Below are 70,036 nucleotides of genomic sequence, written 5' to 3' on the forward strand. Positions count from 1 at the left end.
GAATGGAATGGAATGGAATGGAATGTAGAACCCTAGACATAGGCTGGGTACACACGGAAACTTGATACATGAAAAAAGTGACATCCCAAACCAGTATGAAAGCATGGATTATGCAGCAGAAGGGGTTGGAGAAATTGGTTCACGACAGGAGAAAATAAATACATATGGATCTTGTAATGGATTGAAGGTGTTTCTCAGAAGATATGTCCACCTGTCAATGCGGCCTCATTTAGGAAAAAGTCCTTTGCTAAGGATTCTTTGAATCCAGGACCTTGAGATTAGATCATCCTGAATTAAGATGCGCCCTAAACCCAATGACTAGTATCTTTTTTTTTTCAAGTTTATTTATTTTGAGAGAGACAGAGACAGCACAATTTGGCAGGGGGAAGGGGGCGGGGGGTGCGAGGGAGAGAGAGAATCCCAAGCAGGCTCCGCGCTGCCAGAACAGAGCCCGAGGCAGGGTTCAAGCTCACGAAACTGTGAGATCATGACCTGAGCCGAAACCAAGAGTTGGACACTTAACCGCCTGAGCCCCCCGGATGCCCCTGATGGGTATCTTGATAAGAAAAACTAAGGGAAGGAGAAACACAGAGGGGAGGGCCATGCGAAGAGAGACACAGATTAGCCAAGAAATGTCAAGGATTGCCAGCAGCCACCAGAAGCGTGAAACAGCTTCTCCTTCAGAGCCTCCAAAAGGAGCCCACCCTGCCAGCATCCTGATTTCAGACTTTTCCAGAACGGCGAGAGAGTAAATCTCTGTTGTTTTCGGCCACCAAGCTTCCGGTAACTTGCTACAGCCGGCCACAAGAAACGAATACAGACCCTTACTTTGCGTCTCAGCTCTATACGTAAGGTCCAAAAAAATTTGAGGCACTGTACCAATGCAGATGGGTATTATTTATGTTATTACAGTGATTTGTATGTGCCCAGTTGCATTTCTTAGCCTTTGGGAAATAGCTGCCCTTCACTGAGGGCAGAAGAATCTTTTATTTCATTCAGTCAGTCAACCCTTTGAGGAAAGCACTCTTCTATCAGCTCCATTTTAGAGCTAAGGAAACCATCCCGGAAGAACTTAGTAACTTCCTGGGGTGCCTGGGTGGCTCAGTCGGTTAAGCATCCGACTTCGGCTCAGGTCATGATCTCCTCGTTCATGGGTTCGAGCCCCACGTCTGGCTCTGTGCAGACAGCTCGGAGCCTGGAGCCTGCTTCGGATTCTGTGTCTCCCTCTCTCTCTGCCCCTCCCCCACTCATGCTCTGTCTTTCTCTAAAATAAACAAACATTAAAAAAAGATTTGCTGGTGCAGCCACTCTGGAAAACAGTATGGAGGTTCCTCAAAAAATTAAAGATAGAACTACCCTACGACCCAGCAATTGAACTACTAGGCATTTATCCAAGGGACTCAGATGTGCTGTTTCAAAGGGACACTTTCACCCCCATGTTTAGAGCAGCACTATCAACAATAGCCAAAGTATGGAAAGAGCCCAAATGCCCATGGACGGATGAATGGATAAAGAAGATGTGGTACATAGATACAATGGAGTATTACTCGACAACCAAAAAGAATGAAATCTTGCCATTTGCAACTATGTGGATGGAACTGGAGGGTATTATGCTAAGTGAAATTAGTCAGAGAAAGACAAAAGTCATATGACTTCACTCCTCTGAGGACTTTAAGAGACAAAACAGATGCACATAAGGGAAGGGAAGCAAAAATAATATAAAAACAGGGAAGGGGGCCAAACAGAAGAGACTCCTAAATATGGAGAACGAACTGAGGGTTACGGGAGGGGTCGTGGGAGGGGGGAGGGGCTCAATGGGTCAGGGCACTAAGGAATCGACTCCTGAAATCATTGTTGCACTATACGCTAACACTTTGGATGTCAATTAAAAAAATAAAATTAAAAAAAATTGACCTATTAAAAAAAAAAGAATTCAGTAACTTCCTGAGGTCACACAGCAGAAGTCGCACCTTCAACCGCTAGCCTTCACATCCCTGTTCAGAATGAGCTCTTTCCAGGGTTTCTGTGGCACCTCCTTCACTGCCACCACTAGCATGGAGGTGTCAGGAAGACAGGCTCTACTGAGTTCCCTGCTGTGTCCCCAGGCCAAGAGTGTATATATCTATGCATACGATATGTGTGTATATATGTACATATGTGTGTATATACATAGATATACGTGTGTGTATATACGTATCTGTTCATATATACGTATATATGCATATATGATCCTATGAATGACATCAGATGCCAGTGTCCCCTTTTAGACTTCTGCCTGTGCTATTCCTGCTTGTTTGCTGTTTACAGAGCCTGCTTGCCTCCCAACCCTCAATGTTAAATCCAGGCAACTGTCCCCTCCTGCCTGGATTACTGCACCGGCCTCCAGGAGCATCCTTTTTTGTCCTCCCCTTGCTCCTAAAATCCATCCTCCGCCCTGCAGGCGGCGGGGTAAGATCTCACGCTGTGAATCAGATCAAGTTATTCCACTGATTAAGACCCTCCACTGGCTTCCCATAGTATGAGGCCGGGCTGGGTCCCGGCGCATCCCTGAGTCCTCCGGGGGGAGGGGCCCCATTCAGGCCCCGCCCCCCATTCCACCTGCCGCCCTCCCTGCAGCAGAGCCTTTGAAACTGCTGCTCTCCCTGCCCGGAACACGGGCTGACTTCCACTCACTCTTGTTAAAGCATAAATGTTAAGAGATGATAAAATCGCGACTCTTGTGCAGGTGCAGGTATAAAACGAACATATATCAAAGATTTTATTTAGTGCATTAATTAATGAGAGAACTAGACAGATGCCACAGCTGGTTCAAAGGAAAAGATGTGGAACCACACATTCATATGGAGTAAAGAAATGTCGAAATGAATTTACAAACAGATGTAAAATTGACTTTCTCCCGGGGGGGGGGGGGGAGGGTGTCCTTCCACTGGACCGGATTTATTTGCATACGTATAGATAAGGGTTATTTTTGTAGCTGCACTTTATCTACAATCCACAGAGCCATAAAACAGTTTCACAGCAAAGAAGAACCTTTTAAACTACATCAAACTAGATAATCCCCCGAAGCTTTGAGCATGTCAGCAAAAAAAAGGACAGCCAGCGGTCGCGTTTGCTTATTCCAAAATAAATTTTTGGTATTAAATTTTTCTTCCACTCTTCCGATGGTACCTTATACATTACTTCTTGGGAAGCCTCTTCCAATCACCTGATGGTACAATCTGGTCTCCCTCCCCTCCTCGACCTTATCCCCCAAGGTGGATTTTATTTATGTGTTTGTTTGTTTGTTTGTTTGTTTAGTAAGCTTTAGGCCCAACCTGGGGCTTGAACTCAAAACCTGGAGACCAAGCGTCACGCGCTCTCCCAGCTGAGCCAGCCAGGTGACCCCCTCTTTGCAGATTTTAAATGGTCACTGTCAGCTGCTTTAAAGAGGGTGCCTCTCTGTCTTGCACAGCACCGAGCACATAGGCAGGTTTCGTAAATACTTCGGATGAATGTGCGGTGAGCCTGTTTGTTTGGGGGATATGTAAATATTATCAGTGGAGCCTCAGGTTTGGACCTCCTGGGTCCCTCTAACCAAAATGTATTTCTCTTCCCTGGGGGAACATGAAGGTGAGAAGCCCCTCCCCCCAGAACCCCCAGCATTTTCCTCGCTTGACCAGCTGACCTAATAGCCACCCGAGTCTTTGTTTCCTCGGGTGTGAAGTAGAAAGAATCACGTCTGAATCAAGGGGTCATTCATTCATTCATTCAGTGAATACGTAGGACTGATTGCCTGTTACACACCAGATTCTGTTAGTCGATGTACAAAGGAACAAATTTAGAATCTCTAAAAGTAAGAAAGAGAATTTTATTCAAGCCCCAGTTAGGACAGCTGCCTGGGAAACAGGGTCTTCAGAGGGAAGAACGTGTTTCAGAGAATGAACAGGGTTACGTACTTTTTTTTACATCTTGTAAAAACTCAAAAGATTATAGGTTAGCAGATAGGTGGGAATCACAAGTTTTATCAGAAAGGAATGCGGGGGGTGGGAGCATTGATAGATATCTCAAATGGGGTGCCTGGGTGGCTCAGTCGGTTAAGCGTTTGACTGGATAACAGCTCAGGTCGTGATTTCGAGGTCGTGAGATCGAGCCCCACATTGGGCTCTACGCTGCGTGTGGAGCCTGCTCAGGATTCTCTCTCTCTCCTTCCCTCTCTCTCTGCCCCTCACCCCCTCATGCTCTCTCTCTCTCTCTCTGAAAATAAATAAATAAACATTTTTTTTATTGGTTTTTTTTTCAACGTTTTTTATTTATTTTTGGGACAGAGAGAGACAGAGCGTGAACGGGGGAGGGGCAGAGAGAGAGGGAGACACAGAATCGGAAGCAGGCTCCAGGCTCCGAGCCATCAGCCCAGAGCCCGACGCAGGGCTCGAACTCACGGACCGCGAGATCGTGACCTGGCTGAAGTCGGACGCTTAACCGACTGCGCCACCCAGGCGCCCCAACATTTTTTTTTTTTAAAGGACAAGATGGTTTTCCTTCAGGCACTCATTCACAAAGCAGCTGCACGATACATGTGTGGCGGGCCATAAATCAGGCTTCTGGTTTGAACAAAGTTTATATACAGTCATGCTGACTTAGAAGTAGATCCTTTTTTTTTTTAATTTAATTAGTCCTTCTCTGACTAATTTCACTTCGCATAATACCCTGCCGTTCCATCCACGTAGTTGCAAATGGTAAGAAGGAAATCTAAAGTGGCTTCCCTCGTGTCTCAGGACTTTAGAGAGCTTTTCTGTCATCAGTTATGCTCATTACATATAATTCGTTGTAAAATTATAACATCCATTCTCTCAATCTTCAGAATCTCTTACACCAGGACTTCTCAAACTTTAATATGCAAACCAATCACCAGGCTTGTTAGAATGTGGGTCTGATTCATGAAGACTAGGTCCGCTGCTGCTCTTTGGGGCACCCTTTAAATAGCAAGGCTCGGGGCGCCTGGGTGGCTCAGCCGCTCAAGCGACCGACTTCGGCTCAGGTCACGATCTCACGGTTCATGAGTTCGAGCCCCGCGTCGGGCTCTGGGCCGATGGCTCGGAGCCTGGAGCCTGCTTCGGACTCTGTGTCTCCCTCTCTCTCTCTCTCTCTGTCCTTTCCCCGCTCGTACTGTCTCTCTTCACCTCTCAAAAAATGAAGAAATGCTAAAAAAAAAAAAAAAAAAAAAAAAAAAATCTTTTTAAACCAATTAGATCTCCAAAGGTACTCCGTTGAATTTTTGTTTTATAACGCAACAAATTGCAATTTCTGGGAGCGAAACCCAGGCGTGAGGCATTTGGAAAAGTTCTCCAGATGATTCTAAAATGTAGCCAAGATTGAGAACCACAGGATTGAAGAACTCCACATGAGGGTCGAGTTGGTAGGTTTCAACAGTCGCCCAGCCAACCAATCTCTTCCAGATTGGTGACGTGTGCCCAGTTCTGCCCTGGGGGTGGGGGATTTGGGGGTGAATCCATCTGGTGTTCATTCAAGGTACCTGGAGAGGTGGGAGAGGGTTGACGGTGGAAGAGGAGGTGAGGCACGTCTTCTAGAAGGAGGCAGCTCTCCTCAGAGGTGAGAAGGTTTCTGTGGCCTGCCCTATAGGCTCTTGGGCTGGGTGATTTCTGCCGGGTAGGCTTCTCAGGACCTAGGGTTACCCTGGTGTGGTTCTTGGGCACAGAATCCCCTGAAAAACAATAAATGCACATCAGTCACGATGTGCTGGCAGGGCAGAGTCTTCTTGGGATTCTCCCTCACCCTCTCTCTCTCTGCCCCTTCGCCACTCGCATGCGCTTTCTCTCTCTATCTCAAAATAAATGAATAAACTTTAAAAAAAAAGACTATAAAGGTCATTTTTAAATGTGGGAGAAAAATCCCTGTGACCTATGGATGCCGAAAGTCTTAAACAAGGCCCCAGAAACACAAATCATGAGGGGGAGCAAATGATTGTATTAGGCTGTGTCAAAAGTAAGGTTTGCTTTTCAGGGAAGGACATTGTAAACAACTAACGCTCACAGAGTACGCATTAGGTGCCTGGCACTGTTCTCGGTGTTTCCAAATGTTACGCCTCTTTACCCAACCATTCTTGGTGCTGTGCGTATCCGCACGTCAGTACACGGAGAACCAGAGCCGTAGAAAGAGATACACTTGAAAGTGTTGACGACAGATTCAAGCTCCCGGAGGCAGGGACCAAAGTGCGGGCGATCAACCCGGGGTCCGCAAAGGCTTTCTGGAAGGGGCCAGAGAGTACACGTCTTGGCTTCGTCAACCATGCAGTTGCAAGGATCCAAAGTGCGCTCCGGTGGCATTAGGGTTACGTTAAGCTAAAGACACCTGAACAAACATCAGCCGCAAGAAACTTCTTTGCTGCCTCATGCACGACTTCCTGAAAGATACAGCCACACAAATCCCCCGGTCTGAGTGATTCACAGCCGGAATGGAGACCAACCATCGTAACCTGAATAGTTGCTTCAACAAACTTTATCTGAAACTGTCACACCTTCTATCTAGAGCCGTGGGCAGTGGCATCAGGTGGGGAACATGGTAGAAACACAGATGCCCAGGCCCCACCGGTCACCACCCTGAGCCTCTACGTTCTTTCTGAGCTCACCCTGGGAGGCTGATGCACACCACACATGGGAACCACTGCTTGTAGGGAAAGAAAATGATCGTGCCTCCTTCCATCTACCCTTCTAGGTTCTCAGCTGGGGCTCTGTAATAAGTGACAAATTAACAAGAGAAAAGCAAACAGAATTGTGTTAACACTCTACATCTCCTGTATACGTGGGGAAAACCCAGGGATGGGTAGCTCAAAGAGGCGATTAAAACTTGGGCTTATCTGGCATCTTCAACAAAGAATAAACACGTGTGTAGAGAATGACAGGGCAAAGGTTAGGCTTCCAAGGGTGGCAAATGGTGGGAGGGGGAATATATGGGGGGGGGGATCTAATGGAATGTGGTTTATCTTCAGATTCCTCTGGTGCTGCCATTGGGCTCATAACAGTCCAGAGCGGTCTCCAGTAAAGGAAAAGTTAAACCCTAGAAAGGAAGAAGGGGGAGAGAGCTCTTCCTGTGTTTGCTACTTTTTAATTGCCTTCAGCTCAAAATAATTCTTATGTCAAAGAGGCATATTTTGGGGTGTCATATTCTAGTTTCCTTCAATGATATTTCTGTACAGTGAAATAGTTTGCAGTCTGTTAGCCAGAAGTAGGTAGCTCTATATAGAGTGACATGAAAAGACTTTCAAGACACATCGCCAAGGGGAAAAAGCAAGTCATGGGAACAACACAAATGCTACAATCCTACTTATTTAAAAATGAGATACATGTCCACGCATGCAAAGTGAGTAAATTCATAGACAGCCAACCAGAAGGTGGCTTAAACTGTGGCTACTTTTTTTTTAAAAATTTTTTTTGAACGTTTATTTATTTTTGGGACAGAGAGAGACAGAGCATGAACGGGGGAGGGGCAGAGAGAGAGGGAGACGCAGAATCGGAAACAGGCTCCAGGCTCCGAGCCATCAGCCCAGAGCCCGACGCGGGGCTCGAACTCCGGGACCGCGAGATCGTGACCTGGCTGAAGTCGGACGCTTAACCGACTGCGCCACCCAGGCGCCCCAAACTGTGGCTACTTTTGAGGAGCGCGCTGGGCCTAAGGGGTGGGTGTGAAGGCGGCTTTCCCAGATGGTCCCGTATAGCCTGCTGTGTGCTTCACGAGAATGTACTCATTGTTAATTACTTGCGCAATTTTTAAAAATAAAAATCAAAGAGAACTGCTGAGAAGAAACAAAACAGGAATCATCTGGACTTCTTCAAAATATAGATACCGCCCTGGGGCCTGCTGAATCAGAAGCTGGGGCAGGGGAGGCACAGCCATGTGGTAAAAAAAACTCCAGGTAATTCTGACGGGCACACCCCCCCTTAAGCACCACTCAGCTAGGGAAAGTTGGGGCAAATGACTTAAACTGAAAATGCAAGTAATTATAAAAGTCTTTTCTGCACACAGCTCTGATTGGGAGGCGCTGAGCAAATCCCTTCCCATCTCTGGGTCTGAGTCCCTTCTTTTGGGAAATGAGAGGGTTGGACCAGAATCTCTTTACTGGATGGTCCCAGGTCCCTTCCACTTAGGTGGAATTCTAAGTGGGTTGTGTTTCTAATCCGACCAACTAAGACCTAACTGCTATGTTGCTAAAAAAACAAACCACCAGATAACTGTCCCGCTACTGAATACAGAATAAAAGTAGAAAATCACCCCCTCGTCGTCCCTAATTGAGTCAGGCAAGCATCTCCAAGAGATGTTAAAAGCATTGGGTGAAACACAGAGAACAGTAGAGTCATGGGGTGTCTGGGTGACTCAGTCGGTTGAGCTCCCGACTCCTGATTTCGGCTCGGGTCATGATCTCACGGTTTGTGGGTTTGAGCCCTACAATCGGGCTCCATGCTGACCCTGCAGAGCCTGCTTGGGATTCTCTCTCCCCCTCTCTCTATCCCTCCAGCTCTCTCCCTCTCTCCCCCTTAAAATAAATAAATAAACTAAAAAAAAAAAAAAAGGAGAAGAAAGAGAACAGTATAGGGGCGCCTGGGCGGCTCACTCCGTTAGGCGTCCGACTTCATCTCAGATCGTGATCTCGCGGTCCGTGAGTTCGAGTCCCATGTCAGGTTCTGTGCTGACAGCTCGGAGCCTGAACCTGCTTCACTGCTGTGTCTCCCTCTCTCTCTCTGCCCCTCCCCTGCTTGCACTCTGTCTCTGTCTCTCTCTCACAAGTAAATAAACATTAAAAAAAAAAGAAGAAAAAGAAAACAGTATAGTCATGCGAAGTATTACGTACAGATTCCTTACTCATTCCGAAGGGAAAGTGTACTTCAACGGTGGGAGGACCACTTTTCAGCAAGTGGCAACATTCATGGTGGGACAACCTGGCATGGGGTCCCTCCTGAAGTTCATGGCATCATCTGTGATCTGCTAAGGCCCACATGTCCCATGTGAGCACAATCATGAGAAAACAGGCCAATCAGGCCTCTCCAGCCTCCACTTTTGCCCTGTCCCTCCTCAACCTCTCCATTTCAGCCCCCCTCCGTTTATTGCAACTCCCACAGCTGGGGTTTCCCGTGCATATGGGGGCGACACATGTGACCATAACATAAAGTAGGAGGGTGGAGGAACCTCTGCGGTGGTGAGATTCCATTTTTCACTGTGTCAGTCAGGGTCCGGAGAAACAGAACCTATGGGGTGTGTGTCTGTGTGTGTGTGTGTGTGTGTGTGTGTGTGTGTGTGTGTGTAGATATTTGATTTATTTTAAGGAATTAGGTCATGTGACTGTGGGAGTTGGCAAGTCTGAAATCTGTAGGGTAGGCCAGCAAGACTGAAACTCAGGCGAGAGTTGATGATGTTGTAGGCTCGGGTCCAAAATCTGCAGGGCAGGCACGACAGACTGGAAATTCAGGAAGGAGTTGATGTGGTAGTCTGGAGTCCAAACTGTCTCCATTTGGGGAAGCCTCTGCTTAAGGCCTTCAACTGACCAGGTGAGGCCCACCCAATTCTTGAAGGTCATCGCCTTCACGCAGCAAACACATTGTACACGTTGATCACGTCCACAGAGTGCTTCCACAGCCACATCTAGATTAGTGTTTGACCAAACAACTGGGCACCGCAGCCATCGATGAGCTGTACCAAGGCATTTATTCGCTCGGAGCACCCACCTCACGAACTCGTCTTTTAGCTGTATCCACGCTCCCGTTTTCTCCACCTTTCTTTCGACATTTATATTTTTCATTTCTTCTGCTTGATTCGCTTTCCCTCCTCTTTGTTCCTCTTTGATGTTGCTAGTTTCTTCCCTCGTCTCCACGTCTTATTTCAAATGCTTATTTCAAGTGCTTGGTTTGTTTGTCCTAATACCCCTGCTTCAAACGGTACCTGCGTGTTCAGGGAGTTGTACGGCTCAGCTATCTAGTTGTTTCAGCCCCTGAGCTCCTTTCCCCTCTGTACAGGGATCTCAGTTATTCAATCTGGTTGTGTGTGTTGAGAGAAGAAAAAGGCTAGTTCCTGGGGTGTGTTAGTCCCAAGGAAATTTACATAGAGGGGAAGATGAGCAGAGGAAATGGGGGGGGGGAGGGGCGGGCAGAAAGCTCCAGGGTCCACAAGACAGCTGCAAGCACTCCCTCTGGCTGACACTGCCCCCAGGTAATCATGGTTTCACCTTGAACCAGTCTCCTAGCTGGCCTTCTGCCTCCTGCTAATTTGGAGAGGCAGGTGAGTGAATGAATCCGGAGCGCAGCTGACTTCAACTTCCAACCGGCATATGGCATTAATTTGTGTGAACGGTGTGAGGTAGGAACCCAACCTCATTTCTCTCCCCAGCACTGCTCGTGTACTAAATGGGCTCTTCTTCCGTTTGCAGGGTCACTTCTGTATATCACATTTCCAAATGTTCGTCATTCGATTTCTGGGCTCTGCATTCTGTTCCGTTGTTCTGTTTGTCTATCATCCGATTTACTGCAGCTTTATAACAAACCTTTACATCTTCTGTCTGATAGAACTTCCTCTTCTTCCTCGAAATCGGATTGGCAATTCTTGGCCCTTTGTTTCTCCATAAGAATGTTAGAATCAGCTCCTAAGCGAAATAAGGCAGTCACAGAAGACAAAGGCCATATGATTTCACTCATATGCAGAATTTAAGGAACAAAACAGACATGAGCAGGGTGGGGGGAGAGAGGAAAACCTAGAAACAGACTCTTAACTATAGAGAACAAACTGATGATTACCGGAGAGGTGGGTGATGGGTGAAACAGGTGATAGGGAGTAAGGAGAGCACTTCTGATGAGCACCGGGTGTCGTATGTAGGCGTGGAAACACTAAATTCTATACGCCTGAAGCTAATATTATACTATGTTAACCAACTGGAATTTAAATAAAAACTTAAAAATAGTAATAATAATAATAATTATTTTTAATTATTATTTATTTATATTTATTATATTTATATAATATATTAATATTTATATTTATTTATATATAAATAAATATAAATATTTATTTATATATTTATATTTATATATTTATATTTATATTTATAAATATATTTATATATTTATAAATAAATTTATTTATAAATATATTTATATTTATATAAATATAAAAAATATTTATATTTATTTATATATAAATATTATATTATTTATATTTATTATTAATTAATAGTAATAATAATAAAAAGAATTTTAGAATCAGCTTATCAAGTTCCACTGAAAGTCCTGTTGATTTGTGGACAGGAATTGCATTGACTCTATACATCAACTTGGGAAAACTTGAGACCTTTACAATATTGAGCTTTGGGGTGCCTGGGTGGCTCAGTCGGTTGAGCATCCGACTTCGGCTCGGGTCATGATCTTGCCGTTTGTAGGTTCTAGCCCCACGTCGGGCTCTGTGCTGACAGCTCGGAGCCTGGAGCCTCCTTCAGATTCTGTGTCTCCCTCTCTCTCTGTCCCTCCCCTGCTCACGCTCTGTGTCTCTCTGTCTCTCAATAATAAATAAACATTAAACAAATTTTTTTAATAAAAAAATAAATAAAACTTCAGCGCACCAAGGAGCAGAGCTATGTTAGGGAAGCTCTGACTTCAGGGCCTGTTCATCCCTCTGGGTTCAAGCCTTCCTTCTTTTTTGTCTTTTTGGTTCATTCCTGTTCTGTTTTGTTCTTTTTTTTCTATCACTTTAGGTTTTTGGCCATCCATGTTGCTGGTTTCTTTTCTTTCTTTTCTTTTCTTTCTTTCTTTCTTTCTTTCTTTCTTTCTTTCTTTCTTTCTTTCTTTTTCTTTCTTTCTAAAGATTTTTTCCTTTGAGGATTCCAAACACTTAAAGATCAAGTCTCTGGGGGCACCTGGGTGGCTCAGTCAGTTAAACGTCTGACTCAGTTTGGGCTCAGGTCATGATCTCATAGTTGGTTGAGTTCGAGCCCCAGACTGGGCTCCACACTGTAGAGCTTGCTTGGGATTCTCTCTCTCCCTTTCTCTCTTCCCCCCACCCCAACCCTCTCTCTCACTCTCAAAATAAATAAACTTAAAAAAATAAGATGAAATAAAAAAAGATAAAGTCTTTCACTTTCCATAAATCATCCCATCTGCAGTGACTTCATTTTCTGCTCGTGAGTGGTGAAATTGTTGCCTATAGGGTTTCAATCAGGCTTCTGGATTTTTGGTTTGCAGCTTTATTGGGAGTGGAAGGGTTTTGTTTTCTTTTTCCTACGTTTTCCGTTTTCCTCTGTGCCCAGGAAACTTGCCTCTACCAGGCTTCCAGGAGCACAATCCAGAAGCAGATCTCATATTTTAGGGCTCCTTCGATGGACGTATAGGGGACCCCGAAGCCTCAGCTGAAAAGCCAGTGGAGGGCTTGCTTTGGCATTCTGGGGGCAAGCTAAATCTCTTTCTTTTTTCTTTTTTAATTTTTTAATGTTTATTTATTTTTGAGAGAGAGAGAGAGAGACAGAGTGCAAGCAGGGGAGGGGCAGAGACAGAGGGAGACACAGAATCCAAAGCAGGCTCCAGGCTCTGAGCTGTCAGCATGAAGCCCGATGCAGGGCTCGAACTCACGAATCGTGAGATCATGACTTGAGCCGAAGTCGGACGCTTAACCGACTAAGCCACCCAGGCGCCCCATAAATCTTTATCCTCCCTCCCTGGATCCACCACTGTCTCTAAGTCAGAGTCCCAGGGAGGGATCTTTGCAGTTATAGCTTTTGCGTCCAGTCCCAGCGACAGAGCGCCACCCCCCTAGCTGGCTTCACGCAGGAGCCTGGCTCAGGTTCTGTCTCTTGTGGAGCATCTCGGACTCTATCACTCTACAAAAGCCAAACCTTCAGTGGCTGTGTGGATCCAGAGTCCAAGAGCCCGCGGCTTCGACCCTTTCCCCATTTCCTACTCCTACCGCACGGGGTTGTTTATTTTTGAGCCTGGATGGGTCGGTTACATTTTCCCGTCTTGTATTTTGGCCACCACGGCTCTGTGTATGGTGGAGAAGTGTTTCCTGACTTGTTATGGGCATCATCTGTGGCGGTACAGCAAATCACTCCAAAACTTAGCGGCCCCAAACGACAGCCATTTTATTATACGTTGTGATGTTTTGCTTCAGGAACTTGGGCATTGATTCCTTTTTCCCAGGTGGCACTGACGGAGGTCACTTGGTAGCGCTGAGGCCATGGGTCAGTCTGGAGGGTTTGGGACAGTGGTGGCGATGGCTAGAAGGCTGGGCTCAGCTGGGGCTCTTGCCCCGAGTAGGTATATGAGGTCTTGGTGGTCCCAACATAGATCTTTTTTTTTTTATTAACTTATTTTATTTTTTATTTTTTGAATTTGCATCCAAATTAGTTAGCATCTAGTGCAACAGTGATTTCAGGAGTCGATTCCTTGGTGCCCCTTCCCCATGGAGCCCCTCCCCCCTCCCACGACCCCTCCCGTAACCCTCAGTTTGTTCTCCATATTTAGGAGTCTCTTCTGTTTGGTCCCCCTCCCTGTTTTTGTATTATTTTTGCTTCCCTTCCCTTATGTGCATCTGTTTTGTCTCTTAAAGCCCTCATAGGAGTGAAGTCATAGGATGTTTGTCTTTCTCTGACTAATTTCACTTCGCATAATACCCTCCAGTTCCATCCACGTAGTTGCAAATGGCAAGATTTCATTCTTTTTGATTGCTGAGTAATACTCCATTGTATGTATATACCACACCTTCTTTTTCCATTCATCCACCGAGGGACATTTGGGGTCTTTCCAGACTTTGGCTATTGTTGATAGTGCTGCTATAAACATGGGGGTGCAGGGGCTCCTGGGTGGCTCAGTCGGTTGAGCGTCTGACTTCGGCTCGGGTCACGATCTCGCGGTCTGTGGGTTCGAGCCCCGCGTCGGGCTCTGTGCTGACAGCTCGGAGCCTGGAGCCTGCTTCAGATTCTGTGTCTCCCTCTCTCTGACCCTCCCCCGTTCATGCTCTGTCTCTCTCTGTCTCAAAAAGAAATAAATTTAAAAAATTTTTAAAAAATGGGGGTGCATGTGTCCCTTCGAAACAGCATCCCTGTATCCCGTGGATAAATGCCTAGTCGTGCAATTGCTGGGTCGTAGGGTAGTTGTATTTTTAATTTTTTGAGGAACCTCCATACTGTTTTCCAGAATGACTGCACCAGCTTGCATCCCCACCAACATAGACTCTTACATGACAGCGTAGGGCTGTGTTCCAGGAGATGGGAAAAGTGAACACTTATGTTTTCTTAAGGCCTGGGCTAGGAAAATGGCAAAATGTCATTCTACGGATCAATTGATGAACCATCACAGGCCTGCCCGTATTGAAGGGGAGGAGACATAGGCACCTGCTTGCCATGGGAAGAGGATCACACAATTTGTGGCCGTAGTTCATCTGCCACCCTAGGTTATGTTTTCCCCTGGACAACGAGATCCTTCAGGTGAGAGACCACATGCTGTTGGATCCCAAGGGTTTTCAGCGACTTGGCACACAGTGGTGTCACATATGTGTTGAACAAATGACTAGATGAATTTAGTACGTAGGCTCGGAGCTAACTAGGTCTGTGGGTACTTCCTTCATCCCGCCCTTGAGAAAAGAATGGGATTGCCACGTCAGCTGAAACACTCCGCCAAGCAGCTCTCCAGAAAGATACCTGAAGCAGATTTTTAAGGCCACAATTCTGCTGTGGTTCATCCGGTCAAAGCCAACGAACAGCGTCGCCCCTCTGCCCAGGCAGCTCCACACTCCCGCAGAAAACAGACCTGACACCTTCCACACCAAAGCGGCCTCAAGGGGGCAGGAGAGAAGGAGCCAAGGCGAGTTGCAGCTCCGGCTGGACCGGGAGCTCAAATTACAGGGCAGGGCGAGATCAGGAAGCTCTGGATTTGCAAAATCTTGACACGCGAAGAACAGCCTGACTTCCTCCTTTGGCCTTGCCGTTCACAGGGATCACAAACACAAGCAGTGGAAGAGGAAAGGGAGGATGTTTCCGTAACGCGCAATGATAGGTATCGAGTTAGATTCATGAGCGACCCTGGAAACCTACCCGTCATTTATAACTTCCTGCTTCTAAGAAAATGCCTGTGGGGCGCCTGGATGGCTCAGTCGGTTGGGCGTCCGACCTCGGCTCAGGCGGTGATCTCACGGCTCTGTGAGTTCAAGCCCCGCATCGGGCTCTGTGCTGACACCTCGGAGCCTGGAGCCTGCTGCAGATTCTGTGTCTCCTTCCCTCTCTGCCCCTGCCCCTCTTGCTCTCTCTCTCCGTCTCAAAATAAATAAACACTAAAAAAAAATTTTAATTAAAAAAACGGTTCCGAAGCTCATTCTTTATATATATCCAGCACTATGCTGGGTATATTTTGTGCGTGCACTCATTGAATCCTGACAATAATCCTCAGGTTTATTTATACCAAAGTATTTTGCTTATTTCCATTTGCATACGAGGAAACGGGCCCAGAGAGGTGAAGCTGTTTGGCCAAGGTGACTCAGTGACTGTTGGAGGGAGCCAGGACTTCCGTCCAAGAATATCTGAGTCTGACGCTCCGGTTCCTAAGCACCACCCTTTCTGAGATTTAAATTCACTGGTGTGATGAAATCTTTAAGCTGGAAGGATTAGGAACAGTCTCTAAATTCTTCACCCCGATGTGCCCCATGTCTAACACAAAGTCTTGTGTAAGGTGGGCTTCCAATAAAGATTTATTGGAAGAATAAGCGAGTGAATGTTATTTACTGATTTGGCCCATCACACTCACACAGATTTATTCTCCATTAAAAAAAAAAAAATTTGTGTAGGGGCACCTGGGTGGCTCGGTCAGTTACGCACCCGACTTCGACTCGGGTTTGTGGGTTCGAGCCCCATGTCAGGCTCTGTGCTGACAGCTTGAAGCCGGGAGCCTGCTTCCGATTCTCCCCCTCTCTCTCTGCCCCTCCCCGCTCAAGCTCTGTCTCTCTCTGTCTCAAAAATAAATAAATATTTTTTAAAATTTTAATAAAAAATTGTGTATAATTTAAACAATTTTTTTTCAACATTTATTTATTTTGGGGACAGAGAGAGACAGAGCATGAACGGGGAAGGAGCAGAGATAGAGGGAGACACAGAATCGGAAACAGGCTCCAGGCTCCGAGCCATCAGCCCAGAGCCCGACGCGGGGCTCGAACTCACGGACCGCGAGATCGTGACCTGGCTGAAGTCGGACGCTCAACCGACTGCGCCACCCAGGCGCCCCAAAAATTGTGTATAATTTACATACAATGAAAATCACCCTTTTTATGGACATATAGTCAATTGTATCACTATCACCACAAATTATAAAATAAATCCATCATCCCCCAATTCTCCCTCCCCCCCTTACTAGTAAATCCTAAAATGTGCCCCCTAGCTGCACTTCTAGTCCCCAGCGACCATTGATCTGTTTTCTGTCCCTATAGTTTTGCTTTTGCAAGAAGGGCACAGAAAGGGAACCATGCAGCCTGTAGCCTTTTGAGTCTGGCCTCTTTCACTTAGTATAACCCAGGTCGTTGAACGTGTCAATTGTTGAGTCATTTTCATGGCCGTGTAGTAGTCCACAGCACGCAGTACTCCACAGTCTATACGTTCTCCAGTTGAGGGACCTTTGGGTTGTTGTGCAGGGTCTTCTACGAAAATAACTTTGGGGTAAATACCTAGGAGAGGGATTACGGGATCATACGGTAAATGTATAAGCTACCTTTATAACAAACTGCTCGCCTGTTTTCCTACGTGGCCGTACCATTTTGTATTTTCACCAGCAAGGTACAAGAGCTCCACCTGTTCTAAATCCTCATTAGCACTTGATATTGTCAAATGAAAATTTTTTAACCATGTTAAGGCGTGCGTGGAAGTATCCCATCCTGGTTTTAATTTGCATTTCCCTAATGACTGATGACGTTAAGCATCTTTTCATGTCCCTAGCTGCCACCTGTATATCTTTCTCGGTGATACGTTATCTGTTCAAATCTTTTGCCCGTTTTGCAAAGAGCAGATTGTTTTCTTATTATTGACTCTTTAGAATTCTTTATATACTTGGGATGCAAATTCCTTATCAGATGTATGCTATTTGTAAAGATTTTCTCCCAGACTGTGGTTTGCCCTCACGTATTCTTGTAGCAATGACTTTTGAAGAGCAGTTCTTAATTTTGATGAAGTTCAATTAATTGATTGTTTTCGTTTATGGATCATGCTCTTGGCGTTACATCTGAGAACTCTTTGCCCAACCCAAAGTCACAAAAATTTCTCTTGTTTTCCTCTGGAAGTTTTCTAGAATCATAGCAGCTACCTTATGAGGTTGCTATATTAAATTGGGCAACGTGTAAAGCCCTTAGCGCTCCACTCTGTGCCAGCACAGAATTAACCCTCAGTAAACAGAGCCTACGATGGACATTTGGCTAGGTGATATTTGTAAGAACGGCCCTCACACCTACCACGCGTTTCCTCTGCCCAGATCTGTGTCCTGTCATCACAGAATGACCAGACATTAGAGCCGCAAAGCCGCTGCAGATATCCTTGTCCAATCTGATCCTAGATCCAATGGAGGTACCGGGACACACGGAGAGAGGCCATAAGGACTACAGGTCGTGGGAAGAGCCAGACTTGGTAGGTTCTTCCCACTGCAACTCCATGTTATTTCCAGGAAACCTTGATGTGTAACCCAAGCCGTGATGGGGCTCTGGGGACTAAGGGTCTGTTTATTGAGCAACTACTGTGTGCCAGGACATTGGCTACAGCAGCGAATGAGACAGCCGATCGCAGAGACTAGCAGAAGAAAGCAATGAACAAATAATTACATAATTAATTAAGGAAAAGGGTAGGGTGTGTGTGTGTGTGTGTGTGTGTGTGTGTGTGTGTGTGTGTTGGGGGGTTTGTCCACTAACAACTTCCTTGCCCTTCCTCCGCCTCCCTCTCTGTGCCAGGTGTCTCGGAGCCCCTCCAGTCTAGGGGTGGGGTGGGGTGCGCAGATACAGGGGCCCACGTGACCTCAGCCTGAAAGCGAGGTGGAAAGGTCCCGGGGGAGGTGGGGGCTGTGCTTTGGAGGGCTCTGAGTCAGGGGTTATCGTGGTCCCCTCCTTCGTTGGCGAAATCTGCATGCGGCCCCTGCCCTCTACGTCGGGGTCAGGCAGCGACAGGAAAGAAACCAATAACGAAGAAGGTTTCGGCCGGAGCTTTAGGCTCGGAGGTGCCGTGGTGGGGGCAGGGCGGGCTGTCCCGTATTTGCGGCAACCGCCCCTCCCCCCCCTCGCCCGAGCTCCGCAAAGAGGTCACTGCGCTGGCGCCGAGCTCGCCCTCCGCCCGGTCCGCAGCACGCGCGCCCCCGCGCCCCCGCGCCCCCGCGCCCCCGCGCCCCCGCGCCCCCGCGCCCCCGCGCCCCCGCGCCCCCGCGCCTTCCGCACAGGACGCCCCCTGGCGGGAGCCCTCGGCCACGCAGACCGCGCGAGCAGGGGAGGGGGCGGGGGCGCCGCGCACGCGCAGGGCCGGCGGCGCGCGCCGAGCGGGGGGCACCGCGCGGGTGCAGCCACGATGGAAGGGGGTGCGTACGGAGCGGGCAAAGCCGGGGGCGCCTTCGACCCCCACACCCTGGTCCGGCAGCCGCACACCATCCTGCGCGTCGTGTCTTGGGTAAGGACGGCTGGGTGGCCCGGCCGTGCGGGGGGTGGGGTGCGGTGGGGGCGCGGGCAAGGGCGGCGCGCCCGGACGGACCCCGACCCCGCGGGACCCCGGGCACGCGTGCCGCAGCCGGCGGAGAGCCTTCCGACCGGGGTGCCGGCGCCCGCCACCCCTTCCTTCCCGGGCCCCGGGCGGGGGGGGGGGGGTCCCAGCGCTGGCGGAGCAGGGGGAGCTCCCGCCCCTGCTTCCGTAGCCCTTGATTCCCGGCGCCCCCATTCGCGTGCGGCCCCCCATCGCCGTGACCTCCAGGCCGCCGCTGTGCAGCTCGCGGCTCGGGTTGCGCGCGGCCACCCGGGCGGATCAGCGGCCGTGGGGACGAAGCCCGGGTTTCAGGTGGCCGTTTGTGGGGGGGGCGGGGGGGGGGAGAGGTGGATCAGGGCGTGGATCATCTCACGGGGCGCACGCCGCGCCTGCCGTGGACGTTCCAGGAGGACAGGGCCGGAAACCGGGTTTTGTGGTTTAGCCCGGAAGGTGTGGAGCGATGCGTCGGGAGCCGGATACCTAGGTGGCTTGCTCGGGAACTGCCTCTCCTTCGCGGCGTGACCTTGGGCTGGGAACCACCCAAGAAATGTTAGTGGGAAGCGAGGAGTTACATCCCGACGTGGGGAGAGGCAGCTCCTCTCTCATGCCTTAGTTTCCCGGTTTGTAGAGAGGTGGCAGCGGCCACTGTGGGCTCTGATATTTCCTGAATCCGTGACAGCACCTCCCCACCCCCCCCACGCAAGTACACCTGGATGCTTGTGGGGGGGGGGGATTAGGGGAAAACAGAGGGGATTGTTCTGGATCTCCAGCCTGACAGGGGTCAGAATTCCCCAGCAGCTGGGGTCCCTGCTGTTGTGGGGGAGGAGGATGGGACAGAGACAGTGAGCACAGAGGGAGGGGTTCATGTGGTCTGGGCAGCACCCCAGGGAAAGAAGCCTGCTGCAGGAGAGGGGTGCCTGGGGCTCCCTAGGGTTTTTTGGCCATTGCCCAGACACTCCCACCAGAGGGTCTGGCCTATGCAGGCCTGGGGCCAATTCCTGCGGGCCCACACCAGAAGGTCTTGGGCTTGGGGACGCTGGGCAGGGTCACTGTCAGCCACCCCAAGGGGCTACGTCTGAGGTCACCTGTGGCCTCAGGGTGCTCAAACCCCCTCACTTCCTGGGTTTTCCGGGCAATATTAGGGTCTGATGGGTGGGACAGCTGGGGTGTTTATCTCTGGCCTCCCAGAGAGAAAGGAAGCTAACTCTTCCCTGTCTAAAAACGTTCAAACCTCCTCCTGGTGTCACAAGAAGCGGGGCCATGTGTAAACCCCTTTCTTCTCAAGTACCCACCAGCTGGGGAGCTCTTTGAGGGCAGGGAAGCCGCAGTGACGGCACAGGGCCTGGCAGTGGGCCTGGCACCCAGGGACATCCGTAAGGGTTTGTGGTGCCGACTTCATTCATGTATGCCAGTCTCCAACTCCCCAGAGACCCCACTGGCCCTCGGCAGAGATGGAGCTCTGGGGGGCACCTGCCTGATCAGGTGGGCCAGCTGTATGCCCTGCTCCCCTTTGCCAGCCCCTCGGGCCACGGGCCTGGGAGGGTCAAGCCACTGGCTTTGTGAGGGGTGTGGGCGGTTTGCTTGCTTGGGTCACTTCTGCCTGTGATGGCTTCATTTAGCAAAGCTTCACTGAGTCTGCTGGGCCCCTAGGGAAAGTGACATGACTCAGATGCAGCCTTTAGTGTTCGGGGATCCCACAGTCCTACTGGGAAGGGAGCCAGGTGCCACCCCACCCCCCCCCCACCCCCCGCCCCGGGGTAGAGGCCGTGAGTGCCAGGAGAGGGGTCTCCCTGCTGTGGGAATCAAGAGAGGCTTCATGGAGAAGGTGATATCAAATTGGGCCTTGAAGGATAAATGGGGCTTATCTCAGGGTGTGGCGAGACAGTCCAAGCAGGAGGATGGAAAAGTAACGGATGGGGTACCCACCGTGGGCCGGGGTGGACACACGCTTACCCAGCTAGTTCCCTTCCGGCCTGCATCACTTGAGGAAACTGAGGCTCAGGGAGTCCCAAGGTTACCGAGCATGTAAGCGGCAGAGGATTGGAAGCCAAATCTTTGAGTCTCCAAAGCACATTGATTGCTTCTCCTGGAGCTGGAAGAGGTCAGAATCCTGGATTTCAGGTTCGGAAAGGATAATGGTCATCTGGGCCAGCCACCGTCTAATGCCCAACCCCCCCCCCCCCCCAACTGCCTCCTAGCTCTGCTCACTACCTTTATGCTAGCAAAGGCAGCTGATAACAGGCTAAGTGACACCTTTAAGAAATGTGTAGTTCTTTTTTTCTGATCCCAAAAGTAATCCCTGCTGACTTTCGGAAAATAAAAACATCACTTGTGATGGTTGTACAGCAATATAAATGTACTGTACTTAATAGCATTGAACCGCACGCTTAAAAATGATTAAGGTGGTACGTTTTTTCATAATTTTTTAATGTTTATTTGTTTTTGAGAGACACACAGAGAGAGTGTGAGTGGGGGAGGGGCAGAGAGAGAGGGAGACACAGAATCGGAAGCAGGCTCCAGGCCGCGAGCCGTCAGCACAGAGCCGGACGTGGGGCTCGAACTCACAAACCGTGAGATCATGACCCGAGCCGAAGTCGAATGCTTAACCAACCAAGCCACCCAGGCGCCCCGAGATGGTGCATTTTTTGTTGTATTTTACCACAATAAAAACGATCGATGGTGGGGGAGGGGGAGAAATAAAAGAAAAAAAAATAGTGGGGTGGAAAAAAATCCCGTGTGATCCCCTCACTTAGGGAGGACTGGTGCTTCCTTCCAGTCTTTTTCAAAAATGTGTGGTGCTCTGAAAGTGTTTTAACTCGTCAATGAGCGCGCAGAAGATGCCGTTGGTGACCCGTCCTTCGCCCTGGCGTCCCCTTGGCATCCTGGGGTCTGGGAGGCGTCAGGCTTGGCCTTCAGACGAACGAAGTCCAAGCTCCAGGGCTAGGGTGACCAGTTCATCTTGGTGTGCTGGAACTTTCCCAGCTTCAGCACTGCAAGTTATGTGTCTGGGAGCCTCTGAGTCCCACACAAACCTAGGTGACTGGTCACTCTAGCCAGCACGACTCCCCCGCCACGTAGACCCCTTCTGCAGCCCTGGAGAGGCCCTAGCAACACGTGCATGTGGGCTTGTGATTTTTGTAAAAGATCTTTTTCTGAAAGAGGGGAACCCCCCCCCCCCAACCATATCAGCTTCAGGGCCTCTTCAAACCTGGATCTACCCTGGAACCTGAGCCATGGGGGCAGGAGCAGGACCTCTGACACCACCTCAGCTCCTCTCTGCCCCTTGTCCCCTCGCTGGCCCCCAGGCCTGGTGAGGTGACCACTCACGGCAGGAATTGACCGCTTTGGTTAAGGCAGAGAGGGAACCAGCGAGCCCAGGCGATTCGGACCTTTCCTGCCTCGGGTGAGGAGGGGACGGCTGAGCTGGGGCAGTGTCGAGGGTAAGCTCAGAGCCACCTCTGACCCCGCTGGAGGGAGACGGGGCTGTGCGGGCTGGGAGCCGGGAGAAGGCTGCCTCTGCCCGCTTCCCCGGGCGCCGGCCATGCCCACCCCTGTGCCTTGGTCTCCCCATCTGAGTGAGGAGGTTGAGCTGGGTCAGAGGTGCTCCGGGACTGCAGCCTGTCTGTGACACCTTTCCCTATCCCTGGAGCTAGGAGCGGGGAGCCGAGCTCCGGCAGGGAGCGACCTGATTTCCTGTAAAAGACCACCTTCTCCGTGGGGTTCACGGTCTCCCTTTTAGAGGGTTGCACTGGCCTGCGGGGAAGGGATATCAGTGCTGGTAGAGGAGAGGGCTGTTGGTGTCTTAATGTTCAGTTTGAGCAATATAAATGATAAAATGTCTGAAATGGTGGCGTTTTCAGGATTGATTTCTTAAGGGCCTTGAGTGTGACACCCCAGGATTCTGTAAGTAGGGTAGGTGTCGCCGCCCCAAATGACAGAGGTACAGCCTGGACGTCTGCAGCGTCCACATTCGGTGCGCTCCCTGTGGCTTCCCTGTCTAGGTTGAAGTGGCCCCAAGGGGGGCTTGAAGGGGTCTTGTTTTTACCAGACCCCCTCAGTCATCCCAGAGAACCCTGAGTGTAAAAGCTGGGCTCGTCCTGCACCAAAATCAGGGAGCTGTGTGTGGAGTAAAAGGGGTCTGGGGTGGAGATAGAGCCTCTGGTCAGCTCTGGCATTCAGTCATTCGTTCCACACATGCCAAGTCCCTGCCCAGTACCAGCCTGTGTGCCCCATCGGAGACGCTGTCAGTCCAGTGACAAGCACTGTTGGGGAAGCTTGAGATGCTACAGGAAGAAAATCCAATAGGGGTGGGGTGGCTACCTCTGCCAGGGGAGCATGGAGGGCTTCCAGGGGGAGGCGGCTTCTGAGTTGGTTCTGATAAAGAAGCGGGGAGGGGCATTCCAGGTGGAGGGAACAGCGTGTGCAAATATCTGGAAGCATGAGGTCTGAGTGGGCTTTAGAAATAAATGATGGTGAGCTCTCGGGGTCCTGGGTGTGCGAGTGAGTGACATCAGACTCTGTGAATGTGCTCCAGAGTGGCCGCCAGGGGGAAGCTCAGAAAAGGTCTTGGATGGCAGATGTACACTCTGGGCTTCATCTGAGGGCTGTGGGCAGCCACAGAGAGGGGTTTGAAACACAGAAGAGCTCCCTGTGGCTGCCATACGGAAGCGTGACCTTAGAGGGTGCTGGGGACGAGTGTCCTGGCAGGAAACGTGTGACCTTGCGTGGCCTGTCCTCTCCCAGCACCTGGCACTGCCCTGTCATTTACTCAGGGAGCTACATCCACGGAGGTAGATTACATGCTCCTTTGGCATTTAGCACTAACAGTCTTGGAATCTTCCTTATCTCTTCATCTGTCTGTGGCTGACCTCTTAGGTCTAGGATGGAGTCAGCAGCCAGGAGGTCTTCAGGAGACGCTGGCTGGTGGGTGAGGTCTTCAGGAGACGCTGGCTGGTAGATGAGGTCTTCAGGAGATGCTGGCTGGTGGGTGAGGTCTTCAGGAGACTTTGGCTGGTGGATGAGGTCTTCAGGAGATGCTGGCTGGTGGGTGAGGTCTTCAGGAGACGCTGGCTGGTGGGTGAGGTCTTCAGGAGACGCTGGCTGGTGGATGAGGTCTTCAGGAGATGCTGGCTGGTGGGTGAGGTCTTCAGGAGACGCTGGCTGGTGGGTGAGGTCTTCAGGAGACTTTGGCTGGTGGATGAGGTCTTCAGGAGATGCTGGCTGGTGGGTGAGGTCTTCAGGAGACGCTGGCTGGTGGGTGAGGTCTTCAGGAGACGCTGGCTGGTAGACGAGGTCTTCAGGAGACGCTGGCTGGTAGACGAGGTCTTCAGGAGATGCTGGCTGGTGGGTGAGGTCTTCAGGAGACTTTGGCTGGTGGATGAGGTCTTCAGGAGACTTTGGCTGGTGGATGAGGTCTTCAGGAGACGCTGGCTGGTGGGTGAGGTCTTCAGGAGACGCTGGCTGGTGGGTGAGGTCTTCAGGAGATGCTGGCTGGTAGACGAGGTCTTCAGGAGATGCTGGCTGGTGGGTGAGGTCTTCAGGAGACTCTGGCTGGTGGATGAGGTCTTCAGGAGATGCTGGCTGGTGGGCGAGGTCTTCAGGAGATGTTGGCTGGTGGGTGAGGTCTCCAGGAGATGCTGGCTGGTGGGTAAGGTCTTCAGGAGATGCTGGCTGGTGGATGAGGTCTTCAGGAGATGCTGGCTGGTGGGTAAGGTCTTCAGGAGACATTGTTCAGGGCTAAGATCTTCGGGAGACGTTGGCTGGTAAGTGAGGTCTTCAGGAGATGCTGACTGAGGGGTGAAGTCTTCAGGAGATGCCGGCTGGAGATTTCTGCTCTGTGTCTTGGGCATTTCCTCGTGTACCGGGGCCGTGCAGGGGCTTGGGGAGCCTGGGAGAGCCGGGGGTTTGGTGTGGGGAGCAGGGTCATCAGAGCAGGACCTTGGAAGATGCTGGCCTCTCCAAGCCTCATCTGTGACATGTGGGGCAGACTCTAAGCTTTGTGAAGACTCATGTTTGAAGGGCCCGCCACATAACCGCTCCCCCTGGGCATTCGTCATCCTGGTCAGGTGCGTGTTGTTTCAGTACTTTAGGTGAGAAGCTGAGGCCCAGAGATGTTAACCGGAGTAGCTGGGGTGACAGCCCACAGCTTCCTGCTTCAGGGAGTTCCCGGTCACATGCAGAGTCCCACAGGACCTGTTCCTGCAGAGCTATGAGGCAGGCCTGAGCCTGGGGAGAAAGAACTCAGGCTGGGGGAGGAGGGGAGGAGAGGAGGAAAAACCAGGAAGACAAGGGAGGAAAGGAAGGGCAGATGGTAGAGCCAAGCTTGGCGCCCGGAACCGGAAGAACCAGCTGTCCAGGGGGAGGAGAGGCAGGCCAGGGCTTTGGGGAGTGCCTGGGGCCTCGAGGCCTGAAGCCACGTTCTGCGACCCCCTGTGACCCTGACTGGTGGTGTGACTTGAGCAAGATGCCATGTGCTCTGGGCCTCAGTTTCCCCATCTGTCACATGGGAAATGGATAGTCATTTTGGGCTGGTTCCCAACCTTTCCACCCTCAAGGAACCCCACGCTTGCTCCTAGTGGACTCCAGGTTGGGGACTGTTGGACTGGTCCGTCTTTAAAGAAGTGATATCAAGAACCACACCCCCACAATGCTTCTGGGGGGCCCACAGCAGAGGGGCCTGGGCCCCGGGTCCATGTATGTGAGCAGAGTGTCTGGGGATCCTGGCACGGCAGCTCATGGCCCTGTGTTTCTGGAGAATGCTTCCCTTCCCGGGATGGGACTATGCTCAGCCCCCCTCTGCAGGGGATGAAGGGGACTGTGGGGAAGGGGTGGGTGTTTGGCTGGGACAGCCCTAGGCTGCCAGGCCCAGACTGTTTAGAGCGCAGTCATCCGGGAACCCCAATGAGCTGGGGCTCTCAACTCACGGTCCAGGGGGCGGGAGGACATGACCTGTGTCCCCGAGTCCCTGACCCCGCTCTGAACATCCCTAATCGTACATTACGTTGTAACCTGGCCTCCCCCCACGACCCCGCTTCCCTGGCGGCCCTCTTCGGGGGGCTCTTCCTTCCCTCACACCCTCCCTCTGCCGAGCCTGGAGGTGCTCCTGGCTCCTAAGGCCGCTTCCAGACCATCGTCACCCAGCTTTGACTCTCATGCCGGCCCTGGATCTCTTCATCTTAGGCCAGCCCCGGGTCACTCCCCTACTCCTTGAAGGTGCCTGAGATGCTTGCGTCTTAACACCCGCTCTCTCTAGCGCCACCGCCGCCTTCGTTCCTGGTGTCGCAGTGCCCGCTTCCGTGCTCCTGCTCACGCCCTGGCCTCGCCGCCTGCCACGGTCTTCTCCTCGCGCGCCTCGGCCCCTCTCGCCAGGTGCACCCTAGGCCTGGCCGTCTTTCCAGCAGCTGCGTGCTCTCAGGTGGCCACCTCTTCCCCTCTCCTGTCTGTCCTCCTCTCACCTGTCAGTCCCAGCTTCCCTGGGCCTGGGACCTCGGAGCCATTGACCCTCAGGCTGTGTAGCGCCCTCACCCCATCCTCTCTGGCGCCCCTCCGGCGGGGCTCCCCCCGTGGCCTTACCCACAGCCTCCTGCGCCGGGCACCCACCCTCAGCCTCCTCATGCCCGTGCCTCCCCTGGGCTCTCCGATTCTGTGGCCCGGGCCGGGCTCCCTGCCCACTAGCTCTGCACGCCCACTGGCCTCTCCCTCTCCCCCATCCTCAGTGTCGCCCTCTCCACCTGGCTCTTGCCCACCAGCTTCCGAACGTGCCTTGTTTCCATCTCTCACCGAGGTTTCTCCCTCGGTTTCTCGCATGCACCCCACTCAGGCTTTCTCCCCCACCCCTCACCATCTGTGACCCTCTCATTGCCAAATCCACGGTTGCTTGTCATTAAACGGCTCTCTCAGCCGAACCTGGCCGGCCGTGAGCGATTTCTCCGTCCTCCCCTTGGACCCGACGGCCGCAGGACACAGACACTCTGTCGTCTTCTAGTTAACACCCACCCCGAGCGTGTGCTGCGTGCCCGCTGTTTGCTGAGGGCTCACAGTCTAGCGGAGAGAAACGTGGTGGTGACACCAGTAAAAATGCAGAGGTGAGTGCGCGACCAGCGTGAGGAGACGCTCACCTAGGTCAGGGACGGAAAAGTAGCAGTACGGTTAGTTACGAGAGAGACGGCGCCAGCCAGGCGGAGACGGGGGAAGGAGCTCCAGGCAGAAGGGACATCGTGGTAAAGGCCGAGAGGTACAGCAGAGCAGCGAAGAGGACGCCACCCCCTCGGGTGTCAGCTCTGGGGGTGCAGACACTGCGTCCGTTACATCGCTGTTGTATCCCCCAGGGCCAGGCAGCGTGTGGCGTCTTGTGAGGGCTCCACATGTGGGTGAATGAGGTGGGAGGCACTGCTCTGCCTTCCTCTTCCCACCCCCCACCCCTATTCGGGGTCTCCCACCGAACCTTCAAGGCCCAACGCAGAAATCACCTCCTCCTTGAAGCCTTCCAGGATTTCCCACCCCCCCCCCCCCCCCAAGCTTGCTGTCTCCTCCTGGCTTCTTTTGTGCTCTATGTGAACGGCCGTGAGAACTGTCAGTGCAGAAGGCGATTCCCCCTTTGTGCCTTCTTCTCTAGAAAGCGAGGCAGGGCCTGGGACCAGATCCTCTCTCCGAAGACCTCAGGCTTCCACAGAGGGAGAGAGACAGTGAACAACAGTGTCAGTCATGTAGGAGCTGGCAGGGCAGGGGCGGGCATTGAGCTGAGGAAGAGCACACAGACCCGGGTGGTTATCCCTGCCCTTGTGACCGGCTGAGAGACTGCACAGAGCCTCAGTTTCCCCAGCTGCAAAACGAGAGAGCAGTGCCTGCCTGCCTGCCTGCCTGCCAGCCAATAGGGCCATTGGGGATAAATGAGGTCCCGCCCGGGAAGGGCCCAGGCAGTGCTCGGTTGGTGTTCATAGCCCTTTTCCAGGGGTGACTCTGTTCCCCCTCCCTCCCTCAGAGAGTTCAGAGGTGGCAGGGCCCAGTGGGGAGGGACCTGGGCTGTAGAAGATTGTGGGGTGAGGCCTCTGGCTCCTTCGGCCGCCAAGCTGCAGCCCTGGGCCAGTCAAGCAGCTTGTTTCTGGGTCTGGGCTTCCCCCTTTCTAACAAGGGTCCCTGCCCCCTGTGGTCACACGGCCACAGGAGGGTGAAGGTGGGGACAGTGTGGCGAGAAGGGGGAGCATTCAGATCACCCGGCTGAGTCTCAGTACCTTGGGGACAGGGGTCTGCTTGCTCGGGCCCCTGCCCAGCAGAGCCCCCTCCCCACCCCCACTGCTGAGAACCCGAGGGACAGCTTGCAGGAAGATTACGGCCTAATCCCCTGCAGGTTACATCCAAGGCGTCGGAACAGGGTGCCCGGGCAGGCGAGCAGAGAAGGGGCCCTGGGAGCCTCCCCTCCCCTGACCCCGCCTCAGCCCTGCGGCTCTGCACGAGGCCCTTCAGGAAGCAGAGTGGCTGCCTAGTGCCCATCATGTGCCCCTGCGTTGGCTTTTGCCATTTTCCTCATATGACCCTGTGGGAGGTCATATGAGGGGTGGGGGGGCCTTGGCAGCCTGACTCATCCCTCAAAAGCACAGCTCCTTCTTTCCTCACACAGCCTTTCCCTGGGGCCCAGGAGGCGGCGGGATTGAGGACTCTGGTAGGGACACTGACAGGAAGGCAGGTTCAGCTGGAGGTGAGGGAGAGGACTCAGCAGCCCCCCCCTTTTAGGGAGTGAGCTCCCCGTGGTCAGAAGTGTGCAAGCAGAGGCCCAAGCCAGGGATTCTGATTCCCATGCCACCTGCACCTCTGCCCATCTCAGGCTTGCTGTTCGTTCCCCTTAAAGCCTTTCCTAACCCTCCCTGTGGGTCCAGCGGGCAGATGTTCACCCAAAAATGAACTAATAACTAGGGACGTTAGCGTATAAAGACGTTATCAAAGAAATACATTAGAACGTATTGTAGAATATCGTAGAATATTGTAGATCTGGGAGTCAGGCCTGGAGGGCTCCTCTGAGTGGTGTTTTCTCTGAGATATGGATGTTGAGAAGGAGCCAGCAGGAGCCAGCCTGGAAGGTCTGGGGAACTCTGGGTATTCCAGGCAGAGGGAAAAGCCAAGTGCAAAGGCCCTGAGGCAGGAATGAGCTTGGGAGGGAGCTAGAGAAGAGTGGGAGAAAGGAGTCTGAGAGGAAGGCAGGAGCCCAGGGGTTGCAGCTGGGCGAGGTATCCATCCTGGGGATGGAGGTGGGTAGGACGGAGCATGGGAATGACACGTTTAAAGGGATCTTCCCAGGGGCGCCTGGGTGGCTCAGCCGGTTAAGCATCCAACTTCGGCTCAGGTCATGATCTCGCGGTTCATGGGTTCGAGCCCCACATCGGGTTCTGTGCCGACAGCTCAGAGCCTGGAGCCTGCTTCGGATTCTGTGTCTCCCTCTCTGTCTGCCCCTCCCCTGCTCTCTCTCTCTCTCCCTCTTGAAGATGAATAAAAACATTAGAAAACAGAATTTAAAGGGACCTCTCCAGCTGCTGTAAAGGGGATGGTGCAGGGGTGGGAGTGGACGCATAGAGACCAGGAGGGAAACTGCTGTCCTCTCCTGGCAAGCGGTGGTAGTGGCCTGGGCCAGCATGGGGGACACGGGGTCATTGGGGTTACTTGGTGCAGGATGAAACAGTAGGGCTAGCGCCGCATTGGATGGCATTTGAGGATGAGCCCGGTTCGGGGTTGGAGCTCCCGGATGCAGACGGATGAGGGGCGCTGGAGGTCACTGGGGGCTGGAGGGGTTGGACGTGAGACCAGCCGCCCAAGTAGGGGGACCTCAGAGCCCACCTAGGGGCTCAACCTCGGGAGAGACTCGTAAGAGTTGGGGTGGGTGAGCACCCACTGGCTGCCACTGGAGGAGATGAGGAGGCCGGAGAGGAGGCCTTCCTGGGGCAGGTGACATTGCAGCCTGGAGGTGGGCAGGAGCGGAGACCGTGGAGTGGAGGCTGGTGAGCGGGTCAGCTGGCAGCCTGCGGTGCGGTGCGGGGCTCGGGAACACGGAGGGTGAGACAGGCGGTGCCCTTCTTAGCTGGCAGGGCTCCGGGGCTCCGCTCTCTGCAGCTTGTCTGGGTGGAAACCCAGTACGTGCCTAAAGGTGTTCAAAGCCAGCCTCTGGGGAGTTCCCGGCAAATAGCAGCGACCTCTGCCCCTCACGCTGGTTTGGCCCAGCTCTCCCGGGAGCCCGGGGCAGCCTGTTGCCCGCCAGTGGCCTGGGCACGGCCTGCCAGCTCTGTGTGCGGATGTGGGCCCGGCCCCTCCTGCACAGTGGGGTGGTGACACAGCTCGGGGCGGCAGGTGTCCCTCCTGGGACTCACGCTCATTCTAGGGTTTGGGACCTGGAATTCACTCCTGGGGAGGCAGCCGAAGGTAGGGATTTGACTTACATCCTGGAGTGGGGCTGGAGGCAGGCAGGTCTGGGCTAGAGCCCGGCGCCCTGCTTACCCGCTATGGGCCAGCCTGTTATGGGCCAGCCAGAGGCCAGGCCTCTCTGGGCCTCAGCTTCCCTCTCTGTGAAATGGGCTAAGTGAGCCTGATTTGTGGGGATGTTTTTACCTTTATTTTTTCCTTAGAGATTTTGGTGAGGATTAACTGAGATGTTTTCCGTCAGGCGCTCCCAATCGATGCAGGGTCCCTGCAGAGGCTGTGGGTTAGCTCAGGTCTCTTGGGAGTGACAGACCCATAAATGAGTGTGTGCAGGGTCAGGGTGGGGGAGTGACTGGGAAGGAGGGGGAGTGACTGAGAAGGAGTTTGATCCTGTTTGAAAGATGGAAGAGTGGGGAAGGGCATTCTGGGAGGGCGGAACAGCAGGTGCACAATTATGACACAGCCTACATCTGTGCCAACCCTGACGTCTGGGATGGCTGAGCAGAGTGGGGGCGGGGTCTGACACTTCCGGGGTCTCCGCTTCTGTGTCTCTGAATCCAGTACCCCAAGATCCTGAGATTCTGAGACACCTTCCGATGTGTTTTTCTGAGTTTGACATAGCTCTGCTCCAGCTGCCATCTGGAATCCTTTTTTTTTTTTTTTAATCCATTTTTAAAAAGACCCAGGATTGGATTATAAAGATGGTGAAAAAACAGCCTTGGTCCATTTACATTGGTGCCTCCCCGCCCCCCCCCCCCCCCCCCCCGGCTTTCTATAGCATTTTCTTTAGTTCGAGGAAAAGGGATTGTTTTTCCTGTGCCTTCCAGTGACCAGCGGCCTCTGTGGAGCCTCCCCTGAGGCCACCCTGTCCTGTTTCCAGGCCGCTGGTTCTGCCACCACAGACCCGTCTCCAGTCCCTCCAGCAGGTCCGCCTGTTAGGTAGAGTTTGGCCGCAGCGGCGTAGAATTTCATTCTGGTTTAATTTCCGGTTCTCGGCCCCGGGCGCTCCCTGCTGCAGATCCGGCCTTACCGCCTGCCTGACACAGAGCCCTGGCTTTGGGCTCGGAGGGACTTGGGTTTGAGTCTGTATCCCCCACCCCCCAAGCCAGCTGCGGCCCCCTGGCCGGTGCCCGCACACGGCTGGAAGATGAAAACAAGGACGTGGCCCGCGTGCAGTTAGGAGCAGGTGTTTCAGTCCCCCAGTAGGTCCTGAGGGAGCCCCCCTTCCTCCCACCGCGGGATGTGAGCTCCGAGGCCCATCCCTGCTCCTGGGGGGCTCGGTCCCATGTGGGTGGAGAGACGGCAGCTAAGTGGAGTCGCGAACCCCGGGCTTACAGGGTCCCGGAGGGAGTTCGGGGACCCCGAGGGACTAGTTGTGTCTCCTTGGCAACGCTTCTCCATCTGTAGAGTCTCAGGCCCGGTCCAGGTGAGCGTCCCTGCCCTGGCCCGGCTGTGCAGCCTGCGGGGAACGTGGCGGGCACACCTGTTCCCGGGGGTCGCGGAACCCAGCCCCCCGCGCCCCGCCCTTTGCTCTTCCTTCTCATCCCCACGGCAGACGTGTCAGCAGATCCCGGTGGCTTTACCTTCCGCATTCAGCAGCCACCCCGTCCCACTGCCACCACTGCCCACGCCAGCCCAGCCCCTCCTCCCTCCCCCCGGGCGCTGCTTAGCCCCCCAGCGGGTCTCCCTGCTTTCACCTTGGCCTTACGCTCTTCTCTCCGCGGCGCCCAGGGTGGCCCTTTCCAGACCTAAGTCAGATCAAGTGGGATTAAGCCCGAAGTGGCTCCTGAGCTCACCCTGCCCTTCACGGCTTTGGGGGTCAGGCCCTGCCTGCCTCGTGGCAGCTTGCCCCGCCGCCACCGGTCGCGACATGTGCTCGTAGGAACCACGTTCAGAGAAGAAACCGTGCAATGGGCCGGGGCGTGGGAAGGTGGGGAAGCAGTGATCAGCAGGCAGCGGAGGGAGGTGAGGCCCAGGAGGGGTGGGCGAGCCGTACAGCAAGGGACTGGACCACCAGCCCTCGGAAGCTCGGATTGTGTCTGGAAGGCCGTGGGGGAACCGTTTCAGGGAGCTTCGTGCTGCAGGGCGGGGACGGTGAGCCACAGATCCGGTCACCCCCCTGTGGTCACACCCTCCTCACGGTGTCCCACCCACCTGGCCTTGTCCCCCCCCCCCCCCCCCCCCCGTCTCGCCCACTCTCCCTCCCGCCCCGTCTCGTGCACCTCCAGCCCTCCCAGGCTTTTCTCCCACCTCCCGCCTTTGCCCTTTCTGTTCTGCCTGCAACACGCTTCCCCCCATCTTGGCAGGGCTGGCTTCTCAGCTCGGCTCAAAAACCACTGCCTCGGCTCCCTTCCCTGACCGCCGCTGCCCCCCTCCCGGCATGGCCACCGCCTGCCGTTGCTTCGTTATCTCTTCTGCTTGTTTAGCATCACTCCGGCGTTTTCTGGGTGCCGGCTCCGCGTCGCCTGCAGGCCCTCACGTGCATGGCCTCGTCCGTTCCTCACGACACGCCGGTGGTTCGGGGTGCTGCGGTGGCAGGGCTTTACGGATGAGGGGACCGCGGCTCCGAGAAGCCACTCGCCCAAGGTGACTTCGACCTCGAGGAATGCCTGACCGCGGAGCGCCCTGTGTGCCAGAGCCGTGCGATGGACAGGAGGACCGGAGCGGGCACTGAGCTCCTCTCTCTGCACTGCTCCGGGGCCGCGCAGGTTCCTTGGAGGCTGTTTTGATCTTGTTCCTCACCCTCCTGGGGACACACTGTCTCCAGCACGTGCCTCCTGGCCTCTTCAGGGACTCCCCGCTTCTGTCCCCCAAGAGGGCCCCATCTTAATGGTTCCTCCTCTGCTGTCCCCAAAGCCCCAACTTCCGCCCGCCCGCTTCCCCTCCCACCTCCTCCTGGCCTGCTTTTGGAAGAGGGTCTACCCTTGTTCCCACCCCTGGCGGAGCATGTCTGCCAGGAAGTGCTGCTCAGGAGGGCCTTCCTGGTGCTCGTCCCACTTTTCCTCGGGCCTCTGGAAGAGGCTCAGCCCCTGCTGTGCACCTGCTCTGCTCAGGGTGCCTGCGTGTCATTCTGTCAGGAGCCCTGGAGGGAAGGTTACTTTTTGCAGAGTTCCAATCGGAGGCTCAGAGAGCTTAAGTCATTTGCCTGAGGCCACACAGCATAAGAAGCAGGCCTGGGATTTGACTTCAGCAACCCTGTATGACCCCTTAGGGTCTGGAGTGCCCCCTCTAATCGAGTAGCTTGTCCATTCTGCTGGATTGGGGACATTGGGTGACATCTGGGGCTGGGCCTCCGATTCCCGACCTGGCAGTTCCTTGGTAGGAACCTGGGACTTGTCTTGGTGCACAGGTCCCAGGGGGCTCTGTGAATGGCAGTCCCGGAGTTGTGCCGTGCGCCACTCAAGCAGCTGGCCATGAGAGAGCCTGCCTTCATCTCCTGTGGCCGCCTTGCTTGTCAAGACTCTGTCAGTAGCCCCGGAGTTCCTTAGACAATCGCTGTGAAGTCAGGACTTCCTGCCTCTCCCCTCCTGGGCTCCGGAGCGCCAAACTTGGCACTCACTCACACTACTGGCCCCCCGGGTGTCTGGAAAGACTACACCTCCGTCCGGGCCCACCCCCTGAGGCTGAGCATCAGCCTAGTCAGGTGAGAGACAGCACAGGGCTGAGGATCAGGACGCCCGGGTCCCCGTTCAGCCCGGAGTGTTGACAACGGTGCCACCTGCACTTTCTGTGCCTCAGTTTTCCCGCGCTGCTAATTGGGAGCAGCACGAGTTGCCCTGTGCACCTCCTGGGGTGACCGTGAAGTTGTGGAACCTGTGACGGGGCCGGGCTGAGAGCCAGCACGCCGGCCCGGGTCTGGACCGTGGCTGTGTGCACATTCTCGGATTTGGACAGGCAAACGCGTGGCTCACGGGCCACCATGGCCACCGCTGTGCCCACGGCTGAACGAGGACACAGCCCCACAGTCTTGTCTTTAATTGTAGAAAAATTCGCACGCCGTGCGATTAACCATTTTCAAGCGCGCATTTCCGTGGCATTGATGTTGCGCAACTGTCACCTCTGTCTGGTTTCAAAACGTTCATCATCCGTAAGAACACTCCGTGCTTCTTAAGTAATCGCTCTCCGTCCTCCCCTCCCCCAGCCCCGGGGCACCTCTCACCTGCTTCTTGTCTCTGTTTTGTCTGTTAGGGCTTTTGTCCTGGGGATTGACTTTTGTGTTTGGCTTCCCTCACCTCTTTTTGCACCTCTTTTAAGGTTCATTCAGCTGCAGCAGTGTCGTTTGTTTGTTTGTTTTTAATTTGTGTGTTTGTTTATGGCTGGCAAACCATAAAAAGCCACATGGGCCCCTCCAGAGGGCAGCTCAAACCAAGGCAGCCTCTTCCTTCGGAGCCAGCAAGTAAGAGGCGGCAAGCGAGGGTCCTTGCAACCTCCTCGCAGAGATGTTATCCGTCGCTCTCTGCACTATTCCGTTGGGAGTGAATCACAAGGCCCAGCCGCCACGCAGGGGGAAGGAGGTTGCACAGGGGCGTGAACGCCAGGAGGTGGGGTGGTGGGGGGCCATCTCGGCTGGCCGTCTATCCGAGTGAAATAAACCTGGCAAAGGGGTTGCCGGTGGGGGTGGGCATGGGCCAGCGTCTAGAGGAGTCAGCCTAGGGGGGCTGGGGGTGGGGGCTTGGCAGGTTCACCTCCCACTCATTCTGGGAGGCCAGGTCCAATTGTAGAGGAATCTTGGTGTCAGGGCCCAGGAAGACCTCCCAGGAGCTGGACGGTGGGTTGGTAGGGCCAAATCTCTGGCCAGAGGGTCATTCCTGCCTGAGGCGGAGGAAGGAAGGGATTGTCCCCTCCTGCGCTGTGTGACCCGAAGCAAGTTGCCCTCCCTCTCTGGGCCTCCCCTCTGAAATGCCTGTTTCGCACGAGCCTTGTGGCTGTCGGGGGTGAAGAGGGCTCCCCGGGGCAGGGGTAGGCCGCGGGCCGAGGCGGGTAGCCTCCCCTTCTCCGGGCCTGGTGCTGGGCGGGGGCCGGCCTGGATCTCATGCCTGGCCCCCTCCCCCCACAGGTGTTCTCCATCGTGGTGTTCGGCTCCATCGTGAACGAGGGCTACCTCAACAACAACTCGGAGGGCGAGAAGTTCTGCATCTACAACCGCAACCCCAACGCCTGCAGCTATGGCGTGGCCGTGGGCGTGCTCGCCTTCCTCACCTGCCTGCTGTACCTGGCCCTGGATGTGTACTTCCCACAGATCAGCAGCGTGAAGGACCGCAAGAAAGCCGTCCTGTCCGACATCGGTGTCTCAGGTGAGCCCCCCGCCCAGTGGGCACCCCCCCCCCCAGCACAACAGAGCCGGCAGGGGGCCGTCCCGGCCGTGGGCCCGTTAATCCTCACGCGCACCTAGGAGGCAGCCGTCCCCCATCGCCCATTTTCCAGATGAGGAAGCTGAGGTGCGGGTGGGTGAGGGGACAGACTTGGGGTCACGTGGCTGGCAACAGGGAGTGGTGGGACCAGGGCCGGGCCTGAGGCCCCGGAACAGCCCACAGCTCCGTGGCGGGGAGGGGACACAGCTTCCCTTCTCTCTGAAGCCTCCCCTGTGCCACCCCCCGTGAGAGCCTCGTAAGGCAGGACCGACCGCCTGGCACACAGTCTGGGCCCGGGGAGGGCCGGGACCTGACGTGACCTGCTGCCCTCGTCCTCCAGAAACAGCCTTTGGCAGAGCTGACCCGACCTCTGACCCCACGAGTTCTGAAGTCTGCTCACTGGGTGCTTGGGTTGAGAGGCCGTGAAGCTTTGCCTGTGGCCTTGGCTCTCTGGCTGAGACCTCCCCCCATTACTGGCCCTGGGATCCTCAGGGTGAGCCTGGCTGACTGGAAGCAGTGAGACCAGTCCCGTAGACTTGAAGGATAGAATGAAATCAGTGGTTCTCAAGCGGTGTTCCACGGCGCCCCAGGGTTCCCCAGCAGTGCCTGTGGGAGATGTTGGTCTCTAGCTACCCCAGCCCTTTGGCACACACACGCTTTGTCTGAGCCGCTCTGGTCCTCTCTGGGTAGACCCTGGGGACCCACAGAAGACCTCGTTGCCACAAGGCTCCCACTGCTAAGCTCCCCAGGCCTCGGTGCTCAAGAGGGCCCTCGCTCACCTGGCTCGGGCCTCGTGAGGCTGGGCCTCGTGAGGCTGCGAGCACAAGAGAAGGCAACGCTCAGACCTGCCCAGCTAAGCCGCCCCCCTTGCCCAGCCTCGTCCTCATCCTCTCTCTGCCCGACTTTCTGGGAGGCTGTCGTTGGCCAGGGGGTCGGATCAGTGCTCCTCCCAGACTGCTGCAGGGGCAGACTACGTCCCGGGGCGGGGATTCAGCTGGGAAATCTGTGTTTGGCTAAGGCAACAGAAATGCGCACCTAGGCCAACTGACTTTTCTCTCTGTCTCTCCCTCCTCCCCTCCCCTCCCCTCCCCTCACTGCCCCTGGCTCTCCCTGCCTCTGCTCCTGGCCTTGCCATCTGCGTGGCCCGGCTCCTCTCTGTGGTCTCTCTCCTGCTCTGTGTCTGACTGACCTCCCTGTTCTCGCCTCACCTTCCCTGTGCTCCCCTCTCTGTGCCCCCTGCCTCCCGCCTCTCCCTATGGGGCTGGGGGTGGGGTGGGGGAGACGTGCTCCCAAACCCCTCCGTGTTGCTCGTTTTCTCCATTTCCTCCCCCCTCGCCCTCTCCTGTGCGCGGCCCCTGTGCCTGGCCCTCGTGGACACCCCAGCCTTCTGGGCCTTCCTCTGGTTCGTGGGCTTCTGCTTCCTGGCCAACCAGTGGCAGGTGTCCAAGCCCAAGGACAACCCGATGAATGAAGGGACAGATGCGGCTCGGGCCGCCATCACCTTCTCCTTCTTCTCCATCTTCACGTGGGTGAGTACACGGCCCACCCAGCCCACAGTCGCCCGCCCCAGCCAGGCTCCCGAGCGGGCGGGCGGCCTTTCAGCCTAGCCGGGGCCTGCATCCTGCTTCCTGGAGCCCGTACGTGCCCCTGCTTCTCTCCTCAGCAGTCACACGGGCTGCTTCCCGGGAAGGAGGCTGTTGCCATTGCCAGCGAGGTCGCACAGTGGTGCTTGACCCTCGCTTTGGCACAGAGCAGCCTTCCAGTGGTCACAAACGCCCCTCCCAAGCACTCTGGTAGTTGGGTTGTGGGCGTTTACCCTAACCTTTTGCAGACCCAAGTGGAGGCCTGGACAGAAAGATAAGGCTTTGCAGTTCTGAGGCTGGTTAGGAGCCCGGGCCTAGGTGTCGGGAGACCTGGGCCACTTCCTGGGGCTGCCTCTAGTTTTCCGGCCCATTATCTTCCCATCTCTGAAAATCAGGAGTTGGGATTTGGGGGGGGGGGGGGGCGGGGTATCACAAACTCAGATGTCCATGTGGTAGGCAGCACGTGAGAAAGCGTGAGTGGGCCGGGCGGCAGGTGCATGCCCCCAAAGGGACACCCTTGATCCCTGTTCCAAGGCAGGGATAGGGACCCACACAGGCCAGTCTTTCCATTTTTCCAGAGAAGCCAGAAATCTGAATTTCTGTGTGAAACCTGATCGTTACGTGTTAGCAATTTATTCAAGTTAAAAAAAAAAATACCGTGCGGGTCAAAGGAAGCGTGTCTCTGGGCCCACAAACGGCACCCATTGGCAGGCTCTGGACCTACACCTCCAGCACCCACGGGCATGACAGCAGGGCTGGGCCCTCTTTCCCACTGGGGTCAGGTCCCCTCGGTGTATTTCTTCTCTCCTCACCTCCCTCCTGCGATATCAGGGTCACATGGGCTCCAGGCCCCCATCTCAAGGGTTCTCCTTTGCCCTGTGTGCAGCCCCCTTCCCCTCCAGGCCCTAGAGCAGCCCTGGGCCCAGCCTTCTGCAAGGAGACCCTGGGGCTAAATACAAGCAGCCCTAGCCCTTTCTGCGAAGCCTGCTGCAGCCAGGCCTCCTTGTCCCTCTGCCCTTCTGGGCTTGTCCTGGAGTGACTTCCTGCTCTTTTTGAGGGCCCCTGAATATCCATTTTCTCTTGGGGCCCCTGTCCCAATACAATATTGGGAGCCAGGGTTTGGAGGAGAACACCTGTGGTTCAGGCCCCGGCACGCCAGCAGTGGTCACACCTGCCCTCCGTGTCCTCAGGGTTGGGCAGGAAGAACCAAGTGATCCCAGGGTATCTCAGACCACAGAAGATGCCCCATGTATGGGAACCACACAGCCTACCGGGTGCTACAGGGAGATGTTTGGACCAGTGAGCCCTGAGATGGGGGTGGAGTTCACAGAGGAGGAGGAGTGATGGGGCGTCAGGACTTCCGGGGGCAGATCCGAAAGCCTGACGGACAGGTGCCCACTGAGGCCAGCTTCCCTGCTGGCACTTCTGCCTTTCCCAGCTCTTCCCCACCGTCCTCACCCCTGCTCTCTCCCGGCAGAGCCTGACCGCAGCCCTGGCCGTGCGGAGATTCAAGGACCTTACCTTCCAGGAGGAATACAGCACACTGTTTCCCGCCTCGGCACAGCCATAGGCCTGCCGGTTTCCCGAGGCGGGGAGCGCCCTGTATCATGCCCAGTGGCAAGGTTATGGGGGCAGCCTACTGCCGGAAATGGCCAGGATGCCAGGGCACGCAGGGCAGTGGGTGGCTGGCTTGAGGGGCCAGTTAAGACTCGCCACTTACGCATTCATTGCCTCCTTTCTTTTTCCAAATGTCCATTCATTCAGTAAACATTTATTGAGCAGCTGTTTTGTGCCTAGTGATGGATCAGACGGGGTCCCTGGCCCCAGGAGCCCACAGGCTGGGGAGGGGAAGACAAACAAATTGAAATCTCCCCCAGACAGACGGCCACGGGCTATCAGAGGGTTGGCGTTGGCTCTCTATACTGGTATACTGATCTGTGGACACGGTGCGAGAGCCTGTTCCCTGCTGCAGCACGAAGGCTGACCTTACAGTTCCCATGGAGGCTGGGTGCAAACGGAGGCCTGGCCGAGGACATCAGAGGACTCCTGGGCCGGCCCTGCTCTCACATGCTGTGTGACCCTGGGCAAACCCCCGCACCTCTCTGAGCCTCAGTTCACTACCCAGTGGACCAACCTCTCAGGGCTGTTGTGTGGATGAAACAAAGGCTGGCACGGGGCTTGGCACAGAGATGCTCAATAAATGTAGGCTCTTCCCGTTCATTCGTTCCTTCATCCATTCTCTCCAAGGAGTCAGAGACACCTCCATAATCTCTACTTTGGGGGCGATTCTCGTGTGGTGAGCCCTCGTTCTTCCAAAAGACTTTGACCTCCAGTTCTATAGTTTGGGGGCCTTTAGCTGCCTGGGCAGGAACCACCAATCTCTCCACTCTCCAGGAGTTGGGGGGGTATCAGAGCCAACAGGCCCCCAGAGCAAAGCACAAAGAGAGTGAGCTTCCCAACACTAGAGGCATACAAGTGCACACGGCTTGCTGCGTGGTGGAGATGCTGCAGAGAGTATACCTGCTCTGAAGAAGCAGGGCCAGGTGGGCCACCAGGTCCCTGGGCTCTGAGCAGAACTCCCAGCCTCCCCTTTGCACCTGAGTCCAGCAGGGTCCCATGCACCACCCCCCACCCCCATACTCTTGCGTTGTGGCCTCTTGAACTGGCCTCTTGAATTAGGGAGGCCTGATTCCCTCAGCTCAACTCCTTCGGGCCTGGTCTGCCTTTCTCAGGCTCCTGCACTGCTTTAAACAGTCAGTATTCAGGAAGGGCTGCCCCTCAGAGCCTTTACCAATGACACAAATCAAAAGTCAGTGGCTAGTCATTGGGCTTCTGGAACTTTCTAGAATAAAATGCCAAGCACACTCCCCCCCCCCCCCCCTCGCCGCCTCTCACCAGATGGCCCTTTCAGGTTCCTGGTTGGTTTATTCCCTTGTGAGGGGGCTGATCCATGGGAAGGAGATGGGGAGGGCCCTGGCCTGGGAAGGAGCAGGACCTCTGGGTTCAGGTCTGGGTTCTGACACTGACTCTGCCGTGAGGTCTCCCTTCACTAAGCCTCAGTCCTCCCAGCCCAGAAATGGGTATGTAGAGCATTAGCATCTTTCCATCACAGGAAGGTTACCTGCTAGAAAGATCTTTGGGGAAGGCTTTCAATGTAAACCTAAAAATTATGTTTTAAATTCATTCCCTAGCTGAGGGTGGTCAATGTCATTGTCCTTAATAACAACGTAATAGCTTTTACTGAAAAAGAATTTCCCACCTTTGTGCGTATGCTATAGACAAGTCTTTCCCAACTAGGTCCCGTGAGAAGAGGGCTTCATTGGTCAGGTAAGGTTGGCAAAGGTCGCTTGCCAAAGTTTTCCCCTCGGGGATCCCAGTAGACGTTAGTCAAGGCCCTAACAAGTCCTGTGGTCCTGAAACTTCTTCTACTCTGTTGAACTCAGCTTCCCAAACTTGTTTGACCAAATGTTTTAGTTAAAATTAGGTTCAGCAGCAAATGAACTTGTAAATAGCAGTGGTTTAAATGAAGTCCAAGTCTGAGAAGACAGTCCGGGACTGGCCTCGTGGCTCCAGAAGTCTCCAGTGACCCAGGCCCCTTCCGTCCCTACAATTAGCTCATGGACCTCGTGGTCCTGCGTGGCTGCGAGAGCTCTAGCCCCACATCTGACCTCCGGGCGTCAGGTCAATGGGTGGGACAGCTGGTGTGCTGGCCAGAACTTCGTTACATGGTTTCACCTCGACGCAAGAGAGGTGCGGTGGCTTTTAGGTGGTTTTCCAGCACACCAAGAAACTTTTTCCTCTCTCCACGTAACACCCCCGAGAACACAGTTTGAGGAGGATGTTGTGGCCTTGGGGCCACCTTAACACTCCACAGTGGAAAGTTTTTGGTGACCCATAGTGACCCAAAGACCTTCTGAAGGTCTTTCTGGCTGGATGGACAGTGTGGTTCTGGGTCTCTTGAGGGCTGGCTAAAAGGACAGACTTCTGCCCCTCAGTCAGTGGGGCTTCGAGGATATTTAGCCCTCTGTTGCCTGTGTCCTGTGAACTAACTGCCACTAACCCAGCGTTCTTGTCTGTCTCTCCTCTAACCATCCCCTCCCGCCTGTCCTCGTCCCCGCCGGCCCCCGTCCCCAGGCGGGCCAGGCCATGCTGGCCTTCCAGCGGTATCAGATTGGCGCCGACTCGGCCCTCTTCTCCCAGGACTACATGGACCCCAGCCAGGACTCCAGCATGCCTTACGCCCCCTACGTGGAGCCCAGCACCGGGCCAGACCCCACCGGCATGGGTGGTACCTACCAGCAACCGGCCAACGCCTTTGACGCCGAGCCCCAGGGCTACCAGTCGCAGGGCTACTGAGCTGCAGTGACCGCCTGCCCCTCGCCTGTCCCTGTCCCGGTCCCAGCCGCCCCTGCCCTCCCCGCCCCCCCACCGCCCACCGCCCACGCCCAGACCCCCCCGCGCCCTCCCAGGCTGCCCTGCCCAGCGCCTCGATCCACCGACGTCCAGGGCAGCTCGGGGTGGGATGGGGCAGTAAGGTGTTGGGGGTGCATCTACACGTGTGCAAGTCTGTCCGGCGGGGGCTGGGGGTGTTCGCGTTCATCCGTTGTGTCGTCGAGTGTTCATTGAGTGCCTGCTGTGTGTCAGGTGTGTGCTTGGCACCGGTGGTGAAAGAGAAACGGTCCCGGAAAGGAGGCAGACGAGGGACGGAGGAGGCCCCGTGGGTACCAGAGGTGGGAGCGGTGCGAGAGATAGACCCGGATGATGCCGGGAAGGTTTGGCCCCGGGGTGGGTGTGAATGCCGGCAGGACACTGGAGTTGTCACCTGCCGGAGTGACGGCAGCCCTACTGTGGGTGTTGGGGCTGTCTCCATTTCGTGGCTGAGGAAACTGAGGCCTGGAAAAGTCAAGGTCACTTGCCCAGGGTCACTCGGCAGCCAGTGAGAGTTGGCTCCAAGCCCAGGCCACCTGACTGCGGAGCACCTGCTGTCCCCTGTCCTCCCTGCCTTCCCCATCCCCCAGCCTGGGGCTCCACCTCTCAGTGCTATCGTCACACTCTGGGAGGCTTTGGGGACCTCAGCCCGTGAGATACCCTGATTCTGCTGCAAGCCGGGGGCCTGTTCTGCCCGGCTGGCTGCTCCCGAAGTGGGACAGCCCTGTCTCTAGGCCCCTCTCCCCACATCCCCACCAACCCCTGCCCTGGTCTCCTGTCAGGGTGGGAGGGCCCGGGGGGCTTGCCTCACTCGCCCGTTTCACCCGTGTACTGCTCCGTGCCGTGCGTGCCCCACCGGGAGCTCCGGTGGCCTCCCAAAGGACTGACCGCTGTCCCTGCCCAGGGCCGGGTGGGCGAGGAGGCCCAAGGTCACAGCGAGTAAGTGGCAGAGCCGGACTTACTGCCCGGGGTTCTTGGTCCCAGCCACTCAGCAGGTGCCCCGATTCCCTGCCCTCGTGACCTCCCAGGAAACGGAACTGATCTGGAACACTGTGTCATCTTTCCCTCGGCCAGGGTTAGCCAGGGGAGCTCAGGGGCTGCAACTGCCAAGGACCCAGAGGGTCCTTCCACTGGCCTTGCAAAAGGCCTGATGAGAGGACAATGTGGGAGTCAGAGTAGAGACAGCAGGGACTCTGGGCCCAGCAAAGCCAGCCATTGAGCTGCTGCCATGGGACAAACGGCTCCCGAGATGAATGCTGAAAGCCCCTTGGTGCATGGCAGGCTGAGGGGGGAGGAGACCCGGGCTGTAGTGGAGATGGTAAGCAGGCGACTCCAAAGGCACAAGGAGGGTTGGGAGCAGAGAGAGACTCTTGCACAGGTGGGCTCTTCACTGAGCCTTGAGGGGCGGGGAGGCCTTACAGGATGGAGGTGTGGGGGGACATGGGGCCCAGCGTCCACTGGCCAGTGCCTCGGGGAGCAGGGCAAGGGAATTGTGGCTCGGCACCGTGCTGGATGTCCCCGCCACCAGCACCCCGTTCCCCCACCAGAATCCTCAGAGGCAGGTGACACTCCCGCAGACTCCGCTGTTACACCAGGGATTCAGAAGGCATGCAAGCCAGTGGTCCAGAGATGGGCCCCAAACCCGCCGCTACCCAGGGTCCCCCAGAGGGCAGTGTGCTATATGAGAGCTTGTGAAGGGGTGAGGCTCCCCGAGGAGGGGCAGGAGCAGCACCGCAGAGGGAGGGAGAGGGAATTTCCCAGGTAGAGAAGTGGCACCGCTGTCCTCGCTTAACCGCAGAGGAAACAGAGGCTCAGAGTGTGAATGAGTTAGCGGCGGAGCATGCATCTGAACCCCATCCTGTCCAAGCCCTCCCCGGGGGGCAGCAGTGACAGCAGAGAACCCCAGGCAGCTGAGCAGCAGCTCAGGGTTGCTGACTCTGGTTTTCCACATCTGGCGGAGGACTCTGTCCATGGTACCCCCGCTCCCGGTGGCCCGAGTGGGGACGGGATGAGGCTGCGGTATCTGCCAGGCCGAGCGGTGGAACCTGTTACCAGACCAGGTTTACGAAGCAGGTAAGGGTGCGGGTGGTCGTGGGTGTGCTTGTGGCAAAGTGAAGTCCTGTGCCGGTGCGGGAGGCTGTGAGAGGCCCTTCCCTTCGCCCACTCCCCACCAAGCACCTCCCCTGCCGATGGACACAGGGGGACCCCAGGGCGCTGTCCATCCGTTCTCCCTGGGCACCGACTAGCTCCTCGTGATGCTAGGAACCACTTAAGCTTCATCCAACCCCTGGGTGTTCCTCATAGACTCTCCCTGCCACCCCAGACTAGGAAGGTTTACAGGACGCCTGCCAGGAGTGAGGGGCACCGAATCCTCTCACTTTGCATTCCTCCCTTGACCTGGGGTGCAGACCTGGAGTACGGCCCAGATGTGATCCCACCATCAGGCTGGCTCTTGACAGGGACCAGCCAGTGGTGGAGGGAGAGAGGGCGGAGGGTGGGGTTTGGCTGAGACCCAAGGCTCCTGACTCCCCTTTTGGGAGGTTGGTAGCGACGTCCCGTTTCTTCCCCTGGCCGAGGACAGCCCCCCCAGGGCCCCCAAGGTGTATTCACAAGCCAGTGGTGTACTCTTGCCTCCCTCGGCCTCTCTCTTGCTTCCAAGACTTTTATTTATTTTTTTTTTTTTTAATTTTTGGAGAAGACTTCCCCTCCCCCCCCGCACCCCCTGCCCCAGCCTGACCTTGCCGAGTTTGGGCTTCCTGCTCCCACCAAGCACAAGAGAGGGCTCAGGAAAGCTGGGTTCCACGTAAGTTTAGAGCTGCAAATACCCTTAGAGTTGGTAGAGTCAGCCGGGAAGACAGTGACTTGTGCAAAGTCACACAGGCAGAGGTTTGGGATCCGGGTCTCTTGCCTCCGAGTTAACACTCATCCTGCGCAGTCAAAGCCCGTCTGCCTGGGGGTGGCTTCTGGTACCTGGGGGTGTAACCATTGGTCTAACTCCCCAGGGACTGGCATCCGCTCCCTACTCCAACCTTCCCTGGTGAGTTTTGATCTTCAAAGACTCTTGGGGGTCCCAGGCTTCCCCCATGTAACCAAGAGCCCCCACTTGTTACCCCTTGAGGGCCCCCCAACCTTGACCCCAGACCCCTTTGATTGTCTAAGGAGCAGGAAGAGGGACCACCCTTCCAAAGAGTCTGTAGGAGGATGGGCTGGTCCAGTCGCCTCCGAGCGCTGCCCCTCGATGTGACACTCCCCCTCCCCTGGTGCCCACAGCCCTCGTCTGGGTGTCCCGGCCTTCCCGCAGCATAACTGCCTGTGTATAGTATAAATATATATATTTTCTATATATAAGATGTATAATATAAGGCTCCACAAATATATCTCTGTGTGTGTGCGTGTGTGCAGTGAATGGCGGTCCCCCTCCTGGGCCCCCACTCTGGACTCCCCCACCACCTGGTTAAGTCTCAAGAGTGAATCCAGTGGCCCCGTGGCACCCTCCTTTATGACATCTGTCCATTTGTGGTGAACCAAGTGAAGGTGGTGACTTCTGGTGACATAGTAATAAAGTGAAGACAAAACCCACCAGCGGATCGCAGCGTGTCGCAATGTTTTTGTTCGCCATGAGTGTGGCTTTGGATTGCCCATTCCCTCTCTCCCCTGACCTGGCACATGCTTTTATTTGTTCATTACTGTTCAGCAGAAGTGAATCATTGCAGTCGAAGCCAGTACCCCCCAGCTTTACATATGTACACGCAGGCACACAGGCTTAAACGTGCACACACACCCGCCCCGCCACCATTCCCTATCCTGGTCCCTTTCCCACTCCCTAGAGGCAATCAAGATTCCATGCAGACCTACACATGCGTTTGCACCGTATTTAAAGTTAGTGGCCCTGGGCTGGCACAATATTTATCCAGACGCTGTGCTGGGGCCTAGGAGTCAACACTGAGGAACGTGGTCAGCCCTTGACCACCACCACCCCTCCCCCCTGCCCCCGCGTAGTCTCCCAGCAGGGGGCATGGACGTTAAACCATGCAAACAGGAAATGTAAGTTGTGGCCGGCGCTGAGACAATGTCAGAAGATGTCAGAAGTTGAGACGGGGGCTCAGGTACAGACCCTCTGAGCAGATGACCCTTCATCTGAGCTCTCTAGGATAATTAAGGGTTCAGTGGCAAGGGGGTGGGCTGCTGATCGATCTGGAGAGCAGAACTGAAAGGTGGGGGTCCCTGGCCCGGGGAAGAGCTTGGGAATAGTGGAAGGCAGGCGTGGCAGATACACAGGAGAGAAGGAGGAGGGAGAGGCCGACGTTGGGCCATCAACCGACTGAGCCACCCAGGTGCCCCAATCCTTGTGTGTGTTTCAAACACCACTCCTGTGGTCACATGGCAACCAAGAGGTTGCTGCCCCTTGTTTAGACAGGAAGGTCACCATGGACACGGTAAGAGTGGGGGAAATCTAGATATATTTGAGGAAAGAGCAGATCGGTAAGTGATGGACTGAGTCAAGGGGGCTGAGGAGTGTGAGAACCACTCCCCAGCAGCAGCGCAGGAGCTCAGGCGGTTGGGGAGCGGCAGGTAAGCAGGGGCCCCGGTATTGGCCGGTCAGTCACAGCCTGGCCACGCCTATGCCCTGGGCTGTCCGCAAGTCCCGCCTTAGTCCCGCCTTAGTCCTACCGCGGGGCCTCTGACTGGGCAGAGGTGAGCACCTGATCCAAGGGCCGCCCTTTCATAGGCTGATGAGTCCCAGGGCCTTGGTGCCAAGGCAGCTGTAAAGGGCACCGCCCTCCTCCACGACTAAGCCAATCAGATTGCTTCCCTCCACGATGGGGTGAAAGGATTGGTCACTCGGGAGTGGGAGGAGGCTGGAGGAGCCCAGAAGTGGCACCATTCTGACAGACAGGGCCACCAGCGCGTTCCCGCCTACCCGGGTTTTACCTTCCTCCTCTTGGGACGAGAAGGACATTGCAGTGGAGAGTGTCCGCGGCAAAGACGACCAGCCGTCATCTGTGATGCGGGTTTCTTTGCTTGTTTGTTTGTTTGTTTGTTTTTGTTTTTGCGATGTGGGTTTTAAAACAAGTGGTAACCTGATGACCATTCATTGGATTTGACGGAACTCGATAAAAGCCCGACAGGGTTTTAACAGAATCAGAATAATTCGGAGAAATATGAAAACCCTCTCGAAAAAATACTAGTTTTCAGAACCAGCGCCCCTAGAAAAATTTCAGGGCCTCCTATTCAAAGAGCAGGTTTTAAAAACGCAGCTTAAGGTACTAAAATACAATTTTTTTTTCCTTTCAAAATATTTTATTTGTTATATTTAGTACATTTAGAGCTGGTGATTCTCCTGGAATGGTTTGTCAAAAGATTGAAGTCTTCAGAAAACCAATTTCACATATGCCTGAATTTAACATGTAACTTTATACAGTGACAACGTTAATATTTTCTTTAACATTATCTGTGACTTGTGACGTTGTACAACACAGTGAAAGTGATACTTACATGGGGACATGGTGATCACCAAGGTCGTTCTCCCAGGGTGAGGCTCATAGACTGCGCTTAGGCCACACTGACCTTTGTAACTTCTCCAGATGTGGGAAACTCAACTGTGCAATTTTTTTTTTTTTAATGTTTATTTTTATTTTTGAGAGAGAGAGAGCGTGCAGGCGGGGCAGAAGCAGAGAGGGAGGGAGACACAGATTCAGAAGCAGGCTCCAGGCTCTGAGCTGTCAGCACAGGGCTTGGCGTGGGACTCGAACTCACAAACCACGAGATCATGACCTGGGCTGAAATCGGACGCTTAACCAACTGAGCCACCCAGGCGCCCATCAACTGTGTAATTTCTAATAGCGAGGGAGAGCATTTGTGCCCTCCTCTGGGAGAAAAAAAATGAAAGCGACTTCATAATTTGTCTATAATTTTAATGACCTGTTTAGGCACTTGACTGCCATACCTTGGATTACAAGCAAATAATAATAATAATAATAATAATTTAAAATTGCCCTTCTCGTTAATAATGAAACTTCACATGAAAATAGAATTTTCTGTAAAATGTGACCTTTACATTTGAGTTCTATTTCTAAGCCTCCGAATATTTGCTTTGCAATATTGTAGCAGTTTTCAGAAGCAGGGATTCTAAACCCTGAGGAATTGGCAACTCCCCGACATGCTTTATTGCAACGTCCATGTGTATGCTTTGATTTTGTCGTAATTTACTGGCCGTTTTCTGCCCAAATGCTGGCAGTTCCCGTCCCAGACTTAGGCTGCAGAGCTCACGTGTGCATAGATCTACTGGATGGGCCCTTCCACGTGGGGTCCCTTCTCTCACCATGGCTTTGGTGGACTGCAGCCATATTCTGCTGCTGGCAGTCTGGGCACGGATCCCAGACTGCCCCGCCATGTGGGTGCACACTGGGTGGCCAGGTCAACTGCTCAACACTCATGCTGCCCGCCGCCTGCCATATTGCTGGCCCGGACCCCGCTGTCTGCCACCCGGTGTACCTTCTCTGCTCACACACATGCTTCGCTGTCCCATTGGACCTCCTTTACAAAACACAGTTCCAAGGAGAAAATTATTACGAATTTCAAGACAGTGACAGCAGAGCGTTAAACCAAGAAGTGGGTCCCTCCTGAGAGCGGGGAAGCCTCTATAACTACACGGGTCACATGCCTCTGAGTTCAGCCCCGCCCAGAATACTGATTCCAGCCCCCTCTCCACTGGCCCTTCATTCTATTCGAAGTTGTTTTTTCTTTTAGTATCCTTGTCAATTAGATAGCAACACTTGATTGTGGACCCATCATATTGGCTATAATTATAACCCAATAAATTTGATTTTCATCCATTTCTAGTTCCTGGCACAGGAAATTCCTTGGGATCTCTGAATGATAGGATTTAGAGGCGCACCTTTTGTTGTTCATAACAAGCCCCTTTCAGTCAAACGTGCGTGTATATTACTGAGGTAACTTTTGGAAAATCCTTAAAGATGGGGGGGGGGAGGGTGCCAGAGAAACCAGCCACGTGATTGGAGGGTTGGAAATTTCAGCCTCCTCACCGCCTGATCTGTGGGTAGAGGAGAGGGGCTGGAGATTGACTTCAATCACCAATGGTCAGTGATTTCATCAAGCATGCCTCCATAATGGAACCTCCATAAAAATCCTAACCAAAGGGATTCACAGAGCTTCTAGATTGGTGAGCCCATCAAGGTGCTGGGAGGGTGGTGCTCCCAGAGAGGGCACGGAAGCTCTGTGTTCGGCCTCCTCATACCTTGTCCTACTTATCTCTTCCATCCTGCTATTCCTGAGTTCTATCTTTTTAAATAAATAGATACTAGAAAGCAAAGCACTTTCCTGAGTTCTGTGAGCCTCTCTACCAAATTATTGACTTATTGAGGGAAGGGGTCATGGGAACCCCTGATTTATAGCTGGCAGATCAGACAAAAGGGGGGCTGGGACTGTCCATTAACATCTGAAGTGAGGGCAGTCTTGGGACTGAGCCCTTAACTTGTGGGATCTGACGCTAACTCTAGGTTGATAATGTCAGAACTGAACGGAACTGTAGGACATCCAGCTGGTGTCAGAGAATGGTTGACGTGAGAGAAAACCCACGTTTGGTGTCCGAAGTGTTGGTGTGAGTGGTAGTAGAGAAGAAAAAAGTGTGTGTGTGGTTTTCTGTAGGGCCAGAGCTATGCTAAGCACTTTGCCAGCATTTCTATTTCGTTCTTTCAAAGCCTGTGATGGAGACACTAAACTGAGCCCATTCTACAGATGAGGAGCTGAGCTAGAGAAGTTCACAGCCAGGGTCACACTGGGCAGAGCCTGAAGAACCATAGCACATTCACCTTCAAAATCCATGCTCTTGGGGGTGCCTGGCTGGCTCAGTCAGTAGGTCATGTGACTCTTGATCTCAGGGTTGTGAGTTCGATCCCCACACTGGGCGTGGAGCCTACTTTAAAAAAATAAATAAGTAAAAAAAAAAAAAAAGATCCGTGCTCTTAGCCACTGCCTCTTGTTAAATTATTTTTATACCAGCATGCCTGGGTGGCTCAGTCGGTTAAGTGCCCGACTTCAGCTCAGGTCATGATCTCACAGTTCGTGGGTTCGAGCCCCGCGTCGGGCTCTGTGCTGACAGCTTAGATCCTGGAGCCTGCTTCGGATTCTGTGTCTCCCTCTTTCTCTGTTCCTCCCCTGCTCATGCTCTCTCTCTCTCTCTCTCCTTCAAAAAAAAAAAATTATTTTTATACCAGTATATGGTTATATTGGTGATTCACATACCCTTCAAGCCAGTTTTACATGAAAATTGCTTTCTGGATCAGCAAAGACGTCAACTCTGACCCCCCGTCCTTCCCCCTCTGTGCTTACCCGTCTCTAGTGTCTTCCCAAGCCTGTCCCAATTATGTGTCCTAGAAATGCTACTTCAAACATTTGAGAGATCTCCGACAAAACCCCAAACCTTTCCCTCAAGCTTTTTCAAAAGTCTGCAGGCTTTTCAAAAATGACATCAGCTGGGTGGTGGCATCCGTTGAGCCCTTGCTGTCAACACGGCAGACTCCCAGGCCCATCCTTGGCCCTCCTCTCCATCTGTGCTCGCTTCCTTGGTAAGCCCATCTGGTCCCACGGCTTTCAGCATCCACTGTATACTGACCGCTCACAAGCATATGCCCCCAGCTTGGGCCACCTGTATATCCAACTGCCTGCCTTCACACTGCGACATCCAGGGGCGTCTCCTGTATATCACGCTCAAAGGCAGACTCCCGATGTTCCTTCCCCTCCCAGCGAACAGCGACTTCAGTCTCCGTGTGCTCGGGGCAAAATCCTTGGAGCCACCATAACTCCCTCTTTCTCTCACATTTCACATGTGACCCACCGGCGGATGCTATCAGCTCTCCCGCATTCTGACCATTTCTCTCCACTCGGGTCCCAGTCACTCTCGCCATTCTCCTGGACCACTGGGCCACTGCAGGGGCTGCCCGGATGGTGTCCCTGCTTCCGCCCTGGCGCCCTCCAGTCTGTTCTCAACACCAGCAGCCTTGATGATAATGATCATAATTGCTGCTCCTGGCCTACAGTGCCAGATACGGTTCTGAGTGCTTTCTTCATTTTAACTGTATTTAACCCTCACGATCACCAGACAGAGTGATTGATTTTATTGTTTTACAGATTGTGAAGCTGAGGACACAGAGAAATCAAATAACGTGTCCAAAGTCACCTAGCTGGAAAGTGGTAGAACTGAGACCTAAAGACCAAGGAATTCTTTTAAAAATTTTTTTTTTCAACGTTTATTTATTTTTGGGACAGAGAGAGAGAGACAGAGCATGAACGGGGGAGGGGCAGAGAGAGAGGGAGACACAGAATTGGAAACAGGCTCCAGGCTCTGAGCCGTCAGCCCAGAGCCCGACGCGGGGCTCGAACTCACGGACCGCGAGATCGTGACCTGGCTGAAGTCGGACGCTTAACCGACTGCGCCACCCAGGCGCCCCAAGACCAAGGAATTCTTGAGGCACCTGGGTAGGCTCTGTTGGTTGAGCGTCCGGCTCTTGATTTCGGCTCAGGCCATGATCTCCTGGTTCGTGGGATCAAGCCCTGCATGGGGCTGCTTGGAGTTTTCTTTCTCCTTCTCTCTCTGCTCCTCCCCCCCCCCATAAACATTTTAAAAATTTAAAGACCAAGGAATTCTTACTCACTAAGCTTTTAAAAATTCAGTGTATTCAGGGTCCTCTTCGGCCCAAGATTCTCCAGAGAGCTTTCATGGCTTTCTTAGCATAAAAGCTAGAGGCTTTACAATGGCCTACGTGGCCCCACCGTATCTGCCTCTGCTTCCCCTCCAATCCCATCTTCGGCCACTCCTCCCCTACCACACTGTTCCTCCTTGTCCCACCACACTGGTCTCCTCACTGTTCCTAGAACATATCTAGCATGCTCCTGCCTCAGGGCCTTTGCACTTGCCGTTTCCCCTTCCTGGAATGCTCTTCCCCCTCTCTCCAAGTCTCTGCCCATGTGACACCTTCTTAGTGGGACCATCGCTGGTCATATCGTTAAAAAATCGCGAACCAGGGGCGCCTGGCTGGCTCAATCGGTACAGCGCGTGACTCTTGACCTTGGGGTCGTGAGTCCCCGCCCCACATGGTGTGTACGGCTTACTTAGAAATAAAAATATGTTTAAAACACTTTGGACTTCACTGCCACTTTATTTACCTCCATAACAATTTTCACCACTTGACATATGTTTACTTGTTTGTTTCTTTATTGTCTAGCCCTCCTCACTGAATTTAAGTCTCCTAAGAGCAGAGATTGTGTCATTGCTCTATCCTAAATGCAAAGTTCCTGGCATCGAGTAAGTAGCTGAGGATTGTTGCGTTCATTAATCTTCCCACCAAGCCTCCTCCTTTCCCTGGGTGTTCCCCATCTCGGAAACAGGCGCCTTCAGCCCGCAGTTAGTTACCCGCCCTGGGGGTACTATCCGAGATTCGTGCTGCTCTTAAAAAAAAAAAAAAAAAAATCAGAGCATCTGCCAGATCTTGTCGACTCCACTTCCTAAATATTTTTCAAACCATCCACTTCCCATCATCCCTTCTGCCACCCCCTTGGTTCTGCCCTTCTTTAACAGATGCCTGGAATGCGTACAAGAATACATCGAGTTTTGCACGTTTTGAATTTTTCTGTGTCCTCTCCACCCCGTCCCTTTCCACTGATCCCGTTGTCCTCCCAACCTGAGCCCAAAAGTGCTCCCCGATCAGTGCTCCTGTCTCAGTAAATCCTCCGTCACGGACATAGCCCCCCCCCCCCCCCCCCCCCGAGCCAGGAACCTGGAGGTCCTCCTCACCTCCCGTCTCTTCCACTTCAAACCCCTGCCAGTCTCTCTCTTTTCATTTAATGGGATGGTTTTGAAAACTGCTCCTTTCCTTTCATCCTCAAGGCCACTATCTTGGTCCTGGCCACCACCCCCCCATTGCATCTGGGCTCTCTCAACAGCCCCCTAGTACTGGTCTCCCCACCCGCCATCTGGCCTGGGCTGATCTTCCTAGAACACAAATGTGATCATGAGACTCTCCCACTTAAATGAATCCCTACCCGTTCCCGGGCACAGACACCCCTCCCTGACTTGTCATCCCCAGCCTCCTGCCACTCTTGACCTCTGCCATCGCCCCCACACACTCCCCTGCTTGGATCACGTTGTTCCCTTGGCCACGGATGCCCTTTCTCCCTTCTCTGCCTGCCAGTTCCTCTTCCCTCCTAGACCCGGCTCCAACGTCACCTCCCCCTGGGACGTCTCCCCTGACTCCCCCCACCCCTACCACAGACTCAGCACTGTGTAATTACCATCTTCCCCCTGGCGGCTCACCCATCCAGCCCTCCAGAACAAGGTCACCTTGGCTGAGGTGCTAACAGGCCAAAAAGAAGTTTGGGGGCCAAACGGCAAAGCCCGAGTAAGCACCTTCTGTGTGGCTGGAACTGTTCCCAGAATCCCAAGGTCAACAGTAGAAGCATATGGCATGAGGAGGAAGTAATGGTCTGGAGAAGAGGAGAAGGGAAGAGAACCAAGATGTTTGGAGAGGATTTTACGTTCCCTGCTAGGGACTCTGAAGATGTTACTTCATTTAATCCTGGTAATATCCCTGGGAGGTAGGGATTTCAAAAACAAAGAACCGGGTACATAAGGTTTACAAACCAAATAAAAGCAGCACTTCAAAGCAGTGGGGGAAAGACGAGATTATTTGATAAAAGGCTTCCAGAGGAAATTGGCTGATGTTTATGGAAATGATCAGATTGGATCTTTTACACTGCATTAAACTCCAAATGGAATCAACACTGACCGGTTAAGTGAATATTTACATCCCTCGGGGTCAGGTAGGTTTTTCTCAGCATAACACAGAAGACAGAGACCATAAAGGAAAATATTGAGAGATTTGGTTAGTCAGAATGTAAAGGTATAGTTTGTGGAAAACTAAATGGAAAACTGGGAAAACCATTTCCAACAAGCTAACAGACAGAGATATAGGTTCATGATCTAAACAGACAATTCACAGAATAAAAAACACAAGCGTGCCAATATACATATCCAGAAAAGTTCAGTTTTCCAAATAATCATAGAAATGCAAGTTAAATCAAACTGAGGTACCATTAAAAAATTTTTTTTAACGTTTATTCATTTTTTGAGAGACAGAGCATGAGCAGGGGAGGGGCAGAGAGAGAGGGAGACACAGAATCCGAAGCAGGCTCCAGGCTCCGAGCCATCAGCACAGAGCCTGATGCGGGGCTCGAACTCACGAACTGCAAGATCATGACCTGAGCTAAAGTCTGACGCTTAACCGACTGAGCCACCCAGGCACCCCTGAGGTACCATTTTTAATCTACCGAATTATCAAATATTCACTTCAATCAAATTATTCTATCATGGCACCCTATGATAGAATAATTTTATTAAATGCATCTTGAAACTGCTGATGCTAGAAACTGCCACTTTACAGGTTATAAATAGGGGCACCTGGCTGGCTCAGTCAGTGGAGCGTGCACTGACTTGATTTGGGGGTTGTGAGTTTGAGCCCCACATTGGGTGGAGAGATTGCTTAAATAAATAAACTTTTTTTTTAAATTTTTTTTTTAACGTTTATTTATTTTGGGGACAGAGAGAGACAGAGCATGAACGGGGGAGGGTCAGAGAGAGAGGGAGACACAGAATCGGAAGCAGGCTCCAGGATCTGAGCCATCAGCCCAGAGCCCGACTCGGGGCTCGAACTCACGGACTGCGAGATCGTGACCTGAGCTGAAGTCGGACGCCCAACTGACTGAGCCACCCAGGCGTCCCAATAAACTTTTTTTTAAAAAGATTACAAACGACTTTTACATTCTAGGGCAGGAGAGAGAAGTTGCTTGCAGAGACGATCTTCTCTTCTGGATTGTTCTGGAACGATCACCTCCATGGATCGATCCTCTTGGGCAGGCAGCTGTGAAGTAAGAGCTGCTAAGTGAGTTTCTTTTTTTTTTTTTTTTTTATTATTTAAAAAAAATTTTTTTTTTCAACGTTTATTTATTTTTGGGACAGAGAGAGACAGAGCATGAACGGGGGAGGGGCAGAGAGAGAGGGAGACACAGAATCAGAAACAGGTTCCAGGCTCTGAGCCATCAGCCCAGAGCCTAACGTGGGGCTCGAACTCCCGGACCGCGAGATCGTGACCTGGCTAAAGTCGGACGCTCAACCGACTGCGCCACCCAGGCGCCCCAACTGAGTTTCTTTATCCGCCTGTGAGGTAAGGCGTTGAGTATTCTGAAGTTATGTAAGCTGGGTCTGTTAAAGAACTTTTCTTTCTTTTTTTTTTTTTTTAAGCCACTGGTCTGGGCTGTCCGACCACAGGCAGTGGAGCCGGCCTGACCTTGGGGTGTGCAGCCATATGCTGTGATGTTCTGTCCTGTCCAGGCTTTTGAGGAGGGTGGGGTTGCCCCCGAAGAGAACAAATATTCCCACGGTCAAAGCTGTGGGAGCAGAAGCGGAAGCAGGCTTTGGACAGGAGGCCTGATTTCTCCTCCCTCTGGGGTGGGGGGCTGCGGAGGTCCACCCTCCGGGGAGGCCCCAGTCAAGAGCCTGCACGCTTGTAGAGGTCCAGTGAGTCCCTGTACGGAGTCAGAGGAGGGCTAAGAAAAGAGAGAGCTAGGGTGCCCCCCGTGGAGAATCTGAGATTGCAGACTTTGGTAGCAGCGACCTCTAGTTTAAATCGGCCGTCTGTTTCGCCCCAAACCTGCAGTAAATGTCCCCAGGCCGGGGGTAGCCGTGTTTCAGGGAATTCTGGGAGGGTGCTGAGCCCAGGGAAGCCATCCTGGGAGCTGAAGCCTGGACATGTCACCAGATGGCAGGAGGTGACCCGTTTCTGGGGAGCAGGGCGGCGATCCAGAAGAAAGGGAGGTGGCCAGGGTGCCAGGCAGCAGCCAGGGCAGGGCAGGGCAAGGAAGCGTTGCTCTGCGGTCTCTGGGGAGGCAAACCTGTGAGATCCTGGTGTCCTGAAGAGCCGCTCAGGCTGTTTCCATTTGAGTGTTAAAGAGCAGGGTGGCCCCGGGATGAAGAATTTGAGGACCCCTAGGTGCAGGTTGGAGATAGGAGAGCAGGCGCTTTAAATGCTGGGTGACTGTGGGGTGCAGAGCCGACAGCCAAGGAAGAATTCTTGAGATAGCTTTGGTGCAAAAAGATCTCTGTATTTTATTTCGTATTTATTTTTTTTAAACGTTTATTTATTCTGAGAGAGTGCACGTGTGAGCAGGGGAGGAGCAGAGAGAGGGAGAGAGAGAAACCAAGCAGGCTCCGCACTGTCAGCGCAGAGCCCGATGAGGGGCTCCAACCCACAGACTGTGAGATCATGACCTGAGCTGAAATCAAGAGTCGAACGCTTCACCGACTGAATCACCCAGGGGCCCCCAAAAGGTGGTTGTATTCGAGCACAGGGACAGGACCCGTGGGCAGAAAGAGCTGCCTGGGGATTGTGAAGAGTGGCTGACTCTATACTTTGAAGTTGGGAGGCGGTTGGGAGCCTCCAAGGTATTTTGGAAACGAGGTTTCTAGGACCTTGAGGGTCTAGCTGCCCCTAGGAAAAGGTCATTTATTACTGGTTAGTAAAAACCCAATCATGGGACCCTTCAGACTTATATCAGTGGGCCATATGTTTGGAGGGTGATAGGCGACATACGTCTTGGGGGACAGAGATAAAGGAGGCTCCCAAAGGAATGTTTACGTGTTAAAACAGGATCTCGGGGGCTGGGATAACGTTAAGCTAAGATTGCCTTTTGCCCTTAGCAAAGTGTCATCCTCCAGGCAGCTTAGCTCCTAGAGGAAGGCCACTCTGCCTGTCTCAACAACCTGTCAACGGGCTGTAAGTTGCAAGGAAATCTAATTTGTTTCTTTTGCCTTCGTTCCCCCCACCGACTGGAAACCGCACCTGCCAATTGGAAGACCACTTCCCCGACTGCCAGCAAAATCTTACAAGTGCGCACACTCCGACCCGGCAAAACTGCTTCTACGACAAGCAATCCGTGAAGCTGGATGGGGGAGCAAAAACACTGCCCCTTTATTTTCAGAGACCTCGAGGTGAGATTTAGCACTTCCTTCACTTGGCGGATGTAGGCAGCAAACCACGGGAGAATCAGCAGTACCTGTGGCGTTTCCACCCACAGGATCCCAGTGGAGATCTCGATCCCTCCCTCATTACCGTTTCAAAGTTATGAGGTCTTGCTGTTACATGAATTAGGGAGGAGAAGCTCTTCCACCCCCCTTTTTTTCTTTTTGTGCACTTCATAATAGACTTTATTTTTTAGATCAGGTTAAGGTTTACATAAAAATGGAGCAGGAACTAGAGTTCCCATATGCTTCCTGTCTCCCTGCCCCCGGAGTTTACCCTATTAGGTAACATCCTGCATTAGTGTGGGACGTTGTTTACCATTGATAAGCCAATCATGACACGTTACTGTTAAGTAAAGGCCATGATGAACATCAGGGTTCATTCTTGGTGTTGGATATTCTGTGGGTTTTGACCAACGTACCATGCCATGTATCCACCATATGGTATCATACAGAGTAGGCACTCTGCCCTACACATCCCCAGTGCATTACTTATTCACCCCTCCTTTTCTTTTCCTGAACCCCTAGGAACACTGGTTTTCTTTCTTTTCTTTCTTTCTTTCTTTTGTAATTTTTTAATGTTAATTTATTTTTGACAGTGTGTGTGTGTGTGTGTGTGTGTGAGCAGGGAAGGGACAAAGAGGGAGACACAGAATGTGAAGCAGACTCCAGGCTCTGAGCTGTCAGCACAGAGCCGGACACGGGGCTCGAATTCACGAACCGCGAGATCGTGACCTGAGCCGAAGACAGACACTTAACCTGCTGAGTCACCCAGACGCCCTCTTTTTTTTTTTTTTTTTTACTGTTTCTAGTTTTGCCTTTCCCAGAATGTCATATAGTTAGGATCATACAGTACATAGCTTTTCAACGTTTTATTTTATTTTTGGGACAGAGAGAGACAGAGCATGAACGGGGGAGGGGCAGAGAGAGAGGGAGACACAGAATCGGAAGCAGGCTCCAGGCTCCGAGCCATCAGCCCAGAGCCTGACGCGGGGCTCGAACTCACGGACCACGAGATCGTGACCTGGCTGAAGTCGGACGCTTAACCGACTGCGCCACCCAGGCACCCCAGTACATAGCTTTTCAATTCACTCCTTTACTTAGCAGTCCACATTTACATCTCCTCCATGTCTTTTCATGGCTTGATAGCTCATTTCTTTTCATCCATGATGTTCTTCCATTGCCCGCACGTTCCACAGTTGCTTATCCAGATGTCAGAGGACATCTTGGTTCCTTCAGCTTTGGCAAGTACAAATAAAGCTTCCATAAATATCTGTGTGCAGCTTTTTGTGTGGATGTCACTTTCAACTCCTTTGGGTAAATACTCAGAGGAACAACTGCCGGACCATACGGTGAGACTATGTTTAGCTTTGTAAGAAACCACCAAACTTCCGAGCTGTCTGTGCCATTTTGCATTCCCAGGAGCGACGGAGGAAAATGCCTGTCACTCGACATCCTCGTCGGTATTTGGTGTGATCACCGTTTTGGAATTTAGCCACGCGAATAGGTGTGTCGTGATCTCACTGTTGTTCAATTTGCAATCTGCTGCTGACACGGGATGGGGAGCCTCTTTTCGTATGTTTATTTGCCATTTCAGCTCCAGGCTTAGCTATAACCTTAGGGGATGTTTTCCGCGGGAAGGCTACTTCCCCCCGTCTTCCATGGAATCAGACAGCCTTGCCGTGAAACACACGATTCCAACACTCAAGTAGTTTAAAACAATGACCACCCATCTGCCAGTATCGTGGGGCTCGGCTTATTGCGGGTCGGTGGGACCGGGGCTGCTCTGCTTTTCACTGTAGGTGTGGGTCTGCTGGGGTGGCTCTGCTCCACGTGTCTCACACCTTTGGATCTCTGTGGCACAAATTAAAAACTATATTTTGGTAGGGGCGCCTGGGTGGCTCAGTCGGTTAAGCGTTCTCTTGATTTCGGCTCAGGTCGTGATCTCATGGTGTGTGGGATCGAGCCCCACATTGGGCTCCGCACCGAGAGCTCAGAGCTTGCTTGGGATCCTCTCCCTCTCTCTCTCAAAATAAACTTAAAAAATTTTTTAAATATATTTTGATAAATAGGTTTTTTTTTCCTTTTTTTTTTTCAACGTTTTTTTAATTTATTTTTGGGACAGACAGAGACAGAGCATGAACGGGGGAGGGGCAGAGAGAGAGGGAGACACAGAATCGGAAACAGGCTCCAGGCTCTGAGCCATCAGCCCAGAGCCTGACGCGGGGCTCGAACTCACAGACCGCGAGATCGTGACCTGGCTGAAGTCGGACGCTTAACCGACTGTGCCACCCAGGCGCCCCGATAAATAGGTTTTAATATACTGTAATTGGTTTCCTTTGAAATGCTGGTATATAATTCTATGCATTTTAAAATATCTTTTAATTTTATTTTTTATTTTTTTTAATTTACATCCAAATTAGTTAGCATCTAGTGCAACGATGATTTCAGGAGTAGATTCCTTAATGCCCCTGATCCCCTTAGCCCATACCCCCCTCCCACAACCCCTCCCGTAACCCTCAGTTCGTTCTCCATATTTATGAGTCTCTTCTGTTTGGCCCCCCTCCCTGTTTTTGTATTATTTTTGCTTCCCTTCCCTTAGGTGCATCTGTTTTGTCTCTTTAAAGTTAAGTCATATGATTTTTGTCTTTCTCTGGCTGACTAATTTCACTTAGCATAATACCCTCCAGTTCCATCCACGTAGTTGCAAATGGCAAGATTTCATTCTTTTTGATTGCCGAGTAATACTCCATTGTGTCTATGTACCACATCTTCTTTATCCATTCATCCATCGATGGGCATTTGGGCTCTTCCCACACTTTGGTTATTGTTGACAGTGCTGCTCTAAACATGGGGGTGCACGTGTCCCTTCAAAACAGCCCCCCTGTATCCCGTGGATAAATGCCTAGTAGTGCAATTGCTGGGTCGTGGGGTAGTTCTATTTTTAGTTTTTTGAGGAACCTCCATACTGTTTTAAAATATTATTTTGAGAGGGGGCTTTTCCCGGTGGCCAGCAGCATTCTCACACGGAGAAGTTCAAGAAATTCTGGTCTACAGTGATGCCCAATACCAACTTGAGTGTAATCCCGAAAAACGGGAAAGAACAGACAGAGGCATCACACAAGGGAAACTGGTTAATTAAACTTGGCTGTGACTATAAACAGGATACCATGAGGGAAAGAAAAACTGTATTGTAGAAGAATAGTGAAATGAAACATCAAAAGTATAATATTCAGTTATAAAATCATATGTATAGTGATATCTAATTTTTGTGAAAGCATGAGATACACATGTTGATATATACATGAATGTCTCAGAGGACATTTACCAAAATGTTAATCATAGTGGTTATATCCAAGTAGCCTTGGGATATGGGTGATTTAATATTTTTTCTCTGTTCTTGTTTTTTTCATTTTCTACGTTAAACATGTATTATTTTATAACAGCGCTATCGACAAGAGCCCAAGTATGCAAACAGTCCAAATGTCCATCCATCGATGGATGAATGGATAAAGAAGATGTGGTGTATATATATATATATATATATATATATATATATATATATATACAATGAAGTACTACTCGGCAATCAAGAAGAATGAAATCTTGCCATTTGCAACTACGTGGGTGGACCTAGAAGGTATTATGCTAAGCGAAATTAAGGAAAGACAAGTATCATATGACTTCACTCCTATGAGGAGTTTAAGATACCAAACAGATGCACATAAGGGAAGGGAAGCTAAAATAATGTAAAAACAGGGAAGGAGACAAAGCATAAGAGACTCTTAAATATAGAGAACAAACAGGGTTGCTGGAGGGTTGTGGGGGGGGGATGGGCTAAATGGGTAAGGGGCATTAAGGAAGACACTTGTCGGGAGGAGCACTGGGTGTTATATGTAGAGAGGGAATCACTGGAATGTACTCCTGAAATCATCATTGCACTATATGCTAACTAACTTGGCTATAAATTTAAGAATTAAAAAAATATATGGGGCGCCTGGGTGGCGCAGTCAGTTAAGCGTCCGACTTCAGCCAGGTCACGATCTCGCGGTCCGTGGGTTCGAGCCCCGCGTCGGGCTCTGGGCTGATGGCTCAGAGCCTGGAGCCTGTTTCCGATTCTGTGTCTCCCTCTCTCTCTGCCCCTCGCCCGTTCATGCTCTGTCTCTCTCTGTCCCCAAAAAAAATAAAAAACGTTGAAAAAAAATTTTAAAAAAAAGAATTAAAAAAATATAAAATTAAATTAAATTAAAATTAATTAAGGGGCGCCTGGGTGGCGCAGTCGGTTAAGTGTCCGACTTCAGCCAGGTCACGATCTCGCGGTCCGTGAGTTCGAGCCCCGCGTCGGGCTCTGGGCTGATGGCTCGGAGCCTGGAGCCTGCTTCCGATTCTGTGTCTTCCTCTCTCTCTGCCCCTCCCCCGTTCATGCTCTGTCTCTCTCTGTCCCAAAAAAAAATAAAAAACGTTGAAAAAAAATTTAAAAAAAAAGAATTAAAAAAATATAAAATTAAATTAAATTAAAATTAATTAATTGATTAATTAATTAATTAATTAATTTAAAAAGCATGTGTTGGGGTGCCTGGGTGGCTCAGTCAGTTAAGCGTCCAGCTTTGGCTCAGGTCATGATCTCATAGTCCGTGAGTTCGAGCCCTGTGTCGGGCTCTGTGCTGACAGCTCAGAGCCTGGAGCCTGCTTCGGATTCTGTGTCTCCCTCTCTCTCTGCCCCTCTCTCTCTCTCTCAAAAATAAATAAACCTTAAAAAAAAAAATAAACGTGTATTATTTTTATAAGATATAAAACCACATTAAAAGTTCTTTTATATTTGGGGCGCCTGGGTGGCTCAGTCAGTTAAGCGTATGACTCTTGGTTTCAGCTCCGGTCATGATCTCATGGTTTTGTGAGTTTGAGCCCCGCATCGGGCTCTACGCTGGTGATGGGAAGCCTGCTTGGGATTCTCTCTCTCCCTCTCTCTGCCCCTCCCCCACTCACACTCTCTCTGTCTCTCTCAAATAAAATAAAATAAAATAAAATAAAATAAAATAAAATGTTATTTTCTATTTTGTTAATCAGTTTTCTTGAAGTATAATTTACACACAGTAAAACTCACCACTTTTAAGTGTACAATTTGGTAAGTTTTGACAAAAATATACAGTTGTGGCAACACCATCATCACCGACTCATAGAACATTCCCAACATAACAACAACAACAACAACAATTCCCTTGGGGCCCTTTACCTTCCCTCCCCCTGCCCCTGGGAGCCACTGTTCTGCTTTTGACCCCTACAGTTTTGCCTACGAGTTACTTACTAAAGAAAATAAATAATTGATCAGATGCTTAAAGAAGTTAGGTAAATTGCCCAAGGTGGTTGCCTCCTCCAAGAAGCCTTCTTGGATTTCTGCCTCTCTCTCCACCCAACCCCCACCCAGTGTGTCAGTCCATCTATACTGAACCTACGATGGGTTCAGTAATCACTGATTCACACTCATCTTCCTTCCCATTTGCTGGTCTGTTGCATCGCAGGCACTAGGCAAGAATTTGTTGAATGAATGGCTGAATGCAGGGACATACAGCTTGCAGCCCTGAAGCAAGAGATTCAGTCTCTGTTCTTGGTTTTTCCGTAGCTCTCTGGGTGCCTAGGAAAGACACCTTTTGCCTTCTTTGTCAGCTCTTGGCCATCTTCCAGCAAACTCCCCTTTCCTTGGGCTCCTGAAGCCTAGGGCGGGCAGTGGGGGCCTAGAGGAGCTGAGGGTGGGGTCTGGAGTCCCTGGAAAGAGGAGCTACCATGTGGGGAAACAGGCTGCCTGGCAGATGGTGGGAAGAACCTGCTTCCCTCGGAGGACTAGGAAGCAGGGACCTTCACAGACAGAGCTGAGGGGACAGGAGGCTGGCCACAGCCAGGCCTGGGGATGGCTGGCCCGAAGAGTCCCCTGCACGGATACCCTCTAGAGGTTTGAGCCATGAGAGATAAACTAGAATGCATTTTCATAAGATAGCTTATCAGCCAGGAGCACAGACGACCAAGGATGGGGGCTGGAACCACGTCTGGGAAGGATCCCATCCTGGTTCATGCTACTGGGGTGGAGGGCGGAGCACATCCCGGGAGTCCAGCTCGCACATCTCTGCATCATTAGCTGCCTCCAAGGAAGTTCACGCTGTGTTAGTTCAGCAGGACCGTTGTAACCAAGTTACCCCGAGTTGGGGGGCTTAAACAACAGAAATGTGTTGTCTCGCGGTCCTGGGGGCCAGAAGCCCGAGATTAAGGGGTCAGTGGGGTTGGTTCCTGCCGAGGGAGGACCTGTCCCAGGCTCGTTCTCAGCTCTGGCGGGCTGCTAGCCGTCGTTGGCATCCCTTGGCTTGCAGGCACATCACCCTTTTCTCTGCCTTGTTCACGTGGCATTTTCCCCGTGTGGGTCTCTGTGTCCGAATCGCCCCTTTCCGTGAGGACACCAGTCACATTGGATTGGGGGCCCACCCCACTCCAGTGCAACCTCATCGTAACTAATTGCGTCTGCAGCGACCCTCTTTCCAGAGGAGGTCACGTTCCGAGGCACCGGGGGTTGGGCCTTCCACATATGAATTTGGGGGACACAATTCAATGCACAATTCGATCCAATGCATAACAACACTGTTACGGAATGGGGGGGGGGTCACAAAGATGGCCTCTGAAGCAAAGGAGCTCAACTCCTTCCTATCTGTGCGGCCGTGGGCAAGTGACCTTACCTCTCAGGCCTCAGTCTTCACGCCTGCAAAATGGGGACTGTGCGTGACATTGACAGCCGGCTCTAGCTGTTGCTCCTCTGGATCCACTCTGGGGTTTCTGCCAAGGTTGCAGCAATGGGGCTGTCCCCAGCTGGGGCCGAGTAAAGGGGAGCTACGCTGGCCAGCTCCCACGGGGCGGGGTGCCGGACTCCCCTAACCAATGATTGGATGATTTTCTGACGCTCCTAGGACGGCACTACCTGCCCCCTGAGAATCTTCTCACCCAACCCTCCCATAGGAGTCAGACCCGCCTTTGCTGGCTCTCCTTCCTTTTCTCCTCCAGGTACCTCCCCCCAAATCCTGTCTTGGAGGACCTGAACTAACCCAGGGGGTGACAGTAACACCCTCCATGAGGGTGGTCAGGAAGCCCTGGCATACGAAGCAATGCGTGTAAAGCGTGGACAGTTGTGTCTTGCTCTGAGTAAACGCGCGATGGAGGTTCACTCGTTCACAAGCGTTTATTCAGCACCTGCTGTGGGCTAAACGCTGGGGCTGCAGAGACGAGTAGAACCTAGCCCCTGCCTTCAAAGAGGTCATGGCCTCTTGGAAGAGGTAGGCTAAAAATAGCAAAGAAATCGAGGGCACCGTGTGGGGGATGAGCATTCTGGAAACGATCTCAGAGGAGTAATTCAGGAGAAGCAAAAAGCTGCAAATTCCCCCTTCCGCCACCTGCAATCTGTCCTGCTTTCGGGAGTCGTGGTGATCTGAGTGGAGTGACGGTCCTCAGGTCAGATGGCCTGGTCCCCCAGCTGCCCGGCACCTGGACGCCACCTGGACGCCACTAAGGTTCACGCAATGCCACTGAACTGCCCCCCACCCCTGCCCCTCGCGTCCTCTGCTCCGGCTCTGGCTCCCCCTCACCTCCGCTCGGGCCAGATGGTCCGTCACACCAGGCTTTATCTGCAGCACTTTCTTTCTCTACCTGCTCTTTGCTCCCGAAGGGGCCTCTGCCTAGCGCCCCCTTCCCTTCAGTGTCACGTGACCACCTCCTCCACCGTCCCCTCTTCCCTGAAGCCCTCCCTGATTCCCTAAGTCAGAGGTGAGCGGCCCTCCTCTGGGTCCCCTGGCCTCACCCTGGCATTCGTCACACTGCTCTGCCTGGGCTTCTTGTCTGCTTCCCCATGGGACTGTGAGCTGAGAACAGGGACCACGTCTGCATTTTTATTTTTAATTTTTTTTATTATGAAAGATCTCAAACATATACCAAAAAAAGGGGGGGGGGAGGGGGAGAGCAGCACCGTGAATCTCCGTATGCCCACCAGCCCAGGTCACACAGATTCTGTCCCCCTGGTCCCAGCTCTCCTTCTCTTTGCTAAAATAAAGCAAAGCATTGCCCTCCCCCCCCCCCCCATATACGTCATTGTGCTTCTCCAAGAAATTCAATAAACGGTTTTTCAACTCATAAATGACTGTTTGTTGCAGGGCTATTTGTAAACAGCCCCCAACTGGAAACAGGCTTATTAGCGAACATTCGAAAATGAAGGTGTATCCGGTCCAAGGGCTGTGACGCATCCATTAAGATGATCCGTACAAAGGCCACACCGCCACATGGCAGAATGCTTGTGCCAAGAAAACTCCAGAAAGGCCAACAGCTCGGTGCAAGGTGGTCCCGGTGCAAGGTGGTCCCGGTGCAAGGTGGTCCCGGTGCAAGGTGGTCCCGGTGCAAGGTGGTCCCGGTGCAAGGTGGTCCCGGTGCTCTCCTTTGGCAGCCGGGGTTCACCTGCCTGGTTTCCCGGGCAGAAGGGAGAAGGTGCAGACGAAGGTGAGCCTGAGGGTGGTGTGATACCTTCAAAACATTCTTCGGTGTCCTTAGAGCCACCTTTCCAAGCTGCTGTCTGCCAACCAGCGTTTGCCGCGGCGGCTGTCTGTGAAGCCGCACAAAGGCTCGATGGAAGCCGCAGGCCCCTCCGGGAGATGGCTGGAGGCCTAGAAAGCAAACCTTATGACAAGGGGCCTCTCTGACCTTCCGTGCCCAGCCCTCTCGGCTCCCAGAAGGGGGCCAATGTGCTTCATGGCTGTTTTCTCTTCTGCTGGCTGGGGTTTGGAAAGGTCACAATGCAGTGGCACGGGGTTCTCTGATATTCTGGGCCACGTGTGCGCTTCGTGTGCATTGGGACCCGGGTCCCTGCCAGACAGCCCTTCCATCTGGGCTTCGGTGATAGGGCCTGGAGCTCTCTCTGGCCATTTGAATGGTTATCAAGGGCTGTAGTTGAGGGTTCCCAGGCACGCCGTCCCCAGAGGAGAAGGGGGCCTGTCCACAGATCTGTCTCCACGCCCTCCCCTGGGGAGCCCGGGGTCCTGCAAACAGGAAGCATTGACTGTGCTTGTTACTCCCGACGCCATGATGAACTCAGTGCCTTCTTGCTGCCTGGAAACCCAGGCCGGAGGAATTGGGGAAGGAGGATTCACCATTGTGCATTACTGAGGTGGTCAGGTGTGGAAAGAGGCAGTGGGGGGGGAGGGAAGCCCCAAGTCATGGTCCCGGCTCCCCCCTCTAAATCACTTGGGGACCTTGGCACAGATGGCCTGTCCCCCAGCTGCCTCATGCACCAAGGTACCTATTAATCTCTGACTCTTCGACCAATTTGCTGTCACACACATTTGCTGAGCAACTTCTCTGGAGCCTGTGAGGAGACCCAGAGCTGAACTGCCATAGTCCCTGTCTCCCGGCGGAGGGGGGAGGGAGGGGGGTCTCCGCAAACAAGAACTATGATTTTAAGTGATTGAAATGGACCGAAAGAGTAATTCTTGAGATGTGAATTAAAAAAAACAAAAACAGGGGCGCCTGGGTGGCTCAGTCAGTTGGGCGTCCAACTTCGGCTCAGGTCAGGATCTCACGGTTCGTGGGTTCGAGCCCCACGTCGGGCTCCGTGCTGACAGCTCGGAGCCTGGAGCCCGCTTCGGATTCTGTGTCTGCTTCTCTCTGCACTTCTGCTCTGTCTCTCTCAGAAACAAGTCAACATTAACAAACTCTGTAAAAATCAACAACAAAACAGTTTCTCGGAAGGGCTTTCATTCGATAGGAGCCTTGATGATGAGTAGAAGGTCACCGCGTGGTCAAATGTGGAAACAGCAGCCGCCAGATGGACGCAGGGACCACGTGGTCGTCCGGGGGCCTCCAAGCACTTGGCAGAGGCTGAGCTGTGAAGGGTTGGGAGGCTTGCCAGCAAAGGCCTTGGAGCCTACCACCAGGGTGCTTTTATCTACAAGAGCGGAATCCTTCTGACGACAAACGTCTGTGTGTACTACCAGAAGTGTTACCAGACCCCACAGGTTACTGGCTGAGTCCCACGAGACTGCTCCCTACTTCGGAATCCTGTCCTAAGTGGTGGGTCCCCAGGCTACCCACACTTCTGTCCAATCTGACTACATAGCAGGGGGTCCTGGTGACCCCCCTCCTCAGGTTCCATGATTTGCTCTAACAGCTCACAGAATTCAGGAAAGTACTTGTTACTTTGCTGATTTATCAAAAAGGATATTATGAAAGGGGCGCCCGGGGGGGGGGGGGCTCAGTTGGTTAAGCGTCTGACTTCGGCTTGGGTCATGATCTTGTGTGGTCCATGAGTTCGAGCCCCGCATCGGGCTCTGTGCTGACAGCTCAGAGCCTGGAGCCTGCTTCGGATCTGTCTCTGTCTCTCTCTGTCTGCCCCGCCCCCATTTTCTCTCTCTCCCTCTCTCTCTCTCTCAAAAATAAATAAACATTAAATGTTTTTAAAAAAGGATATTATAAAAAATATAAATGAACAGTCAGATGAATAGGTACATAGGAGGAGATATGGAAGGGTCCAGAGAGTGCTTGGGCCCACAGAGGCTGGGGTGAGCCAACCTCCCGGCATGCAGATGCATTCACCAGAAGCTCTCCAAACCCCTTTATTTAGGGTTTTGTGGAGATTCCATTACACAGGCATGATTGATGAACTCGCTGGCCGTTGGTGATTAACTCAATCCCCAGCCTCCTCCCCGCTCCCCACCCCAGCAGCAGTGGGGGCGAGAGTGGCTGAAAGTTTCAACCCTCTAATCCCATGATTGGACCCTCTGGCAACCTGTTCCTGCCTGAAGTTATCTAGGGACTTCTAGCCACCAGCCATGTCATAAACTCCAGGATGGCCGAAGGGGCTTTTCGTGAATAACTGAAGATACTCCCATCGCTTCTATCACTCAGAAAGTTCCAAAACCCTTGTGGAAGCTAGGAAGGAGACCAAGTATCATAAAAAAAGATGCTGCTGGAACCCCTATCACCCAAGGATTTGGAAGCCAAGAACCAGGGATGAAGACCGAATGTATATTTCTCATGGTATCACAGAGTCACAGGACCTGGATTCAAATCCTAGCGTCTATTTGTTGGGTGGACTTGCTGAACTGGAGTTTCCTGTTTGACAAAGTAAGGATGATCGTAATAGCTGGCTGGAGTGAGAAAGAAATACTATGAACACAGCAGGTCCTCAGGGCGTGTTTCTCATCGTGAAAAAAAAAAAAAAGAAAGAAATTGTAACTTAAATGTAACAAACATGTAACAAACATGTAACACACATGTAACAAAGGGGCTGCCACAGGTCAGGTCCTTCCACCGCATCTCATTCAATCCTTGCAGTCATTCAGCCAGGTAGACTGTCACTCCCATTGTACAGAGGATACCGTAGAGGCTCCCGTGGGCTTGTTCAAGGTCACACAGGTGACAGGATATGGGTAGGGATTAGAATGCAGTGGGCTGGGCTCCAATGCCTGAATCTTTCCAGACTCTACCTCAACAGACAAACCACCTGGTCCCTCCCACTTCCCTTTATGGCACAGACTGTTCCTAACGGCCTGGTATCTATGTCTTACTCCTTTAGTAACAGAAACTGTAGCTCTGTCCAAAGCCTGCATTTCCTCACCTCCCTTTCAGCCAATGTGGCCATGGGGGTAGGTATAGCCACTGAGATGTAAGAAGCGTCACGGGGAGCTTCTGGAAGTCGCCTAAAAGGGAAGGCTGCTTGTAAGTAAATGTTCAATTTAAAAAAAGAAGAAAGAGGGGCGCCTGGGTGGCCTCAGTCGCCCGTCCGACTCTGCCTCGGGTCATGATCTCACGGTTGGTGGGTTCGAGCCCCGCGTCAGGCTCTGTGCTGACAGCTCAGAGCCTGGAGCCTGCTTCGGATTCTGTGTCTCCTTCTCTCTCTTTCCCTCCCCCAACTCATACTCTCTCTCTCTCTTTCAAAAGTAAATAAACATTAAAAAAAAAATTTTTTTTAAAGAAGGAGAAAGAGAGAGAAGGACAAATGCCATCTTCCTCCCTTCCTCTTTCCTTCCTGCTGGCTGACCTCAGACAAAATCGCTGTAGCTCAAACGGTCATCTTGGGCCACGTGGAGCTATGTTGGTAGACGATGGTATGTCACCATCCCAGTCCTAGATTGCCTCCCGTCCCTTCTTCTGAACCGTCAGCTCTTCTCTGGTAAGCCTTTTCTTCAGCATTTAAATAGGTCCCAGTTTCTCCCAACCTAGAAGAAAACACACTCAATCTGGGTTCCGTTTCTCTTCAAGGGCCTCTGGGGAGCACAACCTAAGGGACTTTCTTCAGTAATCTTCTAACTAGATCTCTCAAAAGCATGTTACCCATGCACTCCTCATCCTGGGTTCCAGGCCTGGCCTCTGCTTCCCAACCTCTCTAGGGGCTCCTCTGCTGTTGTCTTTGATGAGGGAGCATAAGGCAAGTTACACCAGGAAGCCAGCCCCCTCCCCCCCTCCCCAAAGTGGGATATGTGATATTCCTCAGGCATTCCTGGATGCCTAAGACAAAGGAGAGGACAGAAAACAAATGGCTAAATTTGTTTGCTAAGAGTCTGCATCAGTTTACAAATATGCCATTAATAGCTTAATCTTCAGGAGCTCCCTACTATTAATGATAATGCTTTGCTAGAGGGAAAACCAACTTTAGCTTGACAAGAGCTGGGCCTCCAGTAATCTGTAAATTCTCTTTAGCAAATGGAAATCCCTTTAAGAAACTTGTTTTGCCTTTACCTCCCCCACCTCCACAGTATATAAGCAGTCACTCTGCAGGACCCCATGTAGCTCTTCCTGCCCACGGGTCCTGTCCCTGTGCTTGAATAAAATCATCTTTTTGCAGTAAAGACGTCTTCCAGAATTCCTTCTTGCCTGTCAGCTCTGAACCCAACACCCCAAAACCTCGTCAGTCTTCTCTAGTCCTCTTGATCTCAGGACTGATTTGACTTCTTTTCTTGCAGGTCTTAAAAGCACCTAAACTCAACATGCCCAAACTGAACTCAAGGTCATTCAGTCCTTCTCCCCCCACCCCAAGATTTTCTAGCTGTTCTTTCCAGAAATCTGGGTGAATCTTTGACAAATCTCTTTCCATCATCAACCACAACCAATCCACAAATCAAGCCCTGACAATTTCGTCTCCTAAATAAAATCCATCCACTTGGCAGGGGCAGCTGACTCAAACCACCATCATCTCTTGCCTCGAGCTAGCACAACATTCCCTTAATTGGTCTTCACTCCAATACCCCCATAACATCTGTTTTGTACACAGTAGTCAAAGGGATCTTTCTACCAATGGGATCATGTCTGTGGCTTGCTCAGAAGTCAACAACTTTCCTTTGTCCTCCCCATGAATAGGCCAACTCCTGCCCAGGGCTGGGCAAGGTCAGAACCTACCCCAGGGCCCTTCATCTCATTCCCCCTCCATCTCTGTTCCAGCCACAGAGAGACCTTGTGTGAC

The 70,036-nt window shown here is 52.8% G+C and overlaps 1 protein-coding gene and 1 pseudogene across 3 annotated transcripts; both read left to right on the top strand.

Moving 5' to 3' along the window:
- The first annotated feature begins 18,466 nt into the window (after positions 1 to 18,466).
- On the top strand, positions 18,467 to 45,058 carry SYNGR1 (synaptogyrin 1). 3 transcript variants are annotated; one of them, XM_047865502.1, is made up of 4 exons: positions 18,467 to 18,640; positions 35,166 to 35,403; positions 36,844 to 36,989; positions 41,244 to 45,058. In XM_047865502.1, the coding sequence occupies exons 1-4, from the start codon at positions 18,542 to 18,544 to the stop codon at positions 41,397 to 41,399; spliced, it is 639 nt and encodes a 212-aa protein (XP_047721458.1). In that variant the 5' UTR covers positions 18,467 to 18,541; the 3' UTR covers positions 41,400 to 45,058. The 3 variants fall into 3 exon arrangements, with proteins under 3 accessions (XP_047721458.1, XP_047721457.1, XP_047721460.1); XM_047865501.1 differs by having other exon boundaries at positions 18,470 to 18,640; positions 41,178 to 45,058; XM_047865504.1 differs by lacking the exon at positions 41,244 to 45,058 and adding an exon at positions 38,521 to 38,824 and having other exon boundaries at positions 18,473 to 18,640.
- A 1,901-nt stretch (positions 45,059 to 46,959) lies between these two features.
- LOC125171467 (uncharacterized) lies at positions 46,960 to 47,114 on the top strand (annotated as a pseudogene).
- The last annotated feature ends 22,922 nt before the right edge of the window (positions 47,115 to 70,036 follow it).

The sequence above is a fragment of the Prionailurus viverrinus genome, chromosome B4 (assembly GCF_022837055.1).
Source record: "Prionailurus viverrinus isolate Anna chromosome B4, UM_Priviv_1.0, whole genome shotgun sequence".
Classification (NCBI taxonomy): domain Eukaryota; kingdom Metazoa; phylum Chordata; class Mammalia; order Carnivora; family Felidae; genus Prionailurus; species Prionailurus viverrinus.

Coding starts and splice junctions, on each gene's coding strand:
- SYNGR1 (XM_047865501.1), top strand. CDS start 18,542: ATGGAAGGGGGTGCGTACGGAGCGGGCAAAGCCGGGGGCGCCTTCGAC. Junction 35,404..36,843: donor GTCCGACATCGGTGTCTCAG/GTGAGCCCCCCG, acceptor TGGACACCCCAG/CCTTCTGGGCCTTCCTCTGG. Junction 36,990..41,177: donor TCTTCTCCATCTTCACGTGG/GTGAGTACACGG, acceptor CCCCGTCCCCAG/GCGGGCCAGGCCATGCTGGC.